At 53.2% G+C, this 69,620-nt stretch overlaps 3 protein-coding genes across 3 annotated transcripts; all 3 read right to left on the reverse strand.

Annotated features, from left to right (window-relative positions):
- Window positions 1-1,485: 1,485 nt before the first annotated feature.
- Window positions 1,486-2,820, reverse strand: LOC101870284 (thymosin beta-15A homolog). The gene is made up of 3 exons (XM_005151212.3): window positions 2,721-2,820; window positions 2,315-2,419; window positions 1,486-1,981 (listed from the first exon to the last, which is right to left on the reverse strand). Exons 2-3 carry the CDS (start codon window positions 2,412-2,414, stop codon window positions 1,944-1,946), a joined length of 138 nt encoding a protein of 45 aa, XP_005151269.1. The 5' UTR covers window positions 2,415-2,419; window positions 2,721-2,820; the 3' UTR covers window positions 1,486-1,943.
- A 3,423-nt stretch (window positions 2,821-6,243) lies between these two features.
- PRPS1 (phosphoribosyl pyrophosphate synthetase 1) lies at window positions 6,244-18,991 on the reverse strand. Its single transcript, XM_034063771.1, has 7 exons — window positions 18,710-18,991; window positions 15,790-15,973; window positions 15,360-15,458; window positions 13,454-13,578; window positions 11,023-11,196; window positions 10,178-10,337; window positions 6,244-8,243 (listed from the first exon to the last, which is right to left on the reverse strand). Exons 1-7 carry the CDS (start codon window positions 18,829-18,831, stop codon window positions 8,151-8,153), a joined length of 957 nt encoding a protein of 318 aa, XP_033919662.1. The 5' UTR covers window positions 18,832-18,991; the 3' UTR covers window positions 6,244-8,150.
- Window positions 18,992-29,502: 10,511 nt separating this feature from the next.
- Window positions 29,503-54,433, reverse strand: FRMPD3 (FERM and PDZ domain containing 3). Its single transcript, XM_034064041.1, has 14 exons — window positions 54,283-54,433; window positions 54,013-54,115; window positions 53,612-53,657; window positions 52,590-52,694; window positions 51,578-51,685; window positions 50,931-51,062; window positions 50,384-50,503; window positions 50,119-50,255; window positions 49,236-49,359; window positions 48,531-48,620; window positions 47,738-47,917; window positions 37,690-37,834; window positions 33,230-34,051; window positions 29,503-32,415 (listed from the first exon to the last, which is right to left on the reverse strand). Exons 1-14 carry the CDS (start codon window positions 54,431-54,433, stop codon window positions 29,570-29,572), a joined length of 5,109 nt encoding a protein of 1,702 aa, XP_033919932.1. The 3' UTR covers window positions 29,503-29,569.
- Window positions 54,434-69,620: the final 15,187 nt, after the last annotated feature.

Raw genomic sequence — 69,620 nt, forward strand, 5'->3', positions numbered from 1 at the left:
TGAAAAAGCAACCCAAAAGCCTCACTGAGGAGAGATCAGCTCCAGTACTTCGTGCTTCCATCCCAAAAGCTTCTCTTGGCTCAGCTCATGGCTTTCAGGGACAGGGGGAGGGCTCAGGCTGGCTTCACCTCTGGGTTTGACCTGACCCACAGACTGGGCACATCAAGTGGCCATGGGATCACAAAGCCTCTTGCAGGAAGGGATCCGCTGAAGCAGTGAGGAGGTGTTTAACCTTTAGTGGTCTGCCAGCCCTGCCTGTGCTCCCGAGCCAGCTCTTGCTGATGGGACCTCTCCTAACTTCTGCTTTCACACCAGGGTCCAGAGGTCCCTGCACCCTCCCCAGTGAGAGAAACCACCCCCGGCAGCATCAAGCCCTGCCAGGGTGATGAGGGGCTGCTGCCACCAGGATCCTTGTCCCACAGCCAGGGTAAGCTGCTGTCCTGGGAACATCACTGTGCTGAGGGGACATGACCACCCTGGCACGTGCTGAGCTTCCCAGTGCTCACCCCCTTGTAACAGCAGCCCCAGCATTGCTCCCCACTGCCCTCACCCCATGGAAAACCCTGCCCTGACAGCACACAAACATCAGCATCTCACCTGCAGCTCCTCTGATTCTGCTTTTGAAGGGGTGAAGGCACTTGCAGGCACACGAGCAGTGTTATTCGCAGCCCTGGGCAGGCAGCATGGGTGGAGGCAGATCAGCACCATGCCCAGACAGGCACAGCAGCCCCGTGCTGGTCTCCAGCTGACCAGGCTCCGCAGGACACAGGCCAGGGCTGCTGGTTGGCAAACCTGCCTCCACCACCATCAGCAGCCTGCTCAGTGACCCTGCAGGGAGGTGAGGAGATGCTGGCAGCACCCAGGGAGCCTCAGCATAGACACAGAGGCACCATCAGACCTCAGTTCCCCCTTAGCTCCTGTGCTGGAGGCAGACTGCAGGACACAGGGACCTCTACTCCTGCAAGACAGGGCTGGGCTCAGACCTAAGGGGTCTGCTGCATGGATCCATCTTTACAAGGGTACAGAAACCTCCTCCAAGGGTGGTGGTTGGCTCAAGGTGCACAGAGGCTGCCAGGCTGCAGCACCAGGTCCCAGGCCAGCACAGGCACCTCCAGCCATGCGGGCAAGGAGCCAGCTCAGCCCCACAAGTGACATTTTAGGGACACCAACCTTTCTGAAGCAGGAGGCTCAGTCATCAGGTAGGAATGCCCCAGGTTAGCACCTGCTAGAAGATGCACCAAGAAACTGCTGCAGGGGTGGGACTGCCAATACAACTCAGCCAGCTGAGCCCCCGGCTCTGCTCACCAGGAACTGAGCCCTACACAAACACCACTGTGAACTCCTCCCAAAGGAACCATCCCATAGAGCCATGAGCAACACCAAACCACCAGCCCTGCCACAGCACCAAGCAGAGACCTTCCCACCCCCTGGGGCAAGCCAGGCTGCAGCTGCAGCTGCCAAGGAAGAGGCAGAGCCAATGAGTCGGTCATTACATTTTTTATTTTATAATAAACTTCTCATTTTTCCCCCAAGGAAGACAAAAAACCGTGAGTGAGGCTACAGACACCATCAGTGAAGGGTATGTGAGACAGACCCAGGCCATGGGCCACAAAGCATCACCCACTCCCCAGGCAGAAGGGCTCCATCCACAGGAGCCTCCACAGCCCTTGCTCATCTCCCCACCGCATCAGAGCAAAACCAGTGCTGTCAACTGGAGCTGGCTGAGCAGCAGAGGTGGACTCGGGTCAGGCTACTGATGGACTGCGAGGACCACGTTTTGTCCCCCCAACCTGCCATAGCTGCCAGCCAGGTGGGGCAGTGGGCTGGGTGATGCTGCTGCTCCTATACATGTACATGATAGAGGTTTAAAAAAACACATGATTTAATTCAAAACGAACAAAATAAAAGGAAATCAAGTGGTTGTTCTTCCTGCCCATCTCGCTCTAGGAAGACTTCACACATTCCTTCTCCTGCTCAATAGCTGCAAGAGAACAGAGGTCCGTTAGTCCCCAGTGGTTTCTCATGGAAGCACCCACTGGAGAAGGCTGCAGAGCAATCCTCAGGCCGTGGTGCCCACTTCTATGGTTCAGGGTCAGACACACACACAAGGGTGACACCAAGCCGAGCACCCGCCTTGGGTAAGCCCTGCCCTGGGGCAACACCTCGACGGCTCAGCCCCATGCATCTGAGCGTGCCCTAAGCCTCACCTGCAGCGGTTAAACCCGACTGCCCCAACCCCACCTCCCTCCACCGGGGAGAGCAGCCCCCGAGGACCCTGCCCGCAGCCGCGCCCTGCTCGCAGACCCGCACTCACTCTCCTTGGAGGGCAGCGTGTTCTTCTCCTCCGTGTTGGTTTTCTTCAGCTTCTTCTTGTCGAACTTCTCCACCTCGGACAGGTCTGGCTTGTCGCACATTGTGCCTGCGAGCACCGCACCCGCGCTCAGACAAAGGCGGCCCGGCCCCCGCCGCGGACAATAGCGCAGGGCGGGGCGCGCCGCTCCCCGGGCAGCCCCGCACGGACGGGGCGGGCAGCGGAGCGGCTCCCGGTGCCCGCACCCTCGGGGGGCACCAACCCGCAGCGCCAGCCGTGTGCCCCGCGGCACCGCCCGCAGCCCCCGCCCCGGGAGCCCCGAACCGAGCCAGCCCCATATGACCCTCCCCCTCCAGGACCCGCACCCCACAGGACCCGCACCCCACGGGCCGCGCCGTCGGGTCCGAACCTGGTACGGAGCTGCCGTGTCCCGTCCCGCTGCGCGTCCAGGTGAGGCTGGCGGGCTCGACGTGGGGCGGTGCCTTATATAGCCCGGCCACCGCCCAGCCTGCCCGCCCATTGGCTGCCCGCCGCCCGCGGGGCATGATGGGAAGTGTAGTCCTCACAGGGCGGCTGCTGCCATGAGGTGCCCCAGGGAGAACTACAGCTCCCGGCGTGCACCGCGGCGGGGGACAGGGCGGGGCTGCGGCCGGGAGTGTCAGCCGCGGTGGGAGGACATGGACAGAGCTCCGCATGGACACGGATGGTGTATGGGCATCGATCCGTATGGACACACATACGTATGGACACTGCTCCCGTACAGACACCGCTCCCGTGTGGACACTGATCCATATGGACACCCCTCCAGCATGGATGCTGATCCATATGGACACAGCTCCTGTAGACATCGCTCCCACACGGACACTGCTCTGCTCGGGCCCCAGCTGCCCTCAGCATCGCTCCCAGCCTTGCTGTCTCCTCAGGTCTGGGTGCCAGCTGTGAGGGCAGCAGGATGGTCCCCATAGGACCCCAGGGCACTATCCCAGCCCCAAACCCTCCCCAGAAGCAGGTGCCCCACAGCCATGGGGCTCCAAAGGATGCACCAGCCCCCCCAGCCCTGGGCTGAAGCAGAACTAGCCTAGGAAAGCAGGCTCTGGGGATAAAAATAACCCCGTGTTTTCACAGCTGGAGAGATGCTCATCCTGTGGCTGCACTGGCTCCAGCCACGGTGCTGCCTGTGCACATCCAGCCTGTAAAGCAGCAATGGGCAAGGAGCAGACCAAGAGGCCTCACTTGGCTGTAAGCAAGGCAAGATGGTGCAGAAAGCATGGACCCACCAGCACAGATCAGATGGGCTGGGGTACATGTGGGACAAATACCTTCAGGGTGTAAGTGCAGGGAGCCCATGTGTTCCCAGCGGGGCTGGGGAGCAGGAAGGGGGCTGGTGGGCCAGGGTCACATCCACACTGGCCACCAGGATGGGGTGGTTGGAAGGTCAGGGTCATAGAATCACAGCAGATTGAAGGGACCTTAAAGCTCATCCAGTCCCAACCCCTGCCACAGGCAGGGACACCTTCCACTGGAGCAGCTGCTCCAAGCCCCTGTGTCCAACCTGGCCTTGAACACTGACAGGGATGGGGCAGCCACAGCTTCTCTGGGCACCCTGTGCCAGTGCCTCAGCACCCTCACAGGGAAGAACTGAGAGGCCTTGCAGTAGGATCCTCCAGGTGCTGAAGGGAATGAGGAGGGAAACCCACCAAAACCCCTTCTGCAGGGATCCGGGTGTCAGTGCGAGCAGGAACCCACTGCGAGCACCACGGGTACCGACTGCACTGCAGCAGGTCCCTCCCCTGCCAGGCTCCGGGTTCTCTCCAAGCTTATGGGAGATTTTGCAGAGAAAATCCCCAGCAAGCCTGAGGAAACACTTGCTTTGTGTTTGAGCTGCTCCTTGGGAGCTGGGCTCCGGAGCCAGCACATCTTGGCCTGAGGTGGCCTCTTGTCCTGAGGGTACAGGCACCTTCCAGCTCCAGCCGGCAAACAGGCTCTGAACTGAAGAAATGCCAGTGTTGATGCACAGCAAAGACAAAGACCAAGACCTAAGGTCAGTATTAAGCTGTGGCTGCTACTCTGAGAGCAGTCTGAATGGCAAAGAACCTCTGGTCCCTCTCTTCCAGGGGCTGCTGCAGGCAAAGCCCTAGGCCAGGTTTGGAGGGTGCCCCACAGCCAGGGCTGCCCCCATGAGCATCCTTCCAGCCCCCCCCCCCCCCCCCCCCCCCCCCGTACCATAAGGCCCAACCTGCGCTAAGAAACAGCTCATTTTTTCCTGCACAGCCAAAAGGAAACAACCCCCCTCAGTTTCCAGGCAAGGCAGGAAATCCTTTTTGCCTTCATGCAAATCACCAGACAAGTGTTTCCCCGTGTGTTCACCCTCCAGCTGTGCTGCCTTCCCCCTCTTCCCTGCCTGCTCCCCACATGCTTCTTGGCGGATGCAGCACAGCCTCCTGTGGCTTTTGTCCCCAGCAGGCAGCGAGTGTGCAAGAACCTGGTCCCCATCCCCACCTTCCCCTCTCTGGCTCTGGCTGCACCCACCCAGCCAAGGTGCAGCCCTGGGTGCTGGCTCCATCCCCTCCACACTGCAGCGTGCTGAGAACGGGGTCTTTGTCTGCCCAGGCCATGCTCCAGTGGGAGCTCCCCCTTCCTGCATGCTGTCCATGCTCCATGCATGTCCATGAGCCTGCAAACCACAGCCAGGGCAGCCTTAGAGCCCTTTGCACTGCCAGCAGCAAGGTGTGGGGAGCCTTTACAAGGCATCCTGCACAGAGAACAAGAGAGGGGTTTATATCCCACCAAGAGCTCTTTTCCCCCATGACAAACTGCAAAGTCTCCCATAACTGCACAACCTGCTTCTTCCTCATGTGGTTTGGTATTTCTGCTTTCAGGCATTGATAATGAAAGAACTGAGAACAGAGAAGGGGAAAGCAAACACAGCCCTGACCCGAAATAGAGGACTGCAGCTATTTTAGGTGAGGTTTAAACCTCCCTCAGAACAAGGCTGTTGGGTGCAGACTCAGCCTCAATTCACAGCCATGTCCAGGAATGGTTTATTCTCTTCACTAGGTTTTCTCTCTCTGATCAGTTTATTTCCATCTCCTCCTTACTGGGACAGCCAGGCCCCGAGCCCCTTCAGCCACCACTGGGCCATGAGCCAGTCCCACAGCTCCCAGTTAACATCTTCCTGCCCATCTATAACCCCATCCTCCCTCCAGACCACTGCCAGAGCAGGAGCAGAGACCCCAGAGAGGCTGTCAGCACTGGGGGCTCTTCTCTCACCAGGGCTCACTCCTCCCATGGATTCTGCCACTGCATTCAGCTGATGAAGGGGCTGTTAACTCGGACTCATCCCCACTGCCCATCACCAGCGAGCCAAGCTGCTGCTTTCTCCAGCTCACAAACACCAACCCTAGAGCTGAGAAACCACCTGCACGCTGTAATGCACAGGGAGAAAAGGGAGGAACTGCTGCTGCAAGCAATGTGAGACATGTCTCATCTTGCTCCCAACAGCAAAGTGCTCTGCCTGCAAGGCAAACCCAGCTTCAAGTGGCTCCAGGCATCCCCACCCTGCATTAGCTTCAGCTACCCAGACACATGAACATTCATACCTGCCATGCTATGCAGGTTTTCCCCTGCCTATTACATGAATGGATCTGCTCAGGTACATCACTGAACAGTGTGAGAGAAGCTCCACCACCAGCTCCAAGAACCAAGTCCAGGAAATCAGGTACAGAGAAAAGCCCCTACCAAAGGAAGTAGCTTAGTCCCAAGCTTTTCCTTCCATGCAATGTGAGCACAGCCAAGCTGGACCTCACTGTCAAGAGGTTTAAACCAGATGAGCTTCCAAGGTCCCTCCCAGAGACTGCTCTACCAACACGATCTACCTTGCAGGGGACCCATCCCCTGTCAGGGTTTTAGAAGCATTTCCAGGCAGAGGCCACGGCTTTTAAATAAAAGTTTAATTCCTTCATCAGGTTTAAACACAAACGCTGCTGAAAATCCTGCTCAATGCCCCGGCTCTGGGCTCGCAGGGCACTGGCAGTGGCAGCAGGGGCTCCAAACACAGGAGGCAGGAATCAGACTCTCGGGAGAGCTCAGTGCAGGATGCAAAGCAAGGAAGCAAGAGACACACTTTCTGGACAGACACCAAATCTTATACATAAGGAAAAGCCCCACACTGGAATAGAAGTAGTAACGTTGCCACAGGACAGGAGTTGTAGGAAGGGAGAGAAGTCTTCAGTAAAAGGCACAACTAAGGAAGTACTTTTCCCTAGATCTTAACCAAGTCTTCCAGTTAGATCCACTGACACCCCAGCCCCCAGCCTCTCCCAGCCGTGCTGGTTACCCTAGCAAGTCATTTCGAGTTCCTTATTTTCCCTTTTTCCCTTCCTCAAAAACAAACAGAAGAGGAGTGCTTATAAAAACCAGCACATGTAAGAGCTTGGTCTGTAACCCCACAAGAGTCCAGGAGAGACTTAGCAGTTTACCTTCTGATTGTCTGGTACAGTTACTCAGGATTCAAGTTTCAGGTGATGCCTACACCTGGGAACCTCAGCCAGCTCTAGGTTTGGTAGTTTTCTTTCAGGCACTTTGCTGCCTGTCAGGTTGGTGCTGGATCCATGGTTTTCCCAGTACTATGTACCACCAGCCTCTCCAACCCATTGCTGTAAGCACCCATTAGCAGCATCGAACCCACTCCAAGGCCTTCTTCAGGTTTTGTAGTCCTGCAACCTCCTATGTTCCTTGGTTTAAGACCTTTTGCAAGGAGCAACTTTCAAGGCAAGGCAGACAGTGACCAGGGCAAGCAACCAGAATGTGTCAGTAACTTACAGGACAACAGGATTGCAGGCAATGAGAGGCTAAGACAGCTGGACACAAAGCTGTTGCGTGTTAGGCCACCCAGTGTCTGAGCAGGCACTTGCTAGATGGAACAACCAAGCTACTATGGGATAAAGAGGCTCAGTTTACGAGTGTACTGGTAAAAAAAGGATCCAGGATTTGCACAGCAAGTCAAGGTGCAGCTATAGTACAGGGCAGCACTCCTCCCATCACTAGCAAGGCCAACAGCTCTCAAACTGAGCAACTGGTTTCAGCCTACACTAGAAACTAAAGCACACAACCACCATCAGTCCTCTGCGTAAGAGGGAGAAGAATGCTTGTCCAGGGTGAATCTTGAGCTCTAACTTCCTACAGCAGGGCAGTACTGCAGACTATGCTCTCACCTTCACTTTGCTGTGCAGCATGATTAAAGGACATCTAATTTCATTAATAAGATGAGCTCAAGGTTGAAAGCGACACTGACCTCCTTCCATGGGAGAAAGCTGTAGCAGAACCACCTCCCAGGTGTCCCCCAGGGTTTTACCTAGGGTCAAGCTTGGCCAAGATACAAACCTTCCCCATCGCTCTTGAAGGGCTTCTATCAGGTATAGAGGGGTAAGACAGCCAGCAGTCTCTCGGGCTCTTGCTGTAGATCCACATCAACACATCCTAGGGAGCTCTACTTCCCAAGCAATTTAGGGTTTGCATGCCAGATCATCTAACCCTCCCCCAAAACAATTGTGGCAGTAAGCCATGGGTCAGTCCCGCTCTCCACAGACCCGCAGAGATGAGTCAGGATTACTGCTGAGCCCCCATGCACAGGGTTGCTGGTGGAGTTGGGAGTGTTAGAGATGAGCTTCCCTCCTCCAGCCTCCCAGTGCTGGGATCAGAGCCAGTAAGGCTGACTTAAGCAGGAGGAGCTGTGGAGAGCTGCACTGGAACAAGCAGAGTCTTCTACTGAACTTTACAACAAGCTGAACAACTTTTGGTTTAAAAAACAAGCCATACAAGCAGCAGCTGACATCTCTTGTTATAAAGGGACATGGCTGAATAGGTAGGAGACAGATTCCCCATTATGAGTCCTCCTGATGGCCTCTGCAAGGATCATCGAGATGTCAATCACCTGCAGGGGAAGAAAGATGTGTCAGCATCACTGAGGAAAGACACTGAGCTTGGAAGAGCGGCTGCTAAGCTGGGAAGAACTTAAAGAGAAAACTCAACACCCAAACCTGTAATGTGCCAGATGCAGACAAATGATTTTACACAGGACTGAGATTTAATTACATATCATTCTGAAGATATTCTACATATAGCAACAGTCATTTCCCTGTTAATCTTTGTCAGGATGACAGTCTACTGTCACCTTTCTTTGCTGAGACTCCCTAAGCTCAGTCTGTTTACCCTGGGAGCTATCTTATGTACTTTGCAGAGAAGTTGGGGGAGTCTCAATCACGACCAGATCGCCTCCCTTGATGCAAGAAGCTTTACCATCACTGCCAGCAGTCTAAGGCAGATGAAGCCGTGCTGCAGCTCGGGTCCCAGTCTCTGTGCTAGCTCCACCTGGTGGGTAACCCAGTTAACAGGAGGGAAAGATCAAGGCTCAGTAAAACTCTGGCTCTGCAACCAGCAGCTAAAGCATTTCCATGTGTGGTTGCAGTAAGAAGCACCATGTTCGTGGTGCATTACAAAAAGGAAGTGAAATCCATAGTTAACATTTCCAGGTATTCTGCATCCTAAGGAAATGAGGAAAGAAACTTAGGAACTACAGAGCAGGCAGAGCATTAAGACTTACATACTTTAGTTCTGTATTGGTCACCACTGAACATCAGAAGTTAGTGTAAAGAAGTGAGGTGCTAAGTGAGAGCCTGAGCAACCACCCACTGCCATCTCTGGCTACAGCTGTTTACATACTGATAACCAGTTTAACACTTTGCCTACATGAACTGTGGTGTGGAGCTTGGGAAGAATTGAAGCATCAGACACTTTAGGAGTGCTCAGTTGCAGGAGTATCATCCAGAAGTTAAGTGCTGAAAAATATGCAACCCAACAGCAGTTTGTCATCAGCTTATAGCTTAATTCCCTAAAGGAGCCTGAAACTCACTGCAGCTGCAACCAGCTGAGCTTCCTTTCCACCAGAACCCTGGTACTGCAAGAACCTGCTGCACTCACAACCATACTAGCTGAGCCTCAGCACTGCCATTCACTTCCCAGAACTTCTCCAAATGCCTGTGTCCTATATACCTGTGCTCTGAAGCCAGTACTTAGGATGTCCTCGGTTGTGTATATCCTACATCAGTATCTGAAGCTTCTGATGGACCCATTATGCCCAAATGCTCAGGTAAAACTGCAGCTCCCAGCATTAACACAGGAAACCCTCAAGTTCCACCTAGCTCAAGTTGTAAAGACATTTCTCTTTCCTTTCAGGAAAGTCAGCCTCAGCTTGGGAAACAAAATGCCACAGTACTTGTCGCTAAATGGAAACCCCAAGACACTGAGTGAGCACTTTCATATAGACAGCAAAGTGTTTTTGTTATCTTTGGTATCTGAGCATTGCACTGTGGAGCTGTGTCAGCTGCTCTTCATCAAACCAGCAAGACATGTCTGCGGGACAGAAGTGTATTGCCTTCCAACTCACTGAGGCAATCACCTTCCCCAGACCAGCCCTACTTTGCTTCACAAAGGAAGAGACACTCTGCTCCAAGGGCTGGGCATTAGGTGATAGCTACACAGCTGAAGCTGGCATTCCCTTCTTCTGCTTCAGTATTACACATCAGCAGTACACCACTCCTCTAAGGTGCACACCCCCCTTAGCTCAGTGATGAAACAAGCACAGGTAAATTTACTTAAATGAACTGTTTAAGATGAGCTGGATTAGAAGCTGTGTCTTCTCAGTGTAACAGGTCTGTTAAGTCACAGCAATAGGGACTAGCCCACACTGCCACTGATTCCAGTACCAATGAAACTGCTGTAAGCACTGGACAGTATGATGGGGTTTCCCCAACAGGAGGACAGACAAGTGCTGCTGCCCCCCAAGGAGTGACAGAAGTCGATGCCCACCTGGATTTTAGGACACTGCTTCATCTTGTCCTCCTGGGGTATCGTGTTTGTGACCACAACTGCCTCAAAACAGGCGTTGTTGATGCGAGAGATTGCTGGCCCAGAAAAGATCCCGTGAGTTAGGATAGCATAAACTTTGGTGGCGCCTGCTGACACAAGCCTGTAAGGTGGGAAAGAGGAGGATGAGGAATTCTTAGCAAGTATTAAACTGATGTTAATGCAAGGCATTTGGTAAGCATGAAAGGAGACAACAGCATATGCTTAAGGGACAGGCCATCTCTGACTCCCCCCCTGCAACCCACTACTGGTTTGGGGAAACAGTTCACAACAGCACCATAAAACCCATTACAGAAAGGATACACTGGGAAAAAAAGTGTTCTAAGCCCTTTTGGGACATTTGGACTAGGTTATAAATCACCTTCCATGGTTTTTGCCAACACAGGGAGAAGGTGTTTAATACCAAGTGTTGTATTTGCTGGTGTCTCTAGTGCAGAAGGCTTGAACTTACTTCAAACAGAAATTCACATGTATGACCTTAACCTGGTGGAGCAGACAGCACTTGGTTGTACCTGCACAGCCAGTGAGGGTCTAGGGGAAGCATTTCAACACAAGCCTTTTTCAGATAAAAAAAGACACTATGGTCTTCTACCTATTTCCATTATTTCACTTATTAAAGTGAGAACTTTAATCAGGCTTTTTACTTGTGTTGTATGACAGGAGATAATCAAGAAACTATTAAAGTACCCTGTGAAACTTGACATGCAAATAACCTGTTTTACCCCATGCCATAGCTTTCACTAACTGTAGGTTCCTGATTTAGGAAAGAATCAATCAGCCCTACTCACTTGTCTGCAGCATGACAGATGGTACCACATGTGTCTGCCATATCATCTACCAGAATGGCCACTCTGTCTTTGACATCACCCACCAGGACCATGCGATCCACTTCGTTTGCCTTCTTGCGCTCCTTGTGAATGAGGGCGAAGTCTACATTCAATCGATCTGCAATGGAGGTCACTCTGAAGAGAGAAGTTTCCAAACAACATTTAACTCCACACCAGCTTCAATTGAACCTCTTAAAACTATTAAGCACAAACTGCCACTGCAATAAGAGAAGCTGTCACTGCATCTGTTCCTGCTCCAAGCAATTAGTAGAAGATGCTCTGCCACCTGAAGATTCCCTTCAAGCAGTTAAACTGCAATTTCTGATCTAATCTTTCCCAATGGCAGCAAGCAGATTAAGATAAAAGCCTTCATCCTGACCACTGTAAATTAATTTGCACTTGCAGCCCAAAGCTTAGTCAGCAGATGTGGCAAACCTGAAGTGATCAGAATGCTTGGGAAGTTGTCATCTGTTTAACCCTACCCTGGAAATGCTTCAGTTGTGCTTCAACAGTGTGCAGTTCTGGTGTCCTCAACATAAAAAGGACATGGAACTGTTGGAACAAGTCCAGAGGAGGCCACGAGGATGATCAGGGACTGGAGCACCTCCCGTATGAAGACAGGCTGAGAAAGTTGGGGCTGTTCAGCCTGGAGAAGAGAAGGCTGCGTGGAGACCTCATAGCAGCCTTCAAGTGTCTGAAGGGGGCCTACAGGGATGCTGGGGAGGGACTCTTCATTAGGGACTGTAGTGACAGGACAAGAGGTAATGGGTTGAAACTGAAACAGCAGAGGTTTAGACTGGATATAAGGTAGAAATTCTTTACTGTGAGGGTGGTGAGGCACTGGAATGGGTTGCCCAGGGAGGTTGTGAATGCTCCATCCCTGGCAGTGTTCAAGGCCAGGTTGGATGAAGCCTTGGGTAGATATGGTTTAGTGTGAGGTGTCCCTGCCCATGGCAGGGGGGTTGGAACTCGATGATGTTAAGGTCCTTTCCAACCCTAACTATTCTATGATTCTATGATTCAGTTATCATGCATGCAAGTGCTGGCATAAGCACAGCGGAGAGATAAACATCCAAGAAACGCAAGTCCACCACCTCCCATTTACTTTGGTTAGAGTGCCCATGGCACAACCTTACCAGAGGGACCTAAACTTTATGTATTCACACTAACGAACAGTAAAGACACTAAAAGCATCATGAGTGCGAAGGAACAAAATACACATGCCCCTAAGAAATTCTACACTTGGGATAAGCAGACTCTGAGCCTTGGCAGATGAGACTCATCAGCCTGGAAGTGATACAGAAGCTTGTTAAACTAAATTGTTTTCTGAATTATTTAGGTCTGGAGTGTCTCCATAAAGTATCACACCAGCCAAGATCTCCCCATTTCAGTTTAAGTGGCCTTTGAAGAGGTTTTTGAGGAGTCGGATGACTTGGCATTCCATATACTGCATTATGCAACAAGCTACAGAAGTGGCTGAACCTACAAATGGTCCTGTCCAACACATGAGCCACAACAAAGCTACAGAAGACATACAGCAACCTACAGTGGGCTTATCTGTTGGCTGTTTGTAGCAGATAGCTTAGAACACCTTAAAGTATGTGAATCAGGTCAGCAAGCACCAACATTCTGGTGTTAAGTCTTGAACTTAATTAGGTCTTAAGATCCAGATTTGGTGTTTGGATTAAAGATACATCTCCAGCCCTTTGCTGTTCACATGTAGTCCTCAGTACAGAAGCATCAAGGAACAGCTTAGTTTCTCTTAATAAGCACCCAAGAACATTCTGAACTGCTCAGAAACTGGCACATTTATCTGCTGGAAGATGGGGAGATTGTCAGACTACCAAAGTAGAAATGTGCTGTAACAGATGCTGCTGCTTTTTGGAAAGGAACCATCCATCATCCTTGCTTCCAGCCTGCTAGTAGCAAGCTTAAGTCCCAGCTGGATATTAAAATCAAGAGTAATAAAGTAAGTACCTCGACAGACTCAGCTTAATACTGCAAAGCAAACAGCCTGGATAAAAACGTATCATTGACGAGCAGCAGGAGCCTTGTCTTGGCATAGAGCTATGAATTAAGTAATTCCCTTCTTCAACCTGCATAATCACCCTTCTACAAACAAACTGGCTTAATCCAAAGGATGTAGTAATGGCCCAATGCCTACCTGTGCAGCTGTGATTCTAGAAGCTGTTTAATTCTCCATGTAGCTCAGGAAATAGTCTCCCTAAGGAATGTTTAGAACATCTGACCATTCTTCACTAGCTCCACATACTGCCTTACAGAAGGCAGGCTAGCAGAGAGAATGTGTGTTGTAAGAATAAGATGACAAACACTCCCAGGAATTCAGGAACATCCAGAAGCAGCACCTCAAGCTGGCTGTCTGACAGCTTACCTCTTGGCTCCGCCAGCATCTGGTGAAACAATGGTGCAGTTCTTCCACTCTGCAATATTCTCTTTGATCCACTTCAGTACAGCAGGCTCAGCATATAAGTTATCAACAGGGATATCAAAAAAGCCCTGCAAAGAAGACAACAGGAACAGATGTAGCTGAAGGTCACATTCCAAGAACGGCTAGAAGAAGCATTCTGTATGATCAGGCATGCAACCACCTCCTTTCCACAGCTTTCAGCTTTCCTTTCTACTCCCCTTAATGCTAGGGCAGTATTTTTTGGGATCCAGAGAACAGTAACATAAGGAGCCTTCAGAGCCAGAAATAGTTTAGCAGCACCAGTAACACTACATCTGACACCTTCACAACATGGACCTAATTCTATCCTAAGGGGTGGCAGAAACCAGCAAACACTCATTTTCAGAGCAGCTATCTGCCCGTTTACAGAGTCAGTCTTCAAAGCTCATTACCTAAACTGTTGGCATCGACAGGAAACCTATGAAAAGGCTTGAGTAACATTTGTTTGTAATCTAATGCTGTTCCCACAACTTTACACTGCCCCAGCAGATGCCTCCAGGTAAACCTCAAAGGTCACTAAAAGCTAGGAGTTAATCCTGGACAGGGAATAAAAGGCAGGAGAGTGGGGGCAGCTACTCTAGAGGAACGTGTCAACATAGAGGGTAACAGATACTTCCTACCATCATTCCTTCTGTGCTCAGAAACCCAGCAGCTACAAAAAACAGGCTGAAAGCAGACAAATGCTGGAAGTGTATGTACACAAACCCAATTATTCAACTGAATCTCACCACTGCTGCTGGTGAAAGCTTAATCCTATGGCACACATCATAACTCCAAGCCTCTTACAGAAGAGGCATCCCCCGCCTTGGGATCTGTTCTTTCATTCCATGATCTTTCTGACAGTCTCCTCATCTGTGCCCCACAGATTCTTATTTATTTCTATCTGAGACAAAGTATTTCTGGGCAAATTACTCTGGAGGAAACTGCACTGCAGCAATGGCTGCATTTGTAGCATCTCCATCCAGCCCATCTACCTCACCAGACAGGAGCTATCTCACCCTTCTTGATTCAGTGTTTGCAGCAATACAAGAGATATCTTTTCCCCCTTCCTGTTACATTGAGTTGGTTTCTTGGTCTCAGAGCACTTGCTCAAGGTGGAAAAAAACAAGACTGGTAATAGAACAGCTTGCTGTCTCTCCTCTCCCTGGTATAGCTCTTGCCACTTCTCTTACACAGTGCTGGGCAAGACTTCAATTGCACTGTGAGACTGTTCTGTTCACCAAGCCAGCAAAAGCCATGAATAATTTTCAATTCACCAACAGCTCGGAAAAGAACCAAACCCCACTTATGGGGAAGGGTGGCAATGAATGGATACAAGTGGGATTGCCCATGTTGTCAGCAACAAGCTATCAGATCACTGTCCTGGTCAACTGGACCCACACAAGCAGCTGTGACAGTGCTCCTGGAGGCAGAGCTACCTGCTCACTTCTCCCTGGTAATTCAGTAAATATCAGAAAGCTGTACTAAATATTGAATAACACTCCTGATAAAGACATTTTGCATCTCAAATCCCTCAAAGGACCAGTTAAGAGCACACAGTGTCACTGTGTGGCAATGAAAGCTGCATGGATCATATACTAGATCAACATTCATTTACACAGGGCTCAATATGCTCAGTCTGCTCAAGAACAGCTGTAATTTCATTTACAGATGAACTTGTTACCCATCTCCCTATCCTCTTCTGATTGATTCTGCAAGTCCCTTCTAGTCCCATGTTCCCAAGCCCTGCTCACTGCTGTGTCTAAACAAACCCAGGTTGCTGGAAAGCCTGCAAGGCAGTAAAGATGCTCAGACTGGAGCAGGTGAATACTCCCTGATTTTTAGCTCCTACCTGAATCTGAGATGCATGCAGGTCCATGGTGATTATATGATCTGCACCTGCCACAGACAGCATGTTTGCAACCAGCTTGGCAGAGATTGGAGCTCGACTCTAGTACAGGAAAAAACAGTATTTAAGACAAGTTCAACTCCTTCATCAAGATGTCAGTCTTCCACTTCTAGGCAATGATTCACAAGCAGTTACTAAAAGGAGTACTCATTTACATTGCATCTTTTCATCAACTGGTGATTACAGCTTGGTGCATTCTCAAGAAGAACTAGCTCTGTATGAAAAGATGAATTTGCAGTCCGATGCCCTGAGGTTTAAAGAAATTGAAGTAAGTTTTATTGCTTCCTTTACGTATTCAACCAAATCTAATTCCGATACAGCAGTCAGGACTTTTCATTCATCTTCTGAGCAGAAAGTTTAGCAGATCCCTTACCTTGTCCTTTTTATCCTGCCGAGCATAAGGGAAGCAAGGTATGACAGCTGTGACTCTGCTGGCTGAGGCAATCTTACAGGCATTTATCATGATAAGGAGCTCCATCAGATTGTCATTGATTTCACCACAGCCACTCTGCACAATGTAGACGTCCTCCCCACGTACACTCTCGCCTATTTCCACACTGGGAACAAACGAGGAAAGGAGAGTTGTACCCAAATACAAATTAAAACACAGCCCATTACATATGCCTGCAGAGCAACCAAGGCACTGCATTCCCCAGGGTCTGTGGGTAACAGTGCCATATAATCAAGGGTGTTGAGCAAGAACACTCCTGCTTATTTGCTCAGTAACTATTTTACATCTCCCTAATGGTTCAGTCAGGCTAAAAGCACTCAGCCTGTACTCTGGATCAATACAAGCTGAGCACATAAACACCCCAGAGCAGGCCTTGTTCCCCCTGAATCACAAGTACAACCACCTCAGCTGAAAGCAGCAGCGTACAAAGGAAGCAAGGATGGTGGCCAACCAGCAGAGCAAGCAGAGCCAAACTTCTACCAGAAGCTATGCTGCAGCTGGTCACTATATTTGGAGTCATAACTGCTATTCACTGGCTTGAACACACAAGCCCTCCAGCATACCATTTTGGAAAAGCTTTTGGGGTTAATTTCCTCCTGGATGCAATGCACACTAATCCCTGCTGATGAAGGGACTGAATACAAGCCAAAGGTCCTGTTTGCCAGCAGCAAACCGCCAGCTCCAGCGCATGTATCAAGACACCTGCACCAGAGGCAAAGTTGGAAAGAAAGCAGGAGCCTTAGCTTTGAGGCTTTGTACAGGGCAAAGCTGCATAAGGCCTTTTGTTGAGGAACAGATTAACTACTCAGTACTTTCAACATTTCAGTTTAGGGATGACTGCCACAGATTTGGAAGTAACCAGAAGTCAGTCTAAGGACAAATCTCTCCCAGTTTGTTTCTTTCTGGCACTGGAGATGCTCACCCACTCTGCAGGCTGCTGCCACATCAAGCTCTTCAGAAGTAGATAATCACCCAACCCACTCCCAATGGCTTCAATTACAGAGCACCTCAGGCTACATTTTAATGTTAATATTTAATTCTCTGATCTTCCTCACCATTTATTCAACATGGATTTGATGACTGCTTCGTATTTACAGTCTGACTGCTCAGTCTCCACCAGCAAACTGCAGTCACCTTCACTGCACACTGACTTACACCATACACCAACCTCCCATGACGCATGAGGTAAGCGTGCTTCTGCTAGGTGTGAGTTAGCAGTAGTTGGCACACAGGCATCTCCAACTGCACTAAGAGTCAGTTAAGCTGATTTAAGCCTTTTATAATACAAAAGAATCAATGAGCTATTTGCTGAAATAATCTTCCCTTTTCTGGGAAGCATCTGCTATCAGTTTATGAAGGTAAATATGATTTCTCTTAGGCCTTGAAAGTCACATTTCCTGCTGACATCAGAACCTGCTGGCTGGCCAGCTGGATGCAGAAGAGCAGTTAATAGAGAGCAGTGAGAACAGTGCAATGGCTGAGAACCAGACTCAAACTCCCCTCTACAACTCTCTGATGTTCTCAGTTACAATCAATACTCATGCAACAGAAGCATAATATTCTACCTCATGTGTACATCTTGGATTCTCCTGGCAAAAGTTATTGTCTTGAGAAGAAATAAGTGGGTTGGAGCAACCATTCAAGGTTCTCTGTATTACACTGTGTGCTGTATACCTGCTTAGTGTACTTCTCTAAACCGAGCTTTAAGAGCTCTGAATAAATTCTTAGCCTCTCCTTTCTTTCTGCTTCTTCAAGTAGGATGGCAGCAACTTATAAAGCACAGAGACAGAAAACAAGACACATGTTAGGTTTCAGAGCTTGGGGGAACACAGAGTGTGTGACTGCAGCTGCAATATGGGCTGTGAGGTGGTGTCAGCCTCTTCCCTAATTTTAGCAGTACCTTTTAAGACTCTGATGCTCTTCAGAGCAGTTTAAAGGCACCAGCTACGGCTTCAGCACAAACCTGTCAAGCCTCCAGCCATCACAGTCTACACTACGCCTGGAAGAGGCTCATCAAAGCAGATGAAAGCCGGGAAGGCGCACTCCCATCAGCTCCTAGCTCCTGGGGTGTGTGGGGTGAAAGTCCGCCTGGTGAATCCCGACCTCTGCCATAGCAGCCGGCTGAACACCGCCCCTGTGCCCCAGCGCCGGAGCCCTGCAGCCCGCAAGGTGCAGGCCAACACCGGAGCCCTGCAGCCCGCGAGGTGCAGGCCAACACCGGAGCCCTGCAGCCCGCAAGGTGCAGGCCAACACCGGAGCCCTGCAGCCCGCAAGGTGCAGGCCAACACCGGAGCCCTGCAGCCCACAAGGTGCAGGCCAACACCGGAGCCCCGCTGGGCGCCCCGCGGCACGGGCGCTTTCCGAGCAGGCCGCTAGAGGCCTCGCTGCCGCCGCCACCACCACATGGCTCAGCGCGGCCGGGAGCTCCTCAGGCAGCACCGCAGCCGCGGCCTCCCCCATCCGAAACACCCCCCCCCACACACACACACACTTCCCCCGGGGCTCCCCGGTGGGCCAAGCTTCACCGGCCCGGTTCCTGTCGCTGCCTCTCAGCCAGCGCTCGGTACACGGCACGGTCACCGTGCTGCCCCGTGCGCTGCCCCACACAACACGGCTCCGGGAGCTCGGCAAGCGGAGCTGAGCGGTGACCGCTCTGCTGAAGGCCGCTCACGGGAGACCATACCCGGCCCAGCGCGGCCCAGCGGCCGCTGCAGGGGAAGGGCAGGTCGTGGCCCAGCAACCCGCACTACAAACCCCAGCAGCCCCTGCGCGGCGACAGTGCCAGACGCATGGCGGCGGCGCCCCGCGGCCTGCCGGGAGCCGTAGTCCGGCCCCGCCTCACCATGTCTCCTGGTTGCTGAACTTCTTGGTGACCACCTTGCCCAGCTCCAGGCCGAGGCGGTCCGCGATCTTCTGCGACAGGTCCTGGTGCGAGCTCCCGCTGAAGATCTTGATGTTGGGCATGGTGGCGGCTGCGGCACCGACGCTCTTCTCCTTCTCCTCGTCCCCGCTCCGCCTCGCACCGCCGCCGACCGCCGCCCGGGGACCCGCCCGCCTCCTGCGCGGGACGCGGCACGGTGAGCGCTGGCCACGCCGCCTCGCCCCTACTCCGCCATTTTGCCCCTTCCCGCTCCCCGCGCAGGCCCTTTATAGACTCCTGAGCCTGAGGACACGCCCCTTCGCGCTTTCTATTGGCTGCGGCGCGGAAGGGGCGGGGCTCTGCCCGCCCCCGCAATGGCTTGAAAGAGCGGTGGGCGTGGCTCAGAGCCCCGCCGGAACAACGGGCCCCAGGTGGGGATGGGGAGGCGTGAGGGGAGTCCCTCTATGGGGCGGGGCGTAGCGCAGGAGGAGGCCTGCGATTGGTCATCGCCTGTCGGCCTGGCCTGCGATTGGCCAGCGAGGCAGGGGTGTCGGCGAAGTTAGTGGAATGATTGGCAGTCGCCCCCCCACCAGCAGGCAAGATGGCTGCCGTCCTTCAGGGGAGGCCCCGGGGGGGGCGGCAGCGAAGAGGAGAGAAAATGGCCCCGCTCCTGCCTCAGGGTGCCCGTGCCCCGCTCCGGCCTCCGAGCGCCGCGGCCGAGGCTGCCCGCGGCGGTGTGGGACGCGGGGGTTACCTCAGCATGCCGGTGTGCCTGCGCCCGCTGCCTCCTCCCGCTGCCGCCGCGGCCTGCTCTGCGCTGGGCAGGCGTCACCCGCCGGGCCGCAGCACCGCGGCGTAACGCAGTGCCCTAGCGGCATGCTGCACCGTGTCAGCCCGTGCCGCCGAGTCACGCTCTGCTGCAGCCAACGCTACGCCAAGCCCCGAGGTGTGGGTGACGGCCCTGCGGCAGCAGGGGATGGGCACCCACCGCTTCATGGCCCTCGGTGATGTTCATAGGGAATAGGTTATCGTAAGGAAAACTGTCGCTTTTCCTGCACAGACAGAAGCCCAGGGACTGAGTCAGACACAGCAGGGGAAACAGCGGCTTTGTGGCCAGTCACAGCCCATCTCTTGGCTTCAGATGCTGGGTGGGATAATGTGTCATCCGTCCCAAGTTGGATGGGGGTCCTTCAGGTGAAGAGAAACCTTTTGCTTCCATGTTTTGTGTGCTTCTAGCCCACAAACCCCACTAATATTCGTCTTTGCTTTTTATTTCAAGGATGGCTGTGCTCATAGAATCATAGAATAGTTAGGGTTGGAAAGGACCTCAAGATCATCCAGTTCCAACCCCCTGCCATGGGCAGGGACACCTCACACTAAACCATATCACCCAAGGCTTCATCCAACCTGGTCTTGAGCACTGACAGGGATGGAGCATTCACAACCTCCCTGGGCAACCCATTCCAGTACCTCACCACCCTCACAGTAAAGAATTTCTTCCTTATATCCTGTCTAAACCTGTTTAAGTTTCAACCCATTACCCCTTGTCCTGTCACTACAGTCCCTAATGAATAGTCCCTCCCCAGCATCCCTGTAGGTCCCCTTCAGATGCTCAGTCTCATTCACTTTGGTTGAATGGTGAAGAGATACCAATTCCAAAGTGAAATGATGGTAGCAGGCTTTATGTGTGAGGAGGCATTGACTTCTCATGGATGTCTCCAATCTGACCGGTCTTGTAATAAACAGGTTTTGCCCTTGACCTCAGCATCTGCAGGCATACTTGCTGCTGTTTATTTTCCTATTGGAAAGAACCTTTGGCAACACTTTGAGATTAAATAAAGTGAAAATCATAATTGTGGTGCATAGCCTGGATTGCAACTACAGCAGTGGGGTTTTCTCTATTGTAACAGGCCATTTAATTGAATTTCTGAGGGTTTTTTTACATTTAGAATTGGGGATTTGTACCTAACCATGTAATCAGCCTCCTGTGAACACGCAGCCTGCATGTTATTACATTGTGCGGATTAATTTAGCTTTTGCAGAAATAAACTTAGTGTTTAAAGGCTTTTAAACACACAAAATAGGCCACAAAGAGCTCCTTCAAAGTTTGCATGCAGTTGTGTCATTGCTGCTTGTTTTACTTGACTGTCTCATACATAACCAACTTCTGCACTGGATTTTGTATTGGTACGTTACTGCTTTCACTCCTTGAGAATTCAGCCAGATCCATTATTCCCAGAGCCAGGGCACTTCTTATTTCATCTTGCAGCTCTCCTGGCCCTGAATGCTGCTGTCTCTATCACCAAAGGCCAGTAATGATTACAAAATCATACTTTGAGGAGGTTTTCCATAACCCTTCCTAGCATGTCACTCAGAATTAAGCTGGATTAAATATATATAGGAATTCCCACTTAGAATTAATCTGGATTAAATATATATATGAATTCCCTCACTTAGCATCGATGGGAATTGCAATATCAGTATATGGTAATTTTAGGGGTTTGTGTTTGTTTTTTTTTATCCAGCAAAAATTCCAGCAATTTTGTTGGCATTCTGAGATGGACCTTTCACATTTCATAACAGCTTTTATAAATGACAGTTTGGGATCATTGCAGTGACTGCTCTGTACATACTTCTGAGTGATAAAGCTGAAAACTTAATCTAAAAATACCTTGAAGATGTCCCCACAAAACAGACTACAGGAGGGTTGTTACTCAATTGCAGCTGGCACAATTTGGCAGATGGGTAGCTCCATTCCAGTCCCCAAAATACCTGTTTGTGGTTTTGAACCTTTAGCTTTGTCTTGGTTTAAATTCCATTTCCCCCATGATCTTGAATGGAGAATGAGAGTCTTACTTGTGAACCAGGCACTGGGAACCTGATGCTGAAGGAGGTAGAAGGTACATTAAAACACATGAATGATGCCTCTCATTGACAAACTCTGTCTGAGCTTGCCCTACACAGGGCTTTTGAAGCAGCACGTCTATCAGTTTCCTCCTGGGATCACAGAGATGAGATCTGCAGGCATGAGAGATCTGACACTGTATGAAATTGGATCTTTAATCCTGTAAACCGGGGACTGACAATCTTTCATGTGTAAAATCAAAGAGGGTTTTTGCCTTTCTGAGCCCAACACCAAGCGTGCTGTCAGGAACCCCAGTGGGGTGGCAGTGAGGAGGGCAGATTGTGTGGAGCTGCTGGTGGATGACACCTGCTGCTCCTCCAAGGCAAACAGGGTCCTGGTGCTTCGGCTGCTCAGTCTCTCCAGCTGGGCATCATCTCGCTGTTTTGCACTGCACACAGCATTGAGTGGCCACAGGTGACATCCAAGTCACTGCAACCCTTCAGCTGGTTCAGCTACCACAATGTCCTTAGGTTAGACAGCACTTTGGTTATGAGGGCTTCAGTCCACTACCTGTATGATTTGTCACTACCACTAGTAAAGATCTTGGAACAGGGTAATCTCAAAAGGTTTGATTGAGGACAGGCTCTTAATGCACCAAAGCCTTGGTTGAACAAAGCCCAAAAGCTTGCTCATGAGGTCCTCTGTCAAAGCTTGTCTATTAGCAGCTTGTGTTGCCATTTACTGAAGAAGGGACAACCAGCTTTGAAGAGAGAGATGTGTATCTGGTTCTTGGCCTAAACGGGATGAAGGGAGAGACTGCATGGTTGAAAAACATTGGCCTGTGAGTCAGGTTGTCCCTGAAAGGATGCTCAGGAAAATAATCACAGCCCAAGTGAAGCTGGGATGTGGGAAGTGCATTGGAGTCTCTCAGCTCTTGTATGGAGACCCTTACTTGGAATTAAAGCAGCTAATTCCAGTTGGCTTGCCTAATTCTGGAAGTCCAATATAACACATGCAATTATCTACTTCCAGTATAAAGACTTTAATTTTCCTGTGGTTTACAGTGTGGACAAGCACTTCGCTTGGGTAGTAGAAAGAACAATTATAGGTTGAGCTCCCTGTGCTACCTCATGGTTTGGAAACTGTGAAGTAAATTACTGCCCAAGTAAGGAGAACCTGAAAGCACATGAATGACAAACCCCCTTTTCATTGACCTGATTCCATGGAGATGCACTCAATGAGAAATACCTTTGTGTTTCATGGCCCAGGAATATATTTTCCAGGATGTTTCAAGCAGCGCTTGAACTCTATCAAATGTCATGGTGATGCCAATCAGGACAAGTAGCCCTTGTCCCACTCTTGGCACATTCCTGCATACAATTGCCACTCAATTACCACCAGCCACTTAATCAAGGATGAATTTTTATGCAGAAAGCCTGTGGCTGGGGGTTGGTTTTAGTCCCTCTTGCCTTGTGACTGCGCTGCCTCACAGCCGGTTCTGTTCATGTAATGAATGGCACTTGATAAGAGCAACACAAGGTTGTGCCCTTTGCACTGGTGGCTGAAAGAAAAGCCAGGGGAAAAAAACCGCCTTGCTTTTCAAAAGTAAAGCATCATAAAGTGTCCTAGACCATGTGTGTGCTCCCAGCACTTTCAACTCTCTCCCCAGCCCTTGGCATGTGCAACAAACCTCAGAGAGGCAGTGCTGGGATTTCTGCCACTTTCATCACAGTGTGTTTGCTCTTCAGTGACTTCACAGTCCAGCTGCACAAAACACCCTCCCTGCTGACTCTGTGTGTGTGGGGCAGGTGACAGCAAGGGGCATCATCTCAGCTGTGCTGGAAGGTTGTGCAGTGGCTGCAGTGGGATGAGGCATCAGCAGGTTCCTCATCTGCTCATGCCCTGACATGGAATTACACAGCCTGGCACAAAAACCCTCACAAAAGTTTTCTATCATGTGTACAGGCTCATTTCATATCTATTAAATAAGGTTGTGTGATGTAAATCAGATCACAGAATCACAGACCAGTTTGGGTTGGAAGGGACCTTAAAGCTCACCAGTTCCAACCTCCTGCCATGGGCAGGGACTCCTTCCACTGGAGCAGCTGCTCCAAGACCCTGTGTCCAACCTGGCCTTGAACACTGCCAGGGATGCGGCAGCCACAGCTCCTCTGGGCACCCTGTGCCGGCGCCTCAGCACCCTCACAGGGAAGATGTTTTTCCTAATATCTAATACTAAGTTTATCCTTTGTCATCCTAAAGTCATTCCCCTTTTCCTGTCCCTACAGGCCCTTGTTAAAAATCCTTCTCCCGATTTCTTGTCAGTCCCTTTAGGCACTGGAAGCTTCTCTATGGTCTTCCTGGAGCCTTCTCTTCTCCAGGCTGAATAAGCCCAGCTCTCTGAGTGCAAACATCCAGCCAATTCCTTATCCACTGAGTGGTCCATTGGTCAAATCCATGTCTCTCCAGTTTAGAGACAAGGATGTTGTGCAGGACAAGGATGTTGTGCAGGACAGTATCAAAGGATTTGCACAAGTCCAGGTAGATGACATCAGTTGTGTTCTTCCCTTATCCACCAGTGCTGTCACCCTGTGGTAGAAGGCAACCAAGTTTGTCCGTTTGTCCGGCCAGCTCCACTGTGTCTGCCTATGTGAGGAATCTGTTAGGATGTTTTACACAAGGATCCAGACACTCTGCTTCAAATGGGGATAAAACTTAGACATTATTCATTTCTGTTTGACTGTCAGTTCCCGCAGGCCTGATGAAAGCAACATTGGGACCCAGCTATTCAGCTCACCCTGCTGTTGTATCTGGGGCTGCTGTGATTCCTCTGTAGTGTTGCCAGGACCTTGGAGAGGATGGAAACCCTGACAGGAGAATGCGGCTGCTACACCATGGGGATTAGAGTTCAAAGTGCTTTAAACCATGGTGCCCAGTTGTTGTGTCCAGCTGACAATGACCAGCAAAGTCCACAGAGACACAAGTAATTCTATCCAAACCATCTTGGGATTACTGCTTGAGGTCTGCTCATTTTCCAGCTCTTGCTTTTGGCACTTTAACCCCTGAAAGTCAGGTCTTTGTGGATCAGAGGGACCAGAGATGGCCCATTTGGTTTTCATCTTCTATGCACTGATAGAGCCCTGGTGAAGTCTCCTTCGGAGAGGACAGAACTTAGAGAAGATGAAGGGAGGGAGCAGACTATGGGAGTGCAGTGACATCAGATGGTCACAAATGCATGTTGTGGCTGAGCGATATTTAGGGGAGCTGTGAAGGCCCTGGAGGACATCTGTGCCAGCATTAATGCTACAGCAAAAACCCCAGGGCAAAGGCAGCGTGAGAGGGGCAGTTACTGAGAGGCTCTGAAAGGGCAAAGTTGTGATTCAGAAACATTAACAAAGATGTTTTACCTGGATCATTTCCTTTAACACCATTTACAGAGTGAGGCTGCAGGGACAGCACCTAAAAGATGAGTACAGCAATAATAAAGGCAGGGCTTCATCATCCTCCCCGATTCCATACATCTATAGCTCCTCCCTTCACACAGGGACATTCGACTAATCCTGGAGCACCTATTGCTACCGTTATGCAAATAATAACGGTGTGATGTGAAGAACTAATTCCTTTGTGATGGGGTGCTGATTGCCCACTAGATGGTACTAGGCATCGACTCTGAACTGGTGATTAAACTGCCTGCTGTCGATGTTTTCAGGCTCTGGGGGTTGTTAGGAAACCTCTTGGCTTTTCCATTTACTTTTTTTATCCACAGCCAGCTTTATAAATGGGTGGGTTTTGTCCCATGCGGTGTCATCGGTAGCTCAGCATGGGAAATGGTGTGATGGGATTAAAATAACAAACCTGGAGGCACAGGGAATGTGTGTGAGTCTCGACTGCTGCTGCCTGTGCTTTAGACCACACATTCAACCCCCATACAGAGAATGACCCAGTTCCTAAGTTTTTCCGTGTTGGCTCTTTACTAGACTTGGCTTCTATAGTTCCTGGAAGCTTTGGGACACATAAAGGACACACATCAATGCTTTCCTCCCTGATAAACAAAGAGCAGTACATTGTGCCAGGCCAAGCCTGTCCACTGTGGGAATGGGATATCGGAAACATCATCTGTAGCTGGGAAACAGCCTGGCTCAGGTTTGTCCCTGGGTCTGGCTTTGTGCTTTACCTGGGCTTCCACCTGTGGACACACCAGAGTGGTGCCACAGGGCTGCAGAATCATCAGGCCACTGATGCCAGGTCCCAGGTCACCTCTTCCCAGACACAGGAGCAGATGCCAGGCAGAGGCTGCGACTGGGCTGGAGGCACACACTGGAGCTGTCAGTGAGTACTCGGGTTGGCTCATCTGGAAGGGATCAGGCAGGGCTTTGCTAACAGAGAGGGGTTAAAGCATGTCCTGGCTCTCCCCGGCTTTAGGGGCACCAGGAGGACCATGCTTTGCCCAGCACAGTGGTGCAGGGGTGAGTGCTGCTGCAGGCGTTCCCTGCTGGAGGTGAATGAAGCCAGAATGCCCATTTACAGCACATAAGTGGCTGTGCCAAGTCAAACAGTTCTTTTCAAACCTGCATTTCTTGCTGCTTCTTGGCTTCCTTCATAGCCTGGTACTTAACTGGTGTGGAGTCCAGTGACACTGTGGAGTCCTTAAGCTTCCAGTACGGAGGTACATGCAGCTCTATATTGACAAAAATAGGGGGTTTTGCTTATGAACAGTGCTTTGTACAGCTGGGAATAGCCACATTGCCACAAAGTTCTTAAAAAAAGACACAAATGCTAGTTTGGATATTAAGATTAATATATTTAATCTTTCTTGTTTGTAAAACAAGACATAAATTTGTGTATATATATAATTTATATAATTTTTTTTCATTTATATATACTATATACAGACAATAAAAAAATTTTCCTCTGTATTAGACTGAGAGATGTCTGGAGGAATGATATAGGCAGAACAGGGAGCTTGAAGAAACTCAGAGCTTCATAACAGATAATTCCCGGGGAAGAGAAAAACACGGCTCCCTGTCGGCCTTCAGCATTATAACAGGCTCTGCCCACCACAGACTGAAATTCCAACCTGGCTCTTCCACTGTGTGTTTGCTACATGGTTGTTGAAAGCAGGAGGCTGTCCCCACAGCAGGATCCTCTCTGCCTTGCCGACAGCAATGGCCAAAGTCCGGGACAGCCATGGGCCAGGGGAGGTTATTGCACTCGGTAGAGGATGCGCATGTTAGAAGCACATTGTGCATTTCCGTAACTCCTATGGAAGAACGAGAGATTTTGGATGTGCATATTTGGAAAGAAATCATTGGGATGGGAAGCGACTGATCCTGCGGAGATCCCCGCTCATCCCCAAGCATTGGGGCAAGCTGGCTGGTGTTCCCAACCCGCCTCACTCCTCCTGGGAGGCTGATGCCACCGTCCCCCTTTCCAGCCAGAGGTGGGTGCGATGGGGATTGGTGCCAGGACCCTGGGAGAACCTGCTCTCCCTGTGCATGTGTGAAGTGCAGGGTAAGGGCGATGCAATGTGTAACCTTGCATTCTGTAGGGCGGCTGACTGCAGTGAAGCACCAGTTAAGGCAGTCTGATTGATTAGGTCTAGACTGGGAAGACGAGGGGAACCTTGGGGTGAGAAGCAGGGATTATTTTACCATTCACCTGGAAGTGAAACAAGAATAATCCAAAAGACCCCAGCTCCAAATAAATAACCATGACACAGAACTCAATAATGCTTCTTATGGCAGTCAGCCCAGTGGGGACAGGAAAGGACCCCAGCACCCTGGCAAGGAGGGCAGCTCCCTTGGCCAGTGGCAGTAGCACTGCCTGACTGAGGGGCAAGCCATGGCTCACAGAGAAAGCTGACTTGGGTTCTTCTCTCATTGGGAATGGTGAAAAGAAGCAGGAGAGGGTTTTGGCTGAGCCTTGGAGCACAGACCTGACCTCTGGAGAATGGTGTGAAAGAGGTCTCCTTTCAGCTGGTAGCCCAGCTTCTGGCTTGCAATGGTCAAAGATCAGTCTGGGTTCCTTGCAGGCTCTCTAGTGTGGACACAGCCATCCAGCAGAGGAAGGGGAACACAGAATCATTGAATCATTTAGGTTGGAAAAGACCCTTAAGATCATTGAATCCAACCATAAACCAAACACTGTCAAGTCCACCACTCAGCCGTGTCCCCACACGCCACATCCACATGTCTTTTAAATGCCTTCAGGGATGGTGACTCTGCCCTGGGCAGCCTGTTCCAGTGCTTCATAACCCTTTTGGTGAAGAAATGTTTGCTAATATCCAGTTTAAACCTCCCCTGGCACAACTTGAGGCTGTTTCCTCCCATCCTAACACTTTTGAGTCTTGACACCTGCCCTGCAACATCCTCCTTTCAGGCAGTTGTAGGGAGTGACAAGGTTCCCCCTGAACCTTCTCCAGACTGAACCCCCCAGGTCCCTCAGCCATTCCCAATCACACCTGTGCTCCATGCCCTGCACCATCTCCACTGCCCTGCTCCGGCCTTGCTCCAACAACTCAATAGTGAGGGGCCCAGAGCCAAACACAGGATTCGAGGTGCAGCCTCACCAGTGCCCAGTACAGGGGCACAATCCCTGCCCTGGCCCTGCTGCCACACTGGTGCTGATACAGGCCAGGATGCTGGTGGCTTCTTGGCCATCTGGGCACAAGCTGGCTCCTGCTGTGGCTGTGGATCACCACCCCCAGGTCCTTTTCCACCTGACAGCTTTCCAGCTGCTCTGCCCCAAGCCTGTAGCCTTGCTTGAGGTTGGTGTGGCTCATACGCAGGAGCTGGCACTGAATCTCACACAATTGGCCCCAGCCCATCCAGATCCCTCTGCAAAGCCTTCCTACCCTCAAGCAGATCCACACTTCTACCCAGCTGGTGTCATCTGCAAGCTTACTGGGAGTGCACTTGATCCCCTTGTCCAGGTTGTCTATAAAGACATTAAACAGAACTGGCTGCACTGCTGAGCCCTGGGGAACGGCACTTGTGACCAGCCACCGATGGGATTTAACTCCATTCACCACAACCCTTTGGGCCCAGCCATACACCCATCCAAGCCATGGACAGCCACTTTCTCTAGGGAAATGCTGTGGAAAGCTGTGTCAAAGGCTTTACTACAGCCTAGGCAGACAACATCCACAGCCGTTCCCTCACCCACTAAGCAGCTCACTATGTCACAGACGATCAGGTTAGTCAAGCAGGACCTGCCCTTCATAAACCCATGGTGACTGGGCCTGATCACTTGGTTGTCCTGCACGTGCCATCAGATGGCACTCAAATGGTCTGCTCTAGAACCTCCCTGGACACAGAGGTCAGGCTGACAGCCCCATGGCTTCCTGTGTCCTCCCTGCTTGAACTTGTTAAGTCCTTGCCTTTTGCCTAAGCTGTGTGAGCAGAGCCTGGCAGGGTCACCCAGCTCTGCCCCAGGATTATGACCTCCTGTCCATGCTAGGACTGCTTCCCAAGCCCTAGCACAGCAGCAGGGACTTGCACCCCAGCGATCCCTTCTGCTGCTAATGATGCTGCGTCTGTGGGCCAGGAAGAGCCTGGAGGCAGAAGAGCTGTTTACGTGGCAAGACACTGGTTTGGCTCTAAACTGCCCAAGTGAAGCCAGGAGATGTCAGCTCAGTTCCTGCTCACTCACTGGCCCACCATGGCAAAGGTCTTTGCACAGGCGAGGCCCAGAACCACATGAGTGTGGAGATGGGGTGTCTGTGCCCCCAAGCACCATCACAGACAAACCAGCACCGTACAGCTGCTTGACAGCCCCAACGAGCTGGTTGCACAGCTGGCAGCAGGACACACAAAACCACCTTGAAAGCACCACCAACACAACCACAACCACCACGTTCTGCAGAGACAAAAGAGCATTGTGGCCACCACAAACCCCAGTAGATGTGAGCCTGTAGACACGCATCCTCACCAGACCCTATGCGACTTGAGACCCACGAGCACACGGCACGCACCGGCTTGCTGGCTGTCGCAGCTGGTTTACTTATTGATCAGCGTCTTCAGGGAGCGCGTGAGGGTGCTCATGACATTGGCAACTGTGGCTGACTGGCGGCTGAGCTGCTCCACTGCCTGCTGGTGGCTCAGTGTTCTGGCCGTGGACTCCTCCGCAGCCTTCAGCAGGAAGGTGTAGTTCCTCACCACTTCCTCCACCTTGGCCAGCAGCTCTTGGCGCTGTGCCTCCGAGCGCACCACGTACACCAGCCTCACAAACGTCTCGATGAGGCTGCTGAGCACCTGGAAGCTGCTTGTGATGGCAGAGAGCATGTGGGTCGGGCTCTTGTCGACGGCTGCCACGCGGCGGCAGGATGCACGGAACTCCTTGAACTTGAGGGCAAGCTCTTGCTTGTACTCAGCCAGTTGGGAGATGTAGGGTTTGCAGTCCCGGACGTCAGGGCTCACCACGCACTGCCTCAGGATAGTCAGGAGCTCATTGGTGTCCAGCTGCACTTGCAGGAATCCATTGGGAAAGCTGTAGGCATGGCCTCGAAGGGCGTTGATCTTTGTCAGGCTCCCCTCAAAACTGGAGGTCCTTAAATCTATTTCCTGGGTCTGGCTGTCACTGGGACTGCTGCAGGCTGTTGCGTCCAGGACCTGAAGAGTTCTGCTCATGACTGGGACCATTTGATTATCCAGTTTCATTCCTGGGAGTATCTGCATGGGGATGGAATAGGACAGCTCATCCTTCTCACTCCCATCATCTGCAACATCACATTTCCTGTAGTAGAAGCAGTACCGGATGGAGCAGCACTTCTCATCCTCCATGTCTTCATCTCGCAGCTCAGCAGGGCTCGGATACACCTCCTCCTGGACAGAGAACACTGCTGAACCCTTCTGGTTCTTCTTCTCTTGTGCTATCTGGACATAGGAGGGTTCAGGCATTCCAGTGGCTTCCTGGATTTTGCTTTTCAGAAGGGGACAAAGGATGCTGGGCTCAGGCTCTTTCTGTGGGCCCTTCTGTTTGGTTGTATAGATGTTCTGGTAGATGTCAGAGGACAGGGATGTCCTATCAGTCTTATCTATCTCACTGACACTGTAGCGACGCAAAAGCTTCCTGTAGTGTGGAGCGCCCATGCACTCCCCCCGGGAAGCACACGTGGTCAAACAGGACATGCTGTTCTCTGGATCCGACCGGTACTCTCTGGACTCTAAACTCGTGGATCGCATCCGCTTGCCTTTGGAAGGGCTCCTCATGCTTGTCAACCGAATGGCTTCCTCCTGCTTCTGTTCATTGCCAGCTTTATCCCTCCCTCTCCTCTCCAGCTCTGGCATCACCATGTGGTTGGGAGGTGGCCTCACTCCCCTGCAGATCCGCTTGCAGTCACAACTACGCCTTTGCTCCCTCGACATCCCTGGGACCTTCTGCACGGGGCTGCTCCTTAGCTGGCAGCTGCAGCGCCCAGGGGCAGGAGGGTGAAGGTACTCCTGTGGTGGGAGATCACCTTTGCTCTTTGGCTTGAGCAGCTCCTCAAGGAACTCCAGCTCATACTGTTTCACCTTCTGCAGCTGGGCTTGCCGCTCGTCCGTCTCCTTCTTCAGCCGGGTTGGAAAGGTTGCTGAGAACAAGTTCCTCAGCCTGAAGGAAGCTTTCGGAGCTTTGGGTTTCGCTGGGACATCCGCCTCTTGTTGGGTCACCTCCAGGGCTTTTTTGGAAGGCACGGTACTGATCTGCAGGCTCTCGGATCTGTGCACCAGCTGGACTGGCCCTTTGGGTTCCTCACTGGTGCTCCTGAAGGCGCTAGCAGGGGATGGAGAGCGCACGTTGCTGCTCTCAGCTTTGAAGCCTTTGGCTGAGCTTTCCTGTTGCATTTTCTGCCCTTGGTTTGAAGGAGCTGTGTGTTTCTGAAAGACGAGGCTCGGAGCTTCCCCACCTGCCTTTGGACCTGGCTCTCCACTTGTGGCTCTTCCTGCAGCATCCCTACCTGCTTTTTGCTGGTAGCTTTTAGAGGCAAAAGTCTTACTGGGCATCATTTCCTCACCTGAGCTGCTGTGGAAAGCTTCAGCCTTACTGCCGTGAGCTTCTTTAGGACTTGGAGAGTCTTCACAGTGCTGCTGTGGAGGGAGCTGCTGCTGCTGGCAGTGGCACGATGTCTCTGCGCTTTGTGGACCTCCTTTGGGTTTCAAAGGCTTGCTGCTGGGGACACAGCTGCTGGTACCATTCATGTTCCTGTCCTCTTTCGAGGCTGCTGTCACCTGTGGAGCTGAGCCTTTTGCATTTGCCACTTGTTGGAGCGCAGCCGCAATGATGGCTGGAGTTACACCACTTTTCTGATCCAGGAGGAGCTTGGAGCTTGGCTGGACCTCTTTGGGCATCTTCTCTTGTAGATCCTGTGCCTGCTCCATGCTGGGGACCGCTGTGGCATGCAGAGATACCTCAAAGGCAGCTTTAGGGTGGGCTGCACCTTTGCATTCAGAGCCTGACACTGGAGCCCCCCTGCCCTGCTCACTGAGCTGGGGGGCCAGCACTGGCTTGGCAGCTGAGGGGTAGCTCCTCTCAGGATGCTGCTGCTCCTGCTTGCTCTTGCAGTTGGTGAGGTTGGGGCTTTGGTTAGAGAAAGCTGGCTTCAATGAAGGGGTTGGCTCCTGGCGGCTCAGGGCACAGGGGGAGGTGAGGACAGCCTGGGCAGCACAGCTCTGGATTCGGAAGGGCAAGTCCTTTCTGGCCAGGAGGTTCTCTTTGTTGATGTGTTGAGCGAGGAAGTAGGCTGCGTTCTGATGCTGCTTCATGGCAGACACCATCTCTGAGATATCTGTTAGCTCCGAAGAGTTGGTTTCATGGCCAGAATCCAGGGATGACTCGGGAGTGATGGCAGCCAGCACAATAAGACCTGAGGAGGACACAAAGAAAACCCCACGACAACACTCACACCTCACTGGTGTACAGAGGAGAGGGGAACCTCATGAGGCAGGAGGGCTCCAGGAATGCAGGACACAGCATCCCACTGGAGATGTTTTAGTGACTTCCCACAACTAAGAGTTAATGCTTTTAAGAGAGATCACTTGTCAGCACCAGCTGGCTTGCTAACTCAACACAGCAACAGATCTTGGCCAAGGAACAGGCCCTGGGAAGCTTTCCAGTGTTAGTGATAGCAGAGCTACAGAGACTCGTCTGGCCCAAGAAGGAAATAGGGCCAGACAGGTCCTGTACTCTGCCATGGTGAACAGGGAAACCAAGGTGGGGAGAGGGACAAAGGGCTGTGCTGCCAGCAGGCTGGTCCCAGAGACACCCCTCTGACAGCAGGTTTGCTCTGGGAAGGGCTCACACTGCAAAACCTGGGTGAGAACCTGCAAAGACCGAGGGCCAAAGGTACCAACTGCATGGGGTTACAGCCGGGAGGCACCCATGCTCACAGTACTGGCTTGTTAGGGACTCATTCCAGCATTGTGGCATATGGACTGTGGCAGATAGTGGGTAATCAAGACACTTCTTCAGGCACCATCAAGGAGATGAGTCCCACTTCTGCTCCTTGGAAACCTCCAGAGCAGCAGTTCAGCTGCCCCTGCTACAGCCTGTTGCCACAACTTGGATTTGCTAGAACCTGCTCCACAGTCACATACAGAATGAAAGGAGACTGAAGGGAAGGATATACCATAGGAAAGAAAGGCTACAAGGAAGAAAAGAAGTCATAGCCATCGAAATACCTGCTGTCTGCTGTGGAGGGGGATGCGGACAATCCTCTGAAGCAGCCAAGGCTTCCAGTGCTTGCAGGGTGGACACCAGGGCATCATCCAGCTCTTGGGCATGGTCTCGGACCGTCCGTGGTTGTACATTGTCTATCAGTGTGACAGGGATCTCATCGTAGAGGATGCCACAGAGGTGCCGGCCCTGCTCCTGGCTCTGGGCAGCCGCGCGGCGCTTGGGATCATCCTCATCCGAGCTGTTGTCTCGGAAGCCGGGAGGAGGTGCAGCAATGGCAGGGAGCAGGGACGTCGTCTCGTCTTCTTCCTCGTCATTCCCAGGAGGGGGAAGAGACATCAAGTCCACCATGTTATCCCGGGTGCTGCCGGCCTTGCCTCCTTTGCATGAGGCCAGCCGGCTCTTGAGTTTGGCTTGGCAGGACTCACAGTAGAAGTGCGAGGCATCGCTGCGCAGGTGGGTGTCTATGGTGTGTGCCCTGGCCCTGCCTGTGTGCCTGTCTTGGTCAAGGCCATCCGGGTCGTACTCCTTGCCCGTCCCGTTGTAGCCTTGGCCAGAGCTTTTGGAGGTGGGGTCGGATTTGGTCCTGGGGCGGGTTTCCTCAAAAAAGATCAGGTTTTCATTGATGTCCGTCCCGCTCTCTCTTTCCTTCCTCTGCTCTCGCATGTGCAGGTAGCAGAAGCTGATGAGCTCCGAGTCCGAAGCCCTGGCTGATGGAGCCCCGGCTGCTCCGGTGCCGGTGGCAGAGCCAGCCACCAACCCGCTCTCTTTCTTTCCCGTGTGCCCCGGGGCAGCAGGCCGGTGGAAGTTGTGTGCGTTGATGTAATCTAAACCAAAACCACAATGGGCACATTAGCAGCAGCACCCAGGAGAAGGGGAAACAGCACCGGGAAGCTCCTGCTCACCCTGGAGGAGCATCCGTGTGTGCTCTGCCCTCCAGCCCTCAGCTCGGTGTGCAGATGGGAGATGCAAAGAAAGAACTCTCCTGCACATGCAGGTTGGAAGGGCCCTTTAAAGGCCATCTGCTCCAACCCCCCTGCAATGAGCAGGGACATCCTCTACTAGATCAGGTTGCTCAGAGCCCCATCTAACCTGACCTTGAATGTTTCCAGGGATGGGGCATCTACAGCCTCCCTGGGCAACCTGTGCCAGTGTTTCACCACCCTCATCACAAAACAGTTCTTCCTCCTTATATCTAGTTTGAATCTACCCTCTTAGTTTAAAACCATTACCTCCTGTCCCATGCTATGGGTTCTCCCAAAAGGTCTGTCCCCATCTTTCTTATAAGCCTCCTTTAAGTATTGAAAGACCACAAGAAGGTGTTTCCCCAAAGCCTTCTCTTTGCTAGGCTAAAACCCCCACCTCTCTGCCTGTCCTCCTAGCAGAGGTGTTCCGTCCCTCTGATCATTTTCATGGCCCTCTTCTGGACCCACTCCAACAGGTCCATGTCCTTCTTGTACTGAGAACTCCAGAGCTGGATGCAGTACTCTAAGGGGGAGTTTCACCAGAGCAGAGTAGAGGGGGAGAATCCCCTCCCTCAACCTGCACACTTCTCTTTATGCAGCCCAGGACATGGTTGGGTTTCTGGGCTGCAAGCACATGTTGCCAGCTCATGTCCAGCTTTTCATCCACCAGCATCATGCCCTCTGCTCCTGCTGTTAAGCATCACCCTACAACAACCTCCTGTTGCTCCCTTGTGTAAAGCAAGCAGCTGGGATACTGCCTGAACTTGTGGTCAGTGGTCCAGCCTCAGGAGGGGCATCTGTCTGCGTTACAGGTTGGATTGTGCAGCTGTGCTGGGAATGGCTGCCAGGGGCATGCAGGCTCCATCTTACCAAGTATAGATTAAATCAAATAAATCCCAATTAAATTCATTAGCTGAACAAATTGGACACTGCGTCTCCCCAGATACGTTTGTGTTATACTGTTCATCACCTGCGATGCTAAAATCCCAGACAAAACAATATCTGTTCTCATTTATGGGCACTCTGGTCCTCAGGAAGGACAGCTCTGTGTGTGAACACAAGGCTGCTGCAGCTGGGGATGCACGTTCAGCACGTGGACCGAAGCAGAGGCTTTCCCAAAGCATTCTCCCTGGGTGCCTGTGCTGAGCCAGGCCCTGTGCTGGATGGGACCAGAACCCTAAAATCCATAATCCAGCTGCTGGGAGAGAAGGTCCTGAGGAGGAAATGAGAGAGCAGCCAAGGGCATGGAGCTGCTTGGCTGATGGTGGCTGGAGTGGGGAGAAGAAGGGGTAGAGGTGAATTGCCTGCATAGCTCCAGTACAGAATAACCCTTCCCATGGAAGGCAAGGATCTAGCATCCAGTTCTGCAGAGAAATGGGGAGAATGGGATGTAACTGAGAGCACTGGGACATGCATTTCTAGAAACATCTGCAGTTCAGCAGGGGGTTTCAATAGGCCTCAGGGAAGATGGATGTGTTCCTATTCTAGGCACAAAGCACAGGCCAGGGCTTGCTTTTACATTTAAGGTACTGGCACAGCCTGCCTGCAGCCTGGGAAGTCAACGCCTGGGCTAACTCGATTCATCCCAGTGGGGCTTCCTTATCATTCCTGCAGAGATGTGCTAATGACCCTGCTGCCTGTGATCTGCCCCTCACACCTCAGCCTGCAGCAGTAGTGAGGCAGGAGCTGAGCAGAGTTGGTTTTCCCATCACACACTGAATTCACTCCTGAAGGATGCCCGAGAGGCTGGGCTGAGGGTACTGGGTCTGCAGAGAAACTGTTCCCTCCACTGGTCAGAGAGGTTTTCATTGCATCCCTGTGGGCAGACCAGGCCACCCAGAGAGGTGCTGGCTCTTTGGTGTGATGGATCCATTGCTCCTTCACTGTCCAACCCACACCATGACTTCCCCTCACACTCACTCCAGCCCCCTGCAGAGTGATACTGGTTTCCTGAGCCTGTCAAGCAAAGGTCAAGATTTGCTTCCCCTTTTGGCACAGGTTTGGACTGTACCCATGAAGCACAGTCTCTCTGAGGAAAAACCCTGGCTATTACCATTGTTGCTAGAGCTTGCACATGCTGATTCATCCCCTGAGTGACCAGTAACGTGGGCCCTGCCAGACTCCCTCTGAGCCCTCGGGGATGTTCTGGGATGCTCTCCATTTCCTCCTGCATTCCTCTAACTCCTACAGCCACGTGTCCCTGTAGCCTGTCTCAGGGTGACACGACCCAGAAAAGGACTACCCTGACGATAGCCACTTCAGTTGGAAACACCCTCCACTCACAGCAAGATGTGACTAAATGTGTTCCTGTAGGACCCGTGGCAGAGAGCACAGTGACAGTCATCCATAAGAGGCATAGGTGAAGAGACAAAAGGAAACCATGCACATATACTTACACCAACATCACCAGCCAGGTCTTTCCCTGGTGTTGCCACAGATGCTTTCTTTCTTGATGCCTCGTGTGCGCTTGTCCTCCCACGTGTGCTAAGTCCGTGGCTGGGTGCCTTCCTCAGAGCTCAGAGGCACCGAGTCCTTTCCCCAGGTCCCTGTTAGCTCTTGGCACTCCTCCCACCTCGAGGAGGCAGTTCTAACACTGTGCCACCTAAACTGAAGGCTTCTCACAGCTCTCAGGGGCGTCAATGTCACTCGGGAGCTTTGGGGATAGAGTTGGCTGGGTTGGTGCTTTGCCCATCTCCAGCCACTGATCCTGTGTATTTGGTATTTCCCTATATAAAACACATTCAGTGTGAACACCTGCACGGAACACCAACACGTGGCTGATGGTTGGCTCTTGTTTGACATCACTCTGGAGGGTCATTGATCATTCTGAGGGTGACTCACACCTGCAATCCACCCTCAAGGAAGAGCGCAGTGGTGCCTGGTGGGACAGAGCCTGTCTGTAGCTGTTCTGGTCTCCTGCTGTGCCCTGATGCTCCCTGAATCAGGATGGGCACCTGAAAAGCTGCGACACCAGAGATCCCTTCCTGGTTTAGGACATAGCAGAACTGTCTGTGCAGCCCAGACCAGGCTAATGAAGGCATCAGTGTCCAAAGGCAGCAGGAGAGCAGTCCCTGGCTGAGTGCATACACTCATGTTGGTCTCCATAGGGTCCATTAGGCTCTCCACCCTAATGGATGCTGGCCAAGGAGCTGCCTCCCTGCAGCAACACACAGGCTGTTCTGTGAGGACCCAGCACTTAGCTGGCAGCAATTACAGGTCTTTACAAACAGCACCTCCTGGATCTGCTCTGCCAGAAGACCTGCAGTGAGTGTTTAGGGACCAAGCTGACACCACAAGACAGCTTACCCAAAATGAGGACCTATCTCCCTGCTCCTTGTTTTCTGGTTAAAAGGGTTCTGCAGGGAATGGAGGCAGAGGGGAGATGCCAGAGAAACCCTTCTCCTTTCTAACGCTGCAGAGCCCTGGTTGCAGGGAGGAGGAGGAGGAGGAAGGGGAGGCAGGGGAAGGGGCTCGCACAGAAAGCAGAGGCTGAAACGTACCTGCCTTGATAATCTGAGGAGGGGGAGGCTGGCTGGGGGCCCTGGAGAATATCATCCTCTTGGAGTCCACCAGGAGACGGCAGTAGCCTGCGATCAGGCAGGCGAAGTTGGTGGCTTCAGGCCACTCCATCAGCAGCACCAGTGGCTGGAAGGCAAGAGAGGTGAGGGCATGAGGGACAGGCTGACACAGGACCAGTGCTCCCAAGGGGCTGTGCTGCAGCCCTGCATTGGTGTAACTGGTGAGCTGGCTCGCACTTTGAGTACCCCCATAGGAGGGATGCATGTCCTTGCCCCAGCTCACCCAATTCACTGTGCACAAGAAAGCACCTCCCTGCAGCTCTAATTCCTGCTTGCTGGCTCCCCTAAGGATGATGAAAGAGTTGGAGCCCCACAGGGCACAGGCTGTGCCTCCAGGGCCCCCATGCAACTGGCTTCTGGTGATTTGCCTGCATGTCAATGCTCTAAGCAAGCACCAGGTTAACCCTCAGGCCCTAGGGAGCTCAGGGTGTCTGTGCAGTCTCCAGCAGCTGGAACCCCTGTTCCATTGCAGGCACCACATCACCCTCCCGTAAATGAAGACATCTGCTTCCAGCAGGATGCCGAAGGGGTAAAACCCCATGACAGGCTCCCCCAGCCACCACTCTGAGCACGTGGAGCTTATTTAAACCTAACCCTTTAGAAAATGAAGTCTGTGCTTCGGAGCAGATGGTGTCTTCTCTTTTAGCAGAGTATTTATTCGCACGCTAAAAAAGGTCTGCTTTAAAGAGAAGAAAAAAGCCAGGCACGATCTGTGTGCCACATATAACCTCACTGCACAATCTAGCGGCAGGCATTGCAATTCCCAACTCCCGGCTTGTCCCAAGGGGAGGGTTAGCTGGCCTGGGGAAGCTGTGGGGTGGGATCTGCTCTTACCCTGCTGGTGAGGTCCAGCACAGCTCAGTCAAGTGATCCATGCTCAGTCTGCGTCCCCAACACTGCTCAAGGTGGATCCACAGATGGAAAAACACTTGGCAGTGCTCTGAGTAAAGTTGTTGTAGCTCCAGACCTCATCTGCCCCTTGCACAAAGCACCCTGCCTTTAAAGGAGCTTTGAACACAGGTACAGGGCTTATCTGAGGCAAGTGGGGATGTTTGGCTACTGCTGTTGCTCAGGCTGCCTGTGCTGCTGTGCTCCATCTCCTGCTCACTGTCAGCTCTCCAGGACTCAGACCTTGTTTACCACATCCAGGGCAAACCAAGCCTGGTTTAAGAACCATTTAAGCCTACACAGTATGAGAAGCATTGAAGCTAATTTGGTGTTCTTGTTTTATAACCACAGCTGGTTCCTGGTACCCACTGGCCAGTTCTGTGTTCTGCTTAACACTTGCTTTCTTAGGCCACCAAGACAACTCTGGCAAAGGAAGACCTGGCACATCACACTCTGGACCATACAACACAATAAACATCAGCCATGCTGGGGGCTGATTCCTCCTAAGGCCAAGGTAAAGAAGTTCCCTCCTTGGCTTCCTTTTCAGGAAGAGAAAGGAAAAGAACCCGAGAAGCAAACGTGCTCCACTGAGAGGCTCTGCCCCTGCCTGCCCAAAGAGGCTCCTTCTGCACCATGGAAAATGATGCAGAGAGATGATGAGATGGCACAGATCAAAGGGGAAGTATCAAGATAGAAAGAAGAGATTCTCCACATAGCTCAAAAGAGGCAGGCATGCAGTGGTGAAGGGGGGTGATGCCTCTCAGGCCAGCTCCAGTCTTGACGTAAGTGGTGAAATGGAACCATGTGTTCCAGTTCTGCTGTATGAAGCATCCTTAAAACAAGTGCCTTCTACACAGGGCTGAGCATGCTTGGGTGGTTTTTTTAACCCATCTTTTGAAGAGAGACATTTGTACGTTTTCCCCTATCTGTTGTGCAGCAGTGAGGGCTTGAGTGCTAGCAACAAGAAAGGAATTGAATGCTGAGGGCAGGGAGGCAATGGCCATTGAGACTAAGGAAAGGCCAAGGTGGTTTAGAATTCCCTTTCACAAGGAAAACCAGCAGGGGTAAATTCCATCATATGCGAGTCACACACCACATACTCGGTTAGCTCTTAGGGATACTGAGGCTGAATGGCACCAAGCCATGGACCTTCATGACTGCTCTGTCAGTGCCCACTACTCAGTCCTTGTTTCCTACCTGGACACCAGCACCTCTGAGACCCAGCCCTACATCCACCTCTGCTTCAGGATGCTCCCACCTACCCAGAGATGGGACTGTAGGTTCTTACTGGCAAGAAGCAGCCAATGGATCAGTCCTCCTGATGGGAGACAAGACTGAGACACAGCCATCCAGACTGGTGTTTCCTGCCTACAGATAGAACACACGCAACGCAGTAAGGTGCCTCAAGCTCCCTGCCAGGTCTCTGAGCAATCCCAGCCTCCAGCCTGGCTTCCAGCAGTCATGCTGGGGTCAGTTGTAGCGCTCTGCTCTGGAAAAGAGGAACCTTAAACTGATTAGCACTGCAGCTTAGCGAGGGGTCTTAGAACTGATTACTCACATCCTGGCAAGCAGGCAGCGTGACAGTCCCTCTCTAATTGTCAGGCGCTCAAATATTGTTATTAGGGATTAAATCACTTCAGAGGCAGCTTGAAGTCATCCACCTGTGTGGCTGCCAGCACTCCAGTGAGCTTCCCATGGCCCAGGAGCCCACGCTGTGGGGGCTCCGTGTCCTGCTGATGGATACTGATGAAATGACACTGAATGCGAGCAAAGCTGCTGCAGTTGGGCTGTGCATCCATCCCCACAGCCTTCGGTGGCTTCTCTGCTGCTCTCTAACAGGTCTGGATGTAACCCCTTCCTCCATGGGGTTAGAAGGCTGAAGCTCTCCCACCCACCGAGGTAGCCCTGCCAAGCTTGCAGCATCTCACCTGCCTCCGACACTCCCACCCTGCTGCCACATCTCCCTCAAAGTGGCCAACAGATCTGGAAGGGATTTGTGGGGTCAAGATGCAAAGAGGCAACACAAGAGCAGCAGCCCCATTTCCTTGGGAAATCAGGCCACAGGGAGGAGGTGTGAGGGATGGCAGCTAAGGGAGGTGTTATTTTTAGACATCAGCAGTCTTGGTCACCCTGTTTCATGCAGGCAAGGCAGATCTGATCTTGTGGAGACAGGCGAGATGAGCAAACATCGACTGTCTCAACAGTCGCATGAGGAATTTCCAGCTGATGTTGCTAAGGGGTTTATGGTGAATTCAGGGCAGCTTTGCTCTAGGTGACAACAGCACAGGACTGTAGTCTGTGGTTTGGGTTTCCTTGTGATACCCATGTCTTGGGGTAAACAGGATTGACCTCTTTCCTTTGGCAGCACTCTGCAAGGAGCCGTTGCCTGGGGTCAGTATTGGCTTGGTCCCCAATGGGCTGGGGCTCATACAACATCCCTGCCTCCTCCTGCCATTTCTACAGCTCACTGCCCAACCTCAGCCAGAGCTGACAAAAAGGCACCAACCTGAAAGTGTGAATCTTCATTGGTTTTCTAAACTCAGTGGTGCAATAGAGCAGAGAGACTTCTGCAGGCAGCGGGAAGGCAGGGAAGGATGCAGCAGGAGCAAACGCAGCATCCTTCCTCCATAGCCTGCTCCCTGCTCTGTCAGAGTGCCTCTTCCCAGCTGTTAATCAGGAGATGGTGTTAATAACCAACAGGGAACAAGCTATTAATGAGGACAACCCTCTGGTTATCCTCCCACCACGCACTGATGGTGTGTGTCTCATGCCAACCAGCCCATCCTCTTCCTCCTCCTGACTGGCATGTTCTCACTGTGACAGCAGTGGGGCTCAAACCTAAGCGGCCCCCAGAGCTCTGCTTTCCTGGGGTGCCAGAGCAGGATATTTGTCAGGGCAGCAGCACCTTGAGGATGAAAGCTGGTTTTATACAGAAGCAAACTTATGGGGTAATCCTACTTTCATGCCTCTTCCAAACACCAGATTCCCAGTGAGATGCACATGTAAAAAGGTTCATCTCTGACCTGTGATATACCAACAAGAAGCATATTTTAAAACGCTCTTCCTACATCTAAATGTGTTACACCAGCCTGACATTACTGATGCTTTGATCTTGCAGTCATACTGCTTTGCTGGGTTTCCTACTCCTAATGAGAACAGGACTTAGAACTTTTCACTTAAAGTTTCCTGCTTGGCAACTGGTCTCTCTGGAAAGTAAATCACATACATTTATACTGGATATGAGAGATGAGTTTTCCATTAGCTTATTAAGGATATAGTGCTTTTTTCTATTATGCCCTGCCTTTAAATCAAAACTCAATGTCCTTCTGGAGGATATTCTCTCATAAAGGTGCAGGTTTTGCAGAAGAATGTCTGGAGGAAGTTTTATGGCCAGGGTTAGGCTGGAGGAGCTTAACAGTCCTCATATTTAAATTAATTTATGACCCAATCTATGCACGCTATAACCCTTAAGTTTATATGCGTTTCCTTTTAATCTCCCCACTTTATCATGTACTTTGGGTCATAGCCTGCTTCCTTTAGTGCAGTGCAGTAGAAGAGTGGGAGACGAATCTACATAATATATGTTCCTTGGTTTACTTGTGGTGCACTGCCAAGTTTATATTTAATAATATATGCATCCAGGTCTAACAAGACAGCAGTCAATTCTTCACTTGAATGTTGACCTTTCTTTCCTTCCCTTAAGCACTATTAACTCAGCTCTATCAATACCAGGCTGTTTGTGATTAGGACCATTATTTCCCATTTGTTGATCAATAAACCTCTTGCTTCGGTTAGCAGCAGCCCTTTGGGTTTCTGCAGCAGCATCTCCTTAGGGTCTGAGCAGCTGCCACCTCCACTGCCTGATACCCTCCTTGTTCCCTGCATGGTCCCATCACAACAGATGGAGAGGTGCCTCTACACACTGCAGGGCTGTAGGTGCTTCTTCCCATCTACTGCCATGTTGCTGCTGTGTCCATCCTACCCCTTTCCATCTTGCTGCACCCTGACCAGACTTTCATCTCCCCCTGGCTATTCAAAGGGCTCGTGCTGTTCCCAGTGGGATTTCCAGTGACCAGAGCACACTGGCACTTTTGGCATCCTCCATGCTCCCCATTTGTTGGAGCAGTTCTCAGGACCTCCAGGTGCTCACACCCTCAGAGCTGGATGCCTGTTTTAAATGAACAAATAAACACTGGCTTTGCAGGCTTGGGAACTTAACGTTCTCCACGTTGTCTGACCAGCTCTTATGCTGGGTGCCAGGGCAGTGCTGGGCTGGCCCACGCACTGGTACGTGCTTTGCTTTACATCCCACTAGAAAGGCTCTGTGAGGGAGAACCACATCCACCCTTCCCAGCCCAGGTACTGAGCCAAAGGAAGCCTTAATCCTCTGTCCCATGAGATGACAGTGTTTCAGAATGACTTAATGCAAATAAAGATTAATGCAGCTTAGGGAACCAGAGCCTTTACGTCCATCATCACTCCAATACTTCACACTCTTAGTGAGGGGAGAAATGTGATGGGCTTTAGTTGTCACTTGCATGAGTAACACTGTCCTCACCAGCCCTTGTGCCCTGATGGGGCTCCCCACTATAGTCACCTACAATTTGGCACGGGTGGCCGATGGGCAGGAGTTGGCTCCTGCCACAGGGAGAGGAGGAGGCTGCACCCCATGCACAGCAGCCTGTTGTTTCCATGGCAGGCTGGATGCCCCTGGAACACCAGCATCAATAGCCAGATTCCAGGCACAGCAGCAGCCGGGGACCTTTCTGAGTTAATCTTCCCTTTGTTTCCCTGTGATCCGGGCTGGCTGCAGGCCCTGCTGGGAGACAGGGAATCAATTACCCCCATGCCTGGGATTGAATTGCACTTGGCGAGCGACCAGGCGCTGTGGGCTCTGCCCTGCAGCCCAGCACAGGGATCAGGCACAGCCTGGGACAGTGCCTTTGTCCAACTGCAGGCACTTGTCCAGGCGCAGGCGATCCGGCTGCGTTCCTCCCTCATTCCCATTCAGAAGGCTTCGGCAGCTCTTCTGCCAATGTCAAGATGTTAATGATGAGAAGCTTGCTGGTGTGTGGCTGTGTGAATCAAAGTGCTCCATTTGAAAAGGCACTCCAGTGAGAATAAAACCTTTGCCTCTGCAGGAGCTGCACAGGAGGGGTCTGAGCTGGTGGAGCCATGCAGATGGACATCAGGAGCTGGCTCTGATGTGCCCATGGAGCTGAGCAGCTCTCCCCATGCCTCCTGCTCTGGGAAGCTTGGGGAGGCACAGTGAGCAGCAGCCCCTTCTGCACCCCATCAGCACTGATGCTGGGCAGGAGATGCTGACACTGCCTTTCCCAGGATGCTGAGAGGTAGAAGAGGACTTCCCAGTCCCATACTGGGGAGGAAGGGGGATGCACACTTGGAAGCCTGATTCTGAGATGGCACAGGAGCATTGGCTGCTCTCAGATGCTGGTCCCAGCACTCAGAGGAGGAAGGCCCTGGGAGATGAAAGCCTGTGGGGCCCATAGACTACTCAGACAAGCTGCATTTACCCATAAAGATCACAGGAGACACCATGTGCCACCACCCTGTCCTGGGTGGATTTATGAGCTCCAGAATCGATGCTCAAACACCAGCAAGTCCAGAGTGCAGGAAGAAGAGCAGAGAAGCAACAGCCCCAGCAGAGAGGGGACTTTGCCATGTGGGAATGACCACACGATCCTGCAAAGCACCCGCACCACAGCAGCAGCTGGGGAAGCAGCATCCTGTGCTGTGAACCTTCCCAGCAGTCCAAGCACAGCTGCCCCATTCCATCTGTGGCTGTTGAGGTGCAAGTTGCTCCTCTCATCCCAGCAGCTCCCCTGGACATTGCAGGGAACAAAAATCCTCCTTGGATCCAGCAGCAGGGATCTGGAGGCTCTGGTTCCTCTGCCCTGAGGTTGCACAGCTCCTCTATTAGGGGTGCTGCTAGTGTTTGTCTCCCTCCTTTCCACCCTTGCAGTGGTAAAGAGCTAAGGAAAGCAAAGCAGAGGCACCAGCCCCACGTTTGTATCCCAAATGGGCTGTTTTAAATAGAAACTAAAGCCCAGGATGGAAAAGCTCCAAACCAAACCAATTTAGCACCCAGTGAACAACTTACAAGACAAACACTGTTTCTTCTCCTCCTGAACTAAATGCAGATGATTTATGGTCTCCTCAAGACTGCTTGTTACCTGGAAGTCTGCCCCAGCTCCTTCCCAGCAGGTACGTCTGGGCTGCAGCCGCAGACAAGCAGCAGATAAGGATGTTTGGGCAGTGCTGGCTGGTGTGATCCCATCTTATGGCTGCTCCATAACCTGACCCCTTTTGTTAACCCTTAGGATCAACTACACAGCATCAATGACCCCCGTGCTTAGCAATGCAAAACGGCTTTTCTGCACAAATCCCTTGTCTGTCATTGACATCTGCCATTTCCACAGTAACCCAGCTATGACAGGCTGATACCACCCCACCGACCCAGGCTGCACCCCTGCATCCCTGCTGTTACCTGCGGAATGGACCAGAGCTGCCCCAACACCAGCATCCCACAACGCAGCACCAGGCATCACAGTGCAGTGGCCACAGAGGGACCAGATTTACTTGCAACCCAAGGCTTTCGTCAGCAACACGAACAACTGCAGGAGGCATGTTAGTGCTGTGAGGGAATGAATATTCTGCCTGATTTCTCTTAGCCTGTGCCATCCATTGCTGGCCTGCAATAAATGCCTCCTTTTGGAACAGGCATTCTGGGTTTAAAACCCAGCCCTTTGGGCACTGGTTGAAAGAAGACAGGTAACAGCAGACTCTACACTACCAGGCAGGCAGAGTGGCTCCCAGTGGCTGTAGGTAGTCACCTGGGAGATAAAGTGCATGTGTACATGATGATGGGAAGTTGTTCATGAGCTGCTTTTCCTCCAGTCACTGGGATAGAGGGGACAAAGGGCAAAGTCTGCTCCTCCAGCAGGGAAAGGGCTGGTGGTGTTAGAGCTAATCACAGCCACAGAGCATGGCTGAGGATCTGTGGGAATCACCACCTGATTTACAGCAGATGGATGTCAGCATCACCTCAGCCTCCAGCACGTCTGCCGCTGCTGTGGCCAGTGTCAGCCACAGACCACACTGCGCCAGCAACAACCACTGCCCTCTCCCATGCCATGAAGGGGATGGTGGCACCAGAGGGGCCCGTGCACCCTGCCATGAGCTCAGTGTGCTCCCAGGGGTGAGCAGCACTGTGTGGAGCAAGGCCAGCGCTGGACATCTCCCCATGCAGTACTTAGAGCCAGTGAGGCAGCCATGGAACTACATCACAGCAGGAACACTGAGCTCCAGTGCTCACAGTGAGCCATGAGCAGTCAAACACAGGGTCATGGCCAGCCTGTTATTGATATCACAGCTTATACACACACATCCAAGGGATGTGGGCACCTGGAGAAGACAAAAGGGTTACTGATGGTTCAGCTGATACCCCTTGGTTATACCTGCTCTGTAAGCATCAAGCAGGAGGCTCCTGCACAGCCCAGGCAGCCAGAGCTCCCTACCTAAGCTACAGCAGGGAGGTTGTAGGGTTTTGAAGGGCCAGGCACAGCAGGACACCAGGACTTCACCTGGGCAATGAGTGACCTCAATGGGGTGCAGAAGAGGGACTATTACAGATGTCAGAGTTGATCCGATACCCACACTGACATACAAAGCTTGGGTTTCACCGATGAGGGGACAGTTGAAGCAGGGTGTGAGGATGAGCATGGCTCTGGGGAGGTTACTGGGGTCTTCCTGCAGAACTGCTGGACCGGGCACAGCAGCAAGAAAACAGCCTTGGAGGAACTGATGGGCCTGGTGGAAGTGCTAAAAATCCATCAGGAGAGGAGGCAGCAGGAGAGTCCTAAACAAACCCAGCACGATTACATCTGTGAGGCTACAGCTGAGAGAGATAGCACAAGGAAAGGGCTGCAGAGAGGGCTGAGGCTTGGAGACCTTGCAGGAGATGAGGAAACATAGAGGCAGCCATAAAGTAACCCAGCTTCATCAGTCTTGTGGTGGGGAAAGTGATGAATTCAGGGGCAGCAAACCTGACCTACAGGCAAAGGCTTGCAGGGCTTGTGCCGATGCACCCTGTCTGCTTCAGGGAAGAGCTGGGCACAGGGAGGCAGTGATGCTGAGGATGCCCTGGAGCAGGGGCACAGCTTCCTGCCTGCGAGTCTGCCCAAGACATGAACAATCTGAGCAAAGGCCAACAGTTGATCTCCTTCTGCTGGACAAGAAGGCAGTAAAGCTCTGCCTGTATTGCTGAGAGTCCTTCTGAGGGGCCTGGGAGCCAGGAGAGACAGAAGACTGCATGGGGTGAGGAAGGGTGATGGGGCCTGAGCATGAGGATCGATTACCAGAACCAGCACTGCACCACACAACAGCTAGCAGGGGACGGGAGGATGATAACACACAGACCAGGAGGGCACATAGATCAAGGAGAGGAAGAACTTCTCTATGGGCTGAAGGGGAGCATAACAGAGGCAGCTGGCATGATACCTGAGAGCTGGCTTAATGGAGTCAGGGCCACCCATGCCAGGGCCACTCAGTGATCATTTCTCACATTCTGAGCCTAAAACCCCCTGTCCCATCATTTCCAGTTCATTCAATGGTCTTGCGTGGCTTGACAAGCTCCACAATGCTGCTGATGCACAAAACCCTACCAGTTCCCTCGAGTACCTGCATCCAGGCACAGCCATGGACTGTTCCTCTCCAGCCCTGAGCAGAGGTGAGCTGCTGACCTGCCTCCAAAGGGCACTGCTACTTGCCTGGGCTGTGTAACCCAAAGGACCCTGCTTGAACCACTGGGTAAGTATTTGGGTCACAACCATGTGCTGCACACCCGTGGTGTCAGCCCCTGCCTCTGCAGCACATGGAGCCAGGCAGGGGAGATGCCACAGACCACAGGCCCTGTGACCACCACGTGGAAAGGGCTTTGGAGTAGTCCCTAGAGTCTCCAAGCAGATGCTCCAGCACGCACTGAACCCCCTCAGAAGCAAGCACCAAGCGCCCAGCCACAGCCTCCACACCAGCCCCTCTCCCCTGTGGTACCCATGCCTACCTTGGCATCCAGGATGCTCGTCTCCACGCGGGCCACCCCCTGGTTCTCCCTGAAGAGCTGGATCTTGCTGACCTTGCTGAACTCTGACAGCACCGTGGTGAGGTTTGTCTTCAGGTCGATGACATGGCTGATGCCGTGCCGGGGTCCCACCAGCAGTGTGGTGGCTGGCTGCTTCTCGTCCTGGCAGCGCAAACATGTGGACAGACAGACAGACAGGGGTGAATGAATGCACACTGGGGCTGTGCCTGGCTCTGTCCATGGAGCCAAACCAGCTCAGCTGAGTCCCAGGTGGCTGCCAAGGAGCAGGAGGTGAAGCTGGTGCTGTGAATCCCCCATCCCTGAGCCTCTCTGAGGAGCTGGGAATGGTGTGCAGGATGCCAAGCCTATTTAAATCTAAAGCACTGAACTGAGTGTCCACATGAAATATTCAGGGCTGCTGGTGTCACTACACAGAAGTAGGAGCTTGTAACAAATCTGCCTGATCCGACATTGCCTCTGAGAGAAGGAAGCCGAGGAGGGAGTGAATGCACTTAGAAAAGCAGAAAGACTCAAGCCTTTGACTGGAAATAGAGATCTGTCTTGCTCTGGTCTGTGCAGGAAGGATGACCCTGCAGCGCTGAAGATGTGACCTCCTGTCTGCAGGGGCTCTGAAGGCTGTTCTGGATGGGCTTGAACCCCAGCAGGGCAGAGCAAGGGACCAAAGGAAGCAATTGCAGTGGGAGCCTCCCCTGCCCTGTCTCTCCCCACCAGGACCAGTGCCAAGCACCTCCCAGCCCATCCTGCATTACCGTACCAGTCCCACTGTGTTGAAGAGGACCCCAGCGAAGGTGGGCAGCTCGTTCAGGATCCGCAGGTACTGCAGCTTTGCCTGGGCCGTGGAAACCTGACAAAACACATCACATAGGTGGTCACCATCAACACGAGGGGGGAGAGATGAAAGAGGCACAAAGTCAGGAGCCCCTAAGAGTATCCAGCACGTTGGCATGGGCTGTGCTGGCTGCAGCCAGGGAGTGTGATGTGGTGGAGGGACAGAGGCATCTCCCCTGGGCAGATGCTGGGAGGTAACTTGGAGCAGAGGTAGAGCCAGGAAGGAGCCCAGATGCTTGATGTAACCTCCCCAGGGGATGTATAATCCCACTAGAGATGTATATGGGGCTATATAGCCCTCACCAAGGTAGCTTTGATGGCTTCAGGGATGCAGGCAGTGGCTCAACAGCCTCCTCTAGAGCTTTCCAATGCTGGAAGCAGAGATAATGATAAACAGGGGCTTAACAGAGGTATGGTGATTCAGCCAAGCTGAGAGTCAGCTCCTGGCTGATCCCATTGCACCAACCCTCCCTGTGGCCCCCAAAATCCAGATTCAGAAGTGGGTTCAGGAGAGAGAGTGGTGCCTGGCTGTCACCCTGCGATTTACCCCCCATCCATCGGGACTTAAGCAGCAATCACAGGAGCTCCCGTGCAACTGGGGACAATGGGATGCCCTGAGGGCCGGACTCACCTTGGTGCCTCCAGGCTGGCTCTGATGGGCTTTGAGCTGCTGCGAGAGGGATTTCCGGAGGCTCTTCTCCTTGATGAGCTGCAGGAGCGAGGGGGGCAGGAAGGGCTCCAGGCCCCACTCCTTCCTGCGGGAGGGAAGGCCCCACATCAGAGACCCGCAGAGCAGGGATGCTGCCCGAGAGCATCCTCTCGCCATCAGAGGGAGCCGGAGCTGCACCAGCACTTCCTCGGTGTCACAGCGGAGCAGGGGCAGTCTCCAGCCTGGGTCCCCAAGGGGATGGGACCCGCATTTGGAGTCACAGCCACCAGCACCGGGCCGGGAACGCAGCAGTGCCAGGCTCTGCAGCAGAGCCCGGCTCCCATTCACCCTCATGGTAAGGGATGCAGTGCGAATCCCCAACCCTCTTTTGGGGCCATCTCCCCCCTTCCTCCCCTGCCAGCCTGCTCAGACTCCATAGGGATTAAAGACCACTGGGAAGCACAGGAGAGCTGAACCACAGCTGCATGGCTTGGTGACCGGCTGGGATAATGCAGGCAGCATGCTTTCTTCTTGCCTTGGATGCCAGGCAGAAAATCAGCCTGGGTTCCCATGGAAATGGTCCTGGGCTCACAGCAAATATCCTCACCAGCCCTGGTGAGGCTGCTGTGTGAAGATGGATGTCACTGTGTGGGGGTCTTACACAGCCCCATGGTGGGACCAGGGACTGAAGTCACTGCTGACAAGCCTGGGAGCCACTGGCCAGCTCCAGAGGGGCTCCCAGCGCATCACTCAGCACCCCAAAACGTTGCTGGGAGCACCCCAGTTAACAGGGACTGATCTGGAGCACAGAGAGGGGACCCAGAGAAGGCTGAGTGGCAGCATGGGGACAGGGAGCAGGACTCACTCCACGTTCTTGAGGGAGACCTTCTGGCTGGGGCGGGTGGCTGAGACAGTGATGTAGATGTGGAGGGCAGCCAGCCCCAGCAGCATCTCTGGTTTGGGGTCTGTGCCAAAGCGCTCTCTGATCACATCATTGCGGCTCTGCAGGAGGGAGGAGAGGAGGCCTCAGTCATGGGGACGGAGCACCCATCACCTGAGGGATGCTCCACAGGGCACACTCATGGGCCATGAGCACCATCAGATCCCAGTTCTAGGGGTGAGTCCCCTACCTGGATGTACAGGTACTCGAATGCTGCGGGATCCCGGCGTAGCAGCTCCATTGGGTCCTTGGGGAAGAAGCTCACACGGAAGAGGCATCTCATGCCATGGTAGTGTGTCCTCTGTACAACCTGTGGCAAAGGGGAGCAGTGAGCCCAGGAGCCGTGTACATTTGGATCCTGTTATCCTGGGAACAGCCCAGCGTTCCTTGGTGTGACAGCTTTGCTTGGGGCTGCAGTGGTTTATGCCACCAAGTATTATGCCACCAGCACTTCCAGCATGATACCCATTTTATCCCTGGTCCTGTGCAGCACCAGCTTCCTGACTCTCCTGGGCAGACCAAAGATGCTCCTGAATGCTGCCTGCAGCTGCACAGCTATAGCATAGAGCATCTCCACTGTGCTGTCAGGGTGGGATGGGTCCAACCCTGGTCATCTCCCTCTTTGGCCACCCTCTGCACCCTGAGCAGGCTCCACCACCCCACAGCACAACCCCCACTCTGGTGGCAGAAGAGCCTCCCTGTGCCCACCACCATCCCAGTGACCTCCCTGCACTTACATGGGCCAGCGGCTGCTTGTCCTGGAGCAGCAGGAACCGGTGGCTCTGCTCCGGGCTGGAATACTCCAGGACTAGGGCAAAGTGCTCGATGTGCCTCAGGGACAGGCGGTCCTGCAATGTCACCATCACGTCCTGCAAACGCCATGGACAGGACTGGGTGCGAGGCACAAGGTGGGAGCTGGCACCCCACTGACAGCTCCTTCCTCCCTGGCACTGAGGGCCAGTGCAGGATGAGGTGCTGGAGTGCAGAGAGGGGCTGCAGGGTGGTACCCAACCACTGCCAGATGCAGGGATGTCACAGCAAGAGGGGACCAGAAGCCAGACCTCCAGTAACACTGCGGTGTTTGGAGGCTGCATGGAGCCGGCCCCTGGTGGGGATGCTCACAGCAGCATCCATCCTGCCTGGAGGGCAGGTTCACAGCAAGGGGGGAAGTTAGGAGCAGGAGGAAGACAGCAAACCCCATCCCTGCCAGCTGCAAAGCTGAGCCTGGGGAGGTGCAGGGGCCATCTATCATGCAGTGGCAGCTCACAGCCAGCCAAGTGCCGCTGCTGGTGATTGTACAAGGAAGCAGGAGACAAGGCAAAATGGATGAGGCAGGCGGGAGTAGAGGAGCATCACGGAGCCATGGGGGAGCAGAGGGGCCCACCTTCACGGTGGTTCGGCCATCGAACGTGAAGGATTTGATCTGCCCGTTCTCCAGGAACACCTTCAGCACGTTAGGAATGAGGAGGAGAGCTTCTTTCTTCAACATGTCCTGGCACATGGGGCCGGCAGGAGGGGAGGCAAGAAGGATTGGGGGCACGGAGAGACAGAGGGAGGGAGGGGAGAGAGAATGAGCGTCAGTGATGGAGCTGTTTTGGCATCCTCTGCTTCTCTGGGCTGATGCGCTAAGAGGCACATTTCCTTTGAAAACCCAGTGTCTGCTGATCCATCGGGAAGCAGCAGTTCAGAGATTGACACATTCACATCCCCAGCTCCCTGCAGCTGCAGCGGGAACAGAGCATCCCGTTCTGTCTGGCACATCCCAGATCATGTCCCACTCCCCGCCTGGTGTCCCAGAAGGGAGGGAATGGCCGGGATGGTTCAGAACCAAACCTGTTTCCTGACCCACAACCCAAGCCGAGCCCACCTGAACCCTGCCCATGCCCTGTGCAGGAAGGGGGGTGAAGGCTGATTTATTTAGCAAGAAGCGTTTCGATCAGATAATCACATAATTGATTTGCTTAAAAATAGAATTTGCTACAAGCACTTTACAGAGTTGCATTTTCTGGTTTTGTTCTCTTTTTTGTATGCTGCTTAATAAAACCTTCCTGCTATTAAGAGACCATGGTGCTGGGTTGCAATGCTGCTGCAGCATAACAGCTTCCATTGCCACGCAACACCCTGGTCACCCTGCCCCACGCATGGGTGCACCGGGGTGGAAGCTACAGACTTCCCTTATGGCAGCATTGGATAACCCAGGGGGATTTGGATGGGATCAGGTTTCCAAGGACAGCTCCTGAGGATCTATCCAGAGGATGTTCCCCCAACACCCTGAGTGTGCCCAAGGGCATCCCTAGGCTGCTCCCACTATGGAGCTCAAATAGGGCAGAGGAGCCCTGTGCCCCCCAGGCTGTCTCATGGGGGTGAATCCCAGAGGAAGGCAGGGCAGGACTTACTGGGTCTGTGTCGCCGACTGTCACCTGCTCTGAAAACCGGACCTTGGCCGGGTTGGATCTGAGCTTCGCCTTCTTGGCTGCGCTGATGAAAGCAGATTTGGGAGACTGGAAAGAGAGCACTGGGTAAATCACCTGCCTGCCCTCAGCGGTGGGGGGGAAGCCAGCACGAGGATGGGGAGCGGACAGCAAACCAGGAAATGGGGTTGGGAAGCAAATCCCCTCCACTGTGGTTGTACAGCGCTGCAGGCAGCACCAGGATGGTGAGCGGCAGCCCCTGAGGTCACACCAGCACCCTCAATGTGATGGGGGCTGCACCCACACTGCCTGGCACCCCCTCTGCAGGCTGGTCTCCAGCACACAGGAGCCAGGGCTCACTCAGAGACATGGGTTTGGATGGGAGAGATGAGCACTGGTGTGAGCTGAGTGGGGTCAGGAGGAAAACAAAGCTCTTATGGAGCCCAGCCCTGATGGAGCAGCACTAGGTGCTGGCATCTCCCTTGCAGAGAGGAGCGGAGCGCTCCCACTTATCTTCTTCACCAGCATCAAAGGGCTCAGTAGAGCAGAAATGATGCCCTGCCAACCGCTGCTGCTTCATGACAGTTCAATCTGCTCCATTGCCACTGGTGCTGAGCCCCAGGGCACCAGTGCCACCACCTGCTGCACTGCACTGCTCATGGCTGAGCCAGCCAGGAATGGCACATCCTGCTCTATTGCCCCTGGCATTGTGGGTCACTTCAGACATGAGTGCCCTCAGCAAACTGCATGGGTTTGGGGACATTTTTCCTCCCTCCCTTCCTTCCTACTGCCTTGCAGTGACAGGGACAGGGAGATGCTGCATGGCCACACTGACCCTGCAGCTCTCAGACCCAACAGTCTGGAAGAGCATTGGTGTGGTGGGACACCAGACCCACACCTCAGCTGAGCTGCCCCAGGGCCTCCAGAGATCCCACCTCTGTCTCCCAAATGGCTCTTATCCCCTGTCCTGGCTCCCCTGGGGCTGGTCATGGCCCCTCCAGTCTCACCTGGTGGGTGTGCAGGACCGTGAGGATGATGAAGTCCTTGGCCTTCCTGTGACAGAGAGATGAAGGTGGATGGGACCTCATGGTGGTGGACCTCAACACATGCATTTGGCTATGGAGAGAGAGCATCCCACCCTTCACAGCCCAGTGGTGGCCGTGATCTTTGTGGTGTCCTTTGGGTGCTTGGTAACATGGCTGTGGGTGCTCTCCCAGTGCTGTCCATCCCTTGGTCATCTGGGAACAGGCACAGCACTCGCCCCAAGGCACTCCCCCTGCTCAGACTGAGGCTTCCCCATCCCAGCAGTGACCACCAGTGACAGAGCCGCCCTGGGGTGTGCATTGACCAGCCCTGCACGAGCCCCCTCCCCTCCACAGAGGCAATGCAGGATGGACATCGTCCTCACCTGACAAGCTCAATGAATCTCTCTCTGGGGGCTTCGCTCACGTCCTCATCATTGATGGCCAAGATCTGGTCTCCTGGCAGGAGTTTATCCTCAGAGGGGCCGCCTGCCAGGAGAGAGGGTCAGGGCCAGCCCAGGCATCCTGGGCTGTGGGGCTGGGTTGAAGCAGGAGGGTCCCAAGCACCCCCAAACCCCTTGGCCCACTGAAGGGGACATGAACCCATAGAGGGGTCCCACGGGGGGAAGGTGCCCCCCCCACACCACACACCCTACCTGCTGCCACCGAGCGCACCACCACCGGCCTCTCGCTGCCGGCCACGAAGCCGAATCCGTAGCAGGGGTGGCGCTGGACCGTCACCTGTCGGAGCGTGTCCGAAGGCAGCTGCCCACATTCCATATCATCGCCACCGCGCTCCTCCGGCATCACATGTCAGCGCTGCAGGGCAGAGGGCAGGCTGTAACCACCCCGGCACCCCAGCTCCACAGCTCCGGCATCTCTGATGCTTGCTGCGACATCCACAGACACCCCTGTCCAACCCTGCAGAGGGGCACTGCTCCATGCCCGTCCTGGCCACTGCACCAGCAGCTTGGGCAGGGGGATACAGGACAAGAGGTATCGGCCTCAAGCTGTGCCAGGGAAGGTGTAAGTTGGATGTTAGGAATGATGTCTTTCCCCAAAGGGGAAAGTGCTGAAGTCACCATCCCTGGAACAGTTCACACACTGTGTAGATGAGGCCCTCAGTGCCATGGGTTAGTGGTTGCCTTGGCAGTGCTGGGTAAAGGTGGGACTTGATCTTAAAGATCTTTTCCCACCTAGTTGATTCTATGATTCTATACTCATGGAGATACCCCCACCAAAGGGTAAATCATGGCATCCTCTCCCAGCCTCTCACTATCCTGTTCCTGTCCCAGCATCTCACTTCATTAAATGGCAGATCTGTGCGAGATAATCTCCTGGTGATGTGACTCCAGCCATTACCTGGGGGATGCCACCAGGATGCAGAGGAGGTGCATCCCTGGCATGGCTGGAGTGTCATCCCTCTGCCTGTTCTGCAGAGGTTTACAAGCAAACTAAAGGGCTGGCTTTTTTATGCCATGTAACAGAGCTCCACAATATCTGAGATAAGTGGACACAGGTTCAGCCAGTCTAAAACCAGGATTAAGGCAGGTTTAGCCATGGCTGTTGGCACTATGGCCTAGTCTGTGCTGCCAGCCCCAGCACTCCTTGAAGCACTGAGAGCCAGAAGATGGGAAGACCCAGGGCGAGGTCATGCCAAACCTGCCCTTGGCATCCCAGAGCAATGCCAGCCATGCCTCCAGACCACTTGGCAGGGCTGCGAGCCTGCTATCAGAGAGCAATCCCAGCCCTGTTGGGATGGCAGCACAGCACAGACAGATGGCAACGTGCACGGCCACAGCCAGAAAAACAAAGTGATGAACACGCCATTGTTTCTGTGCTGCTCATCACTTCTTCCTGTACAGACTATTTAGCCTGCTTAAAAAAAGATCTTCCTTGTCCTTTTGGCAACACATCAATTGTCCTGTCTCTTATCAGGTTAGGATTTGACGCATCATCCATCTAATGCAATCTGTCTGCATTTCCCACACCCCCTGCCTGCTCCCAGCGCTGCACGTTAGCATCCACTGCAGTGGGAAGAGGGATGGCACACGGGGCTGAAAGAGAACAGGAGCTTCTTTCACAACAGGAGAAGCTGTGGCTGCCCCATCCCTGGCAGTGTTCAAGGACAGGTTGGACACAGGGGCTTGGAGCAGCTGCTCCAGTGGAAGGGGTCCCTGTCTGTGGCAGGGGGTTCGAACTGGAGGAGCTTTAAGGTCCCTTCCAACCCAAACCAGGCTGGGATTCTTACCTCTCCACACCAGCACACGTGCAGCTTTGGGGAGCATATCACTGCCAGGAAAGACAGACCAATGCTGGCCTTGATCCTCAGGTGTGCTGTCCCAACATCCTTTAAGGGAGTAGGATCTGCCCCTGTCCCTGCTTCCCTGTCTCCTATAAGAGCCAGGAGACCTCAAGCACTGGGTGCCTTCCCTGGTGTCAGGGATACAGTGCTGGCTGTGTATGAGCGGTACTTTGTGGTGATGGGATGCCACCACTGCCCGGCCCACACTGATCAGCCAGATGGGTACCTGCTGCTTTGCCCTCCCTCATGTAGCAGCACATGGGCTGGAGAAGCAAAACCAAGACCTGTGTAAGGGATGCTGAGGAGCAGAAGGATGTGAGCATCTTCTGGTGTGGGGAGGGGTCCCGCTCCCGTCAGGGGTCCCAGCTGTGGTGCAGCACCAGGAGCGGGATGCAGGGCTGGATCCATCACCGGGAGCCTGCAGCCGCAGGGAAGCACAGGCAGGACCGTGTCCCCTGCGGCTGGCTCCGCACAGCGCCATTAGCTGCTCTGCTGCTCCCATGAGCATTCAAAAGAACAGCAGCAACAACAAAAACATCACACGATTCACCCAATCTTCTCAAACGCGCATTATCCGGAGCCATTGTCTGCAGCTGAAAGGGGACTGGAAGCAGCTCTGTCTCCTCACGCCTGGCGTGGCCAGGGGAACGCCTGCTGCTTGCAGAGATGGAGCTGGCTGCCAAGAGACAGCACAGCCCCCAGGAGAGCTGCAGGCTCCTCATGGGAGGACTCCCCCTCCCCGAACTGCCCACAGTAACTCCTGCCCCCCCTACCCCATCCTATCAACCCCCAGTGCATGAACATGGGGCTGAACCACAGGGCTCAAAGCACTGGGATGCTTCAAGGGTGTGACTGAGCTCAGTGTGATTGTTGTGGGGACACCAAGGCAGGGGTTTGCCCACCAGGTCACAGCCAAGTGGATGACAAGTCTCACTGTACAGCTGTCCAGTTAAAGCTGTTGTGTCCCCACATCTGTGCTGCTGTGTGCAGTTTGGGAGCGGTTCTCACCACCGCTCCTCCCCTTGCTCAGCTGAATTACCATCAGGAAAGGTTAGCAGGGAAATCTTTGTGGAAAAGAAAGCACACCTCATCTTAGGCACAATCAGCCTGCAATCCAGCATTAGAGGGAAGAGGGGAATAAAGAGCTGGATACCAGCAGTAAAACTCTTTACCAGGCTCTTAAGCTGCTCCTCTCCTGATAAGACATCCACGCTGCAGATGCATTACCAGGAAATTAAATAACAGAGGCCCCCAGTCCTTGTAAGCAGGATTTCCCCGCTCCTGGAGCAGCAGTGATGTGCTCAGCAGCAGTGATGTGCTCAGCAGCAGGTACACCATGCCTTCTCTGGGCTGTGGCTCTGAACAGCCTTCCCACAGCAACTGGTCTGTGCTGAGCCTGGGGCATGACCAGAGCAAGAGGTGGGAGAAAACCAGCAGCAGGTAATGCTCTCCCGAACACTGGTGACTACATCTTGGCTTCCCCCCGGGAGCCATTGCTTTCCTGAAGCCTTTTTGTGTGTTTGTCCTTCTAATTCCTCAGCGGAGAAGTGCACTGGGGTGAGCATCTCTTGCAATGGAAATGGCACGAGGTAAAAAAGGACTCGCCAGGAGCAGCTCCCTGTGGGCAGCAGCAGCAGGAACCCATGGAAGTGCCCCTGTGGGAGATGTCTGCTCCCCATCTGGCTTTTCACAGTGTCTCAACTGACACAGAATGAAGACATCCCCTCTCCTGGGGCTGAACACTTCTGTGCACAGAGCTTAGACACTGACCTAGTCACTGTTTGCTACCCAGCTCCATCCGGTCACTGCACCACAATGGGGATGTGCCTTCAGCTTCCTGAGAACCTACAGACCTTCATGCTACAGAGCAGGCTGAATCCAGAGCCCTCATTCCTTCCCACCCAGACAGATAAAGGCAGAGCAAGAGTTACTCCAGAAGCTAACATGTATGTCTTTAACATCCTACTGCAATGAATCCCCACTCCAAGCACTGGTTTCCTTCCTTTGCTCGTAGTGCTGAGTGACCATCCCTGCTAGTGGGAAGAGCCACCAGAACAAACCAGTGCCACCTGACTGGGAGAAGCAATGGTCTCTATGTACCCAGAACACATGCACCATTTCCAGCTGCCTTTAAACAGGATGGAGCCACATGGAAACACATTCTGCAGGTGAAGAAGAGCTGAAAGCAGCTCCAAGGATGGGGAATGGGTATGGAAAGGTCTTGAGCCCCCAGCAGAGGGGCAGTTTGCACAGATGGGCTGCAGGGCTGGGTGCCAGCTCTCCTCCCTCTTCCTCTGCTGCCATGAACACCCTGAGAACAAACAGAGCTCGTGGATTCCTGCTGCAGAACCATGCCCAGCTCCTCCATCTGCCGGGCTGCAGTTGGTGAGCGGCTTGCGAGGCGTGTGGGATCCTGAGCACGTGTGGCAGTGGCAGGAAATGCCGGGGAATGGGCCAAGAAGTGTTTTTATGGGGAGCATATGGCAGCTCCAGCCTCAGATGCTGGTTTGCATCTCAGACAGAGCCTGCGGGGCTGCCAGGGTGCATGGGGACCAACGACAGGGGCACAGGCAGAGCTGGGATCCACTGCGATGTGCAGCTCTGCTCCATCAGCCCCACACTTCTGCACCCAGCAGGTATCCGGTCACCTTGGAAGCTGCCATTTGGACCATGTTAACATGTCAGATGTCCCCATCCGGAGCAAACAGATGCTGCACTTCCAGACCCCCATGAGACTGCTTGGACATGCTTATGCACAGTGGTTTATGGCCCAGGAAAGGCTGCCCTTGCTTTAACAGCAGTTAATGCTGCCTGAAAAGTACTGGACCGAGGGGTGCCAGCCTGGCTGAGACCAACGTTAACAGCAGCAGAATGACCCAGTCCTTGACAGAGCCAGCCTGGAGACCTGCAGTATACGGCTCTGCCATATGGCCCAGGGCTTTACCCCATGCTCCAGCTCAGATCTGCTGTCAGCATTAGGAAGCAATTTAAAACTCAGCAGAGCCCTTCAGAAGGTTTCGTGTGCTGCTGGTGCTGGGTCTGTCCCGAGCTGGCAGGTACAGCAGGTATGCTTGCTGCTGGTGCAGGGGATGGCTGCCAGATAGCAGCTGAGAGGGCAGATATACTCTGTGCTCTCAGCACAGGAGCAAGCGGATGGCGAGCAGTGTTCCCCAGCACGGCTGGAGCTGAGCTGCTGGGGAAGCAAGCGAGCAGCCAAAGGCAGCTGTAAATAACGAAGCCATAGCCAGGCTCTATGCAGCAGCCGCAGCTCTGCTGCTCAGCCTGCAGCCTTTCAAACAGCCCTGGTACCCCTGCTAGGGATAAAAGGGATGTAGGACAGGTGGGAATGCCAGGACCTATGATACCACAGGGGTGGCTGAGAGGGATGGAGAGGGGCTCAGCCCTCCCTGGCAATGAATGGGACCAGCCCGACTCAGTGCTGCATCTTGAGGGTGAGAGATGCCATTCCCAAAGGGATGCTGCTTGTTAATGGAAAATACAGCATGAGCACAGCTAACAAAGACCAAGCACCCAACCTAACACAGGGAGAAAGCGTCTTGAAACAAGCCCTGTGAGACACAGTCAAAAGTACCACTGGGCATCTGAAGCCCAGGCTGAATCACACCTTCCACAGGCAAACACAAACATTGTCTTCCCCATCTAAGACTTGGGCTCTCCAGCCTAGAAAGGATAAGAGGAAGAAGGACTGTGATGGGGACCCTAAAACCAGCCTGACATGGGGCAAGGGGCTGGCACTGCATGAGAACTGGAGGAGGTTTAGCACATGGAAAAGGGAGGACTTTGCCACCCAAGAGCAAGTTAATCCCTGGAGCTCACTGCTCCGGCGAGGGGAGGCTGTAAATCCAATTGGGTTTGCAAAGCAATTTCTGGCTATTAAAGCCAGAGGTCCCCAAAATTCCCATGCTATAGTGTGTCAGATCCTATGAGAGTTGACACCAGGAAGTGTCTGATCAGGATGAGCCCTCTCCCTCAATACACATGCACAGTGAAGGGACCCGTACCCACCTGCGTGTGTCAGGCCACTGGCATGGGCTCCCCGGGGCACAGGTGAATGTGGCAGAGATGGGACCCCCTTGCATGCACCTGGTACCGTCAGGAGGCACCAGGGCTCCAGGGCAGGAGCTTGGCAGCGGCACCACGGGGCATTGGGTACCTGTGGGTGCAAAGGATGCTGAGTGTGAGATGAAGAGAACCTGCATTGTGTCTGCACACACATAAACTGGGACAGGTTGGGGTGCTGGGCAACCTGTCTGAATGCCCCCCCAAGACAATGGGTTGCTTCTTTTGTGTGGGTTTTCACACTGTTGCAGCCACTGTTCTCATGTAAGTGTGAATTGTTTGTACCTGGGGACTCACACCATCTTCTCTTCTAGTTTTCACCAGGATTTTTGGCTGTTTAAGGGCTTTTCCCCCCCCACTTCGCTGAGGAAGAAGATCAAAGCAAAGTCCTTTAGCAACAGGGTCAGGCCCTAAGGCTCATGTTCCTGCCTCACACAGCAGCAGGCAGGGAAGATGCTACCCTGGGGCTGGAGGAGAAGAACCTGGGAGAGGCAAAGCTTCCTTCATAGTGCTCTAACCAACCTGCCTGCAATGAGTGAGGGTGGGTAAGAGGAGAGCCCATCTCTTCTCTAGCGCATTGAGCACATGTCCTGAGCACGGGCTGCAAAGGGATCATGTTTTTAGGGTATATTTCCTTCTCTTTGTGGATGCCCAAGCAGCTGGGCACTAATCTAGGGCCTTTGGAAACTGCTTTCCAGCCCCTCCTCTGCTCCCATCCACCACAGTGACTATGGGCACGTTACCTTGGTCCTCTCCTCTGCGGTGCTCCACTGGTGTCAGCAGGCAGGAGCCCCCTCGCCCTGGGGAAGGCGTTACAGACCCAGAGGGATCTTTATCTCTGCGAGGACTATAGGAATACAGTAAACAGACAGTCAACACCAGGCTAAAATGAGATCAGCACATAAGAGGATTAATCAGAGATAAGGAGAGATGGAATAAAATTCGCAGTGCTTTTCTCCCTTATTTGTATGATGCTTCAGCTGTGTGATGGGGGCTTTCTGCTCCCTGCCGCTCAGTTACTGCTGCTGTTGGAACCACTCAGCCTCTCTGATTTCAACCCTGGACACCTTTGCACTGTGTTCACTTTGCTTTCTGGTGGTACTGGAGACAGTCAGCCCCATGGGGAGGAAGGGGCTTACAGCAGGCAATGCGGGTGAGCCCCAGGAGCTCCTGCCCCTCTCATGCTGCTATGGGCAGCTTGAACCCAAATGGAGCCGTTCCTGCAGGAGACACCAAATAACCACAGTGTGTCCCCAAAGCCTTGTGCTCCTCAGGGACAGCAGGAGCACGGCTCCCTCCATGCCTGGCACCAGCAGAAATCTATTGCAGCATACAGAGCTTAGAGGGGAGTTAAACAAAGAGAGATTTACAGATCCTTTCTATCCCATTAGTGAGAGGGCACAGCCTGCATGCCCTGTCAGGAGACTGGCAGCCCCTCACCCCAGCGCTGCAGACAGGCCTCAGAACACAATCAAGCACTGCTGGCTCTCATGAATCACAGGCTCTCGCTCGCTCTGGATTTGCAGAGAGCACTTTCCTCAGCTGATGACTTGCTGGAGGTTTTGGGGACTGCTCTCTCCACCCAGCACAGTGCACAGCAGAGCAGTGCGGGGACCTGGAGAGAGGGATGCCTGCAGAGGAGGCAGGATGGCAGAGGGGACAGCAGCATCCCTAGCTCAGAAGGCTTCGTGACAGGGACTGTCCCACTAAGCCCCAGTGCTGTCACCAGAGCTACTCAGGAACCAGCTTGCAGGAGGTGACAAACAGCACCACTGAGTCCCCCTCCACTGCTGCCCTTTTCTGGATCCCTTTCCAGCCTCTGAGGCTCAATAAAGCTCTTGAGTCAGATAAAGGCAAAACCATTAAAACCAAGAGAAAAAGCAAATGAGCAGGGGAGCCTTTGAGCACGACTCTGTCAGCCTGGGGCTGCTGGCAGCTCTAGCACAGAGACTTCATTTATACTTCTCTATAATCTCTTCTCCGGGCTCTGCTGCCTGTGCCAGCATTGCTCCTGCAGGTGCAAGGCAAGGAGGGGACCCTACAAGCTGCAGCACACTTCCAGGTAGCCAGCCCTATATTTAGAGACAAACCTGCCTACGTGTGCTCTGCTTCCTACACGTGTGTACACAAACAGTGCAGCCTCGGGAGACAGCATCTCTGTTTGCTGACAGGAGGCATGTGCCTCTCACCAGCACACACTTCACCTGGAGGAGCTCACCTGGGGAAGCAGAACAGGCATGGGGACACAGTGGTGGCACAACATGACATGTGTGCCCCAGGGTCCCTGAGGGATGCACACGTGCATCCCCATGGGATGCAGGTACACATGGTCACCAGTGGGATGCAGGCACCTGGGGTCCCTGTACGATGCACACACACACGGTCCCCTGTGAGACACAGGCAAGGGTGCTGGGAAGCACAAGGGACCTCCTCTTCCACCAGGCCAAATGCCACCCAAGAGCCTGCCTACAGCACAAATCCCTGCTGGTCACACAGCAGTTGCCTCCCCATGCTGCCCATGGCACACACAGCCCCATGCTCTGCCAGGGCTCCCAGACACGCCACCAAGGTGGCACTCACTCAGCTGTGGCCAAAGAGGGAAAGAGGATGCCAGGGCAGCCTTTTGGTCCTTGGATTACCAAAATCACCACCAAGAGCTCATCACCCCCATGCCTTGCATGCACCCATGGAGAGCACTGGTGATGCAGAGAAACACCCACAGGTTTCTAAACTAAACTAAACTAAACCAAACCAAACCAAACCAAACCACTTACAAATTGTCAATCTCATAGGTTTGCCTTCCCCTGTCAGGTGAAGAGGAGCCACAACTCATGCTGCTGCTTACAGGTAAGCACCAACCACCTCAAGTGGAGCCAGCACACTGGCCACATCCTGCACAAGACTCTTGATGGAGATGCTGGTGTGGCTGCTGCTGAAGGCACGGTAATGCTGGCAAGCATCTATACACGGAGCTTCATAGCAGCAGACCTCAGCACTCCTGCTGCATCAGAATCTGACGATTTGCCGAGTTCCTGCTGTAGTAATTAGCTTGATCAGCCCATGCAAATCAGTTTCTATTTGAAACCAGCTTTATTTAATGGGATCTGCTCAGCATTTGCCTCCTGAAATTTTCATGCAGATCAATCTTCCCCATTTCAGGTGTGAAAGCAACTGGGGAAGGGAACGGCTTCACCTGCCCCACCATGGGACCCAGCTTGGCACTCACAGGCAATTTATCAGCTTCATTACTCATGCACAAGTTGATGCCTTTCCAGAAACGAAGGGGCTTAGGCTCTGAAACCCCATCTCCTCTGGCGATGGATTATGTCATTGGATTGTTCCAGTCATTTAGAGGAGCCTTTGGATAACTGAGTTTGCACAGTTTAGCCCTTGGTGTCAGCAGGTTCAGAAGGAGAACCCCTCCACAGGGGCCTATTTTGGATATGCAGATCAGCCATGCACAAGGAGATTCATTTTCAGAGGTGGAAGCTGAAAAAGCAATGCCAGTTCTCATCCGTTCCTGGCTGACATTTTATTTAATAGGCTATTTATTTGCCTCAGCATCCCCAGCAGCAACCGCCTCTTCAATCAACCATAACTCACTGGGAGGACCTTTCCCAGAGCCAAACCAGGGGTCCCAGCTCCTTCCTGGGATTTAACCCTCCAATCCCCCTGGAGCCATGCTCCTTCTCTGCCTGGCAGTTAATGGGCCCTCAGGGCAGGGGTTCCTCTCATAGCTGATGGCATTAGCAGTGGAGAAGGTGTTAGGACAGCAACCTGCCTGAGGCTGATCAATGCTGCATCCCTCGTGCTGGCTCCAGGAGCCCTTGGATGCTTCCATGTCGTCCAGCACTGACTGATAACCCCAAACAGACACCCCTCAAACCTCATCCCTCACACCTGATCCTTCCAGGGATGCAGAAGCCTGAACCCTCTTTGAACCACTGGGACGGGGGTCCCTGAAATCCTTAAGGAGCCTGGGCTGGAGCCCAAGCCAACGCATGCAGACCAGGTCTGTGCTGCACAGACCTTCCCCAGCTCCATGGGGACGAGGTGTTTTGGTGTGGGGTGCCCCGAGACATGCACAAACCCACACTGAGTGAAAGCCCTGCGGACACACACAGGTCTGGTGTGAGCCCCCCAAGGGCCCAGGAGCCCTCTCACTGTCTGTCCTGCTTGGGTTTGTCTCCTATCTCTTTCCTGTTCATCTCCAGAGCCCTGCTATAGTGCTCCCTGCTGATCTGCAGAGGGCTGTAGCTGCACTCGGTGCCTCAGCCCCAGCAGGGCAGATACCGAGCAGGTCTCAGAGGCTGTGCTCCTGCTGCTTCCAAACCAGGCTCACACAGGGCAGATGTGAGATTCCCAGGGAAAAAAACCCTTTGGCAGAAGGGGGATGCCCAGGAGGGTGTCTCATCCCTGCAGAGAAGGGGACAGGGCAGCAAGGCAAGGAGCTGCCCCTGGGAAGGCAGCGTGTGCTGGAAGCAGGCAGCTGCCGGGACACCACAGCCCGCTCTGCTCTCCTCTGTTCTCTTTTTCTCCCTCTCCTTCTCTCCAATGTATCTTTCTGACACGGTCAGTGATGCTCCTGCAGGCTGGAAACAAGGAGACAGCTTCAGCCAAAGCAATTTCAGAGCTGAATCAAAGCTTAAATGACCTAGGCACAGAGCAGCTGAGCGGAGACAACTCGGCACGGGGGGACGGAGCGGTGCGGGTGTCCTGTTCTCCTGCAGAGCTATGATTCCTGGCCAGCATGGGGACAGAGTGTCTCAATCTCCCCTGCTCGCCTGCCATCCCATTCTGGCTCCTGCAGCATCATTTCCCCCTTCCAATGGATGCAAGCTCCATCAGCAGCACAAAACCGGCCCTTGCAGCAGTAGCTGAGTAAGTACCTGCTCGCCCAGCACACCAGCTCCGTGCTCTGCATAGCAAGCAACAGCTTCTGCTTTCCTGACCTTATCGCTCGGCAAAGCAACTCAAATCTTCCAGGAAGATAGATTTTTTTTCCCTACAGATGCTCCTCTGCTGCTACATGAAGGAGCTGGGAAGGAGGGAGGGATGGATGGGTGGATGGATGGATGGATGGATGGATGGACGGACAGGGGGAGGGGTAGATGATAAGCTGATTTCTGCCAAGCAAATATATCTGGACTCGTAACAAGGAACAAGACAAACCCTCAGCATGACTCAGCCTGGAAGCACATGCTGCTCCCCAGCCCCACTGTAGGGACCAGTGCACCTCCATTGCTCAGCCCCAGCCCCATGATGGAGCAGCCCATGGCTGCCACCCTAGCACCCATCCTGAATGCGTTTCACAGGCAGGACAGGTAGAGCCAGGCAGCTCCTGAGCCACAGACAGGCTGTGCATGCTGAAAAGCAGCCGGGCAGAACGGGGGTAGACGCTGTGCAAGACGAGGAGCTGTGCGTGGCTGACACGTTGCTCAGTCTCTCACAGACCTGAAAGCAGCTGTCAGAGCCTGTCTTGTTCCAGCTCCCTGCCTCTCCAGACACACCGGTAATTCAGCTTCGCTGTGTGCGTTCCCTCTCTGAGAGTGAAGGGATTGAGCACTGGGAGCCTCACTGCTTTCAGAGCACCAAGAACACCCAGCAGAGCAGAGTAATGGAAGGCACAGGACCACAAGCATCCCCCCAGGCTGGTGTGTGATGGCATCTTGTGCCCCAGAGCTCCTGCCAGGAGGACAGTGGTCCATACCGCACACTGCTCAAGTTCAAGGGGCTGGGGAAGGCAGCAAAGTGTCCTTCTGCTCCTGGGTTTTACATGTGAAACTCCTGATCCCACAGGGCTCTGTGGCTACAGCAGCCCCAAGGAGCCAATGCCATCCTCACGCAATCCCCAGCCAGGGCACTGTGAGCACTTCTAAGGGAGGGGATCAGCATCACTTCCTTGGACCATAGTTGGAACCTGCCCCAGCCAGCTCCATCTCTCTGGAGGATACAGCCCAGGGACCGTTAACCCGGGGCTGAGCATCTTCCCAAGAACATGCAAATAAAGCCACAGTCCTGCTCATTCCCCAAACACTGGGGGAAAGTTACTTACAGTTTACAACAAACACTGTAGTGTGGAAGCCAAAGAGTGACAGCTTTGAAGATGGCATGTCAGCTCTGGCTGTGCCAGGAGGACCTGTCAGACTGTCACACAGCATTAGCTGCAACACACTCCTGCACAGCACCCTGCAGCCTGCACCTCTGCTGTGCTGCAGCACCCAGAGCCCCCAGCGCATGGAGTGCTGCCTCCCCACATCACCTCTGCTGGCACCTGGCCTCTGGCATCTCTTCTGCAGCAGGGATGCCCACAGTCTGCTGCCCATGGGCTTTGTAGACCATGATGGACTGATGGGGTTAGGCTAAAACAATCAACTGTCTGCATGTGGAGCAGCAGGAGCTGAGGCTGGAGTTGTAGGTACAGCAGGGGAAGTGATCAGGTCCTGTGTGGCAGTTCCACTGTCACAACCACACTACAACAGCCCTCCAGGAACAACCTCAGTAGGGAAGCTGGTGGTGGCCCAGAATGCTCGAGATGGGGCAAGACACCTCCCTATGCCAGACCCAGTGGAACTGACTGTGTCCCATGGCACGCATCCCTGCTCTACATCCACATCCCTCCCCTTCGCCACATGCCATCTGCCCCTGTCTGTGTACCCAGGCTGCTGCAGTGTGAAGCAAACAGCACTGTTACTTTGCTTTCACCAACAGGGACTGAAACGAACCCATTTTGTGGCAGGTCAAACCCACTGTGGGCAGTGACCAAGCCTCAGAGGAGAGGCAGCACAGCCCAGCAGCGGCTGCCTAACCCACCATGCCTGCTCACACCGGTTGGGTTGGCATCTGGAGAGCATCACAGAGCCAGGATCCACAGAGCTGCTCCTCATCTGCAAGCGAAACCACTGCCTATGGCCTCCACAGCTGTCACCTTGGCACTTGTGGTGAATGACAATTCATAGCCCCTGGCAGGGACACGTCAGATGACTTTGTCCCGAGTCGCAAGAACAGAGAGGCAGAGCTGAAGCTATGGGAGCTTTCCACCCCTTCCTTTGCCTGCTCACAGCAATGCTTTGAGGCAGTGACCAGCTCCGGGCAGCTGTGAGACCGTGGGTAAGCATCCCTGGCTGCCTGGGCACCAGCTGGGCTCTGCGTAACACAAAGGACATCTGCAGTCCCACGAGGCTGGGCCAGGAACACTTCTACCCAATGCTCCCAGCTTGGCCAAGAGCATCCAAATCACCACCCAGACACGTGGACAAGGAGCCACCAGCCCCACTGGTGAGTGCTGGGCACAGCTTCTCCCATTTCCTACGTCACTGACCAGATTAAACCCCTTCTGTTAGCTTATACAAAAGGTGATCAAAATGACAGCAGCAGCAATCAAACGCTCTCAGTGGAGCCAGTTGGTCCTTAGTGCATCCTGGCTGCCAGCAGCTGTCACAGGGAGATGGGAACTACAAGCTCTGTCCTGTGTTTAGAATGGACATCCATCTGGGAAAGCTGTGGGGCTCCAGACCCACCAAAGAAGTGCTAAATCCATACAAACTCTCCCTGTTAGGTAGGTATGACAATGGGAAGCATGGGAAGGGGTTGCAATGAGGTTGGAGAAGAGCAGGCATCCTGCCTGGCTCCAGGGGAAGGTGCCTGATGCAGACCTCTCTCCTGAGCACACCGGGATGCTCGGGCACCCTCTGGACACTCAGCCAGCTCCCACAAGCCTTGGAGGAGCTTCTGGTCATGCCTGGCTGCTGGCAGGGAGCTGCATGGGTGCCGAGGGGGAAGGAGAGCTCAGGGGCTGCCCCTGCTCATGCTCAACCACAGAACCAATCATCCTCATTGCAATCAAAACCGGAGGGGAGGCAAAAGCCTCTGACCCAGAGCATCTGCAAATGCTGGAGCCCACGGCAGAGGAAGGAGGAGCAGATCTTCCCGAAGCATGGCTCCCTGCCAGCCCATTCCCACACTGGGGATGGATCATGCAGCAGTGTTTTCACTAGTGACGGGTGGTAGCACAGATCTGCAGGACAGATGAGATACTCCCATCTCCTCAGTGCTGCTGCTGCAGGCAGTGCTCGAGGTCTGTCAGAGGATACAGGCAATAACAGGCTCAGGGTCGAGGGTGAGTTTTCAATAACCCCCGGGCCCATTGAGACAGAGATGCAGTGTTCCTGACCTAGAGATGCTGCTCATTGTCCACAGAGCTGTGGCTGGGGGCATTGCTCACACTGTGCAGCACTGGGAGACTGGAGACTAACCTGGCCCAGCTCTGGATCCAAACCACAGAGGGACCCACAGGTATGTACCTGACCCTTGCTCTTCATGCTGAGCAGTGGTTCCTGGGAAGCAGCCTGCACCGGAGCTTGGGGAACAAACTGCAGCCTCTCAGCACAGGAGCTGTGGATAGCACACCTGAAGCTCAAGCTGTTTCCATTGGGACCCTGTTAAACAAGTACCAGGTGACTGTGCAAGGAGCAAGCGATAAGACGCTGTCATCTCAAACTGGCTGGACAACAGACATTCCCCATGTGCCACTGGCTCTCCGGCTGGATGCCAGCATGATTCCTCCTGACCACATGCCCCAGCTTTGCTTTATTGGTCCTGTAAAACCCACACACAGCGGCTTACACATGCCAGCATCCCTGCTGGAGCCTCATTTGCAAGAATATTGCCAGGGGCAGGTAAACACAGGCTAGTTATCACTATCAGCATTAGCAGAGAGTGTCTGACTTGGATGTCATCCTGCACGGACAGATAGCAATGGAAGGAACTGCCTCTGAAGAGCTGAGACAAAGCAAACCCCAGCTTCTCTCCTCTTACAGAGCCAAGGGATGGGAGCATCCAGCTTCTCTCCCACAGCACAAGGTTTTTCTCCCTCCCTGGAGGAACCACAGCTCTGGGACAGCCCAGGGAACACTCCATTCCCCCTGCCCATCTCAGGCCTGGGGCCCCTCTGGGACTGGTGGGTATTGACTGAGGAAACAACAAACAAAGGAACAACAATCAGTGTTTCATCGCTGGAAGCATCAGTGAGGCACACGTTGTGCTGTGCCGGCTGTGAGCACACAGATCCCCAGGCTGACGACTGCAGCTAACACGGTGAGGATGCTGCTGTCAAGGTCTTTCCTCTGTGTCCCTACCCCAGGCAGGACGAGGGTATAGCCCTCGTGGTGCCTTCTGAGAGGTGTTCCTCTCTCAGTAAGGTTACAGCAGGAGCAGACCCAGTGCTCGAGTTCTCTGTACAGCAATGAAAAAAGGAGTCTCACAAGAGCTGCTCGGAGGTGACGCGGCAGCAGCAGCCAGGAGGAGAATTACCAAGTGCTTCACACGTAGAATACAATTCCCATTAAAGGGAGAGAGGAAAAGCAAAGCACAAAACCCAACTGAGCACTGAACCACTTCAAAGCCTCTTCTGTCTAACCTGCAGAAAGGATCCTCTGCCAACAAGAACCCACAGCCTGAGTGATGCTTGCAGCGCAGCCTCCCCTTGCCCTCCATCCCATCACCTACCCTGCTTGTGAGATGACAACAAGCTGCCTGGCAGGGTAGCTGCAGAGAGGAACCACTACTGGGGTCCATGGGGTCTGTGGAGTCTCTGAGGCAAGGCTATGG

The sequence above is a fragment of the Melopsittacus undulatus genome, chromosome 6 (genome assembly GCF_012275295.1).
Source record: "Melopsittacus undulatus isolate bMelUnd1 chromosome 6, bMelUnd1.mat.Z, whole genome shotgun sequence".
Taxonomy (NCBI): domain Eukaryota; kingdom Metazoa; phylum Chordata; class Aves; order Psittaciformes; family Psittaculidae; genus Melopsittacus; species Melopsittacus undulatus.

What these genes read in the sequence shown, in the direction of transcription:
- FRMPD3 (XM_034064041.1), bottom strand. Translation starts at nt 54,433, where the DNA reads ATGCCGGAGGAGCGCGGTGGCGATGATATGGAATGTGGGCAGCTGCCT. An exon ending in TCTTCAACACAGTGGGACTG is followed by an intron (nt 47,918 to 48,530) that starts GTACGGTAATGC and finishes TTGCGCTGCCAG; the next exon opens with GACGAGAAGCAGCCAGCCAC. An exon ending in CCCTCCACAGCAGACAGCAG is followed by an intron (nt 32,416 to 33,229) that starts GTATTTCGATGG and finishes TGTCCTCCTCAG; the next exon opens with GTCTTATTGTGCTGGCTGCC.
- PRPS1 (XM_034063771.1), bottom strand. Translation starts at nt 18,831, where the DNA reads ATGCCCAACATCAAGATCTTCAGCGGGAGCTCGCACCAGGACCTGTCG. An exon ending in GATGCTGGCGGAGCCAAGAG is followed by an intron (nt 11,197 to 13,453) that starts GTAAGCTGTCAG and finishes TTCTCTCTTCAG; the next exon opens with AGTGACCTCCATTGCAGATC. An exon ending in ATCTGTCATGCTGCAGACAA is followed by an intron (nt 10,338 to 11,022) that starts GTGAGTAGGGCT and finishes CCCACCTTACAG; the next exon opens with GCTTGTGTCAGCAGGCGCCA.
- LOC101870284 (XM_005151212.3), bottom strand. Translation starts at nt 2,414, where the DNA reads ATGTGCGACAAGCCAGACCTGTCCGAGGTGGAGAAGTTCGACAAGAAG. An exon ending in CACGCTGCCCTCCAAGGAGA is followed by an intron (nt 1,982 to 2,314) that starts GTGAGTGCGGGT and finishes GTTCTCTTGCAG; the next exon opens with CTATTGAGCAGGAGAAGGAA.